The 70545-nt window shown below is 38.4% G+C and overlaps 7 protein-coding genes and 1 long non-coding RNA gene across 15 annotated transcripts; 5 read left to right on the top strand and 3 right to left on the bottom strand.

The window, feature by feature from the left end:
* Positions 1–20858: 20858 nt before the first annotated feature.
* LOC125189661 (uncharacterized) lies at positions 20859–23000 on the top strand. The gene has a single exon (XM_048086915.2). The coding sequence runs from the start codon at positions 20859–20861 to the stop codon at positions 22998–23000; it is 2142 nt and encodes a 713-aa protein (XP_047942872.2).
* A 781-nt stretch (positions 23001–23781) lies between these two features.
* On the top strand, positions 23782–28361 carry LOC125189086 (Phox (PX) domain-containing protein). Of its 2 annotated transcripts, none has more exons than XM_048086279.2 (5): positions 23782–25417; positions 25527–26522; positions 26949–27174; positions 27534–27676; positions 27794–28361. In XM_048086279.2, exons 1-5 carry the CDS (start codon positions 24032–24034, stop codon positions 28106–28108), a joined length of 3066 nt encoding a protein of 1021 aa, XP_047942236.2. In that variant the 5' UTR covers positions 23782–24031; the 3' UTR covers positions 28109–28361. The 2 variants fall into 2 exon arrangements, with proteins under 2 accessions (XP_047942236.2, XP_088914824.1); XM_089058698.1 differs by having other exon boundaries at positions 27534–27680; positions 27798–28361.
* Positions 28325–34464, bottom strand: LOC125187644 (uncharacterized). Of its 4 annotated transcripts, none has more exons than XM_089058699.1 (9): positions 30573–31380; positions 30444–30477; positions 30181–30342; positions 30027–30116; positions 29890–29955; positions 29725–29816; positions 29599–29646; positions 29387–29491; positions 28325–28460 (listed from the first exon to the last, which is right to left on the bottom strand). In XM_089058699.1, the coding sequence occupies exons 1-9, from the start codon at positions 30944–30946 to the stop codon at positions 28457–28459; spliced, it is 975 nt and encodes a 324-aa protein (XP_088914825.1). In that variant the 5' UTR covers positions 30947–31380; the 3' UTR covers positions 28325–28456. The 4 variants fall into 4 exon arrangements, with proteins under 4 accessions (XP_088914825.1, XP_047940228.2, XP_047940227.2 ...); XM_048084271.2 differs by lacking the exon at positions 28325–28460 and adding an exon at positions 34201–34464 and having other exon boundaries at positions 29173–29491; positions 30573–31102; XM_048084270.2 differs by lacking the exon at positions 28325–28460 and having other exon boundaries at positions 29173–29491; positions 30573–31102; positions 31177–31380.
* Positions 34465–36433: 1969 nt separating this feature from the next.
* On the bottom strand, positions 36434–39255 carry LOC125186357 (BOI-related E3 ubiquitin-protein ligase 1-like). Its single transcript, XM_048082708.2, has 4 exons — positions 38832–39255; positions 38377–38495; positions 37173–37540; positions 36434–37087 (listed from the first exon to the last, which is right to left on the bottom strand). The coding sequence occupies exons 2-4, from the start codon at positions 38489–38491 to the stop codon at positions 36572–36574; spliced, it is 999 nt and encodes a 332-aa protein (XP_047938665.1). The 5' UTR covers positions 38492–38495; positions 38832–39255; the 3' UTR covers positions 36434–36571.
* Positions 39256–43546: 4291 nt separating this feature from the next.
* LOC125187288 (uncharacterized) lies at positions 43547–47084 on the top strand. 4 transcript variants are annotated; one of them, XM_089059728.1, is made up of 2 exons: positions 43547–45203; positions 45624–47084. In XM_089059728.1, the coding sequence occupies exons 1-2, from the start codon at positions 44739–44741 to the stop codon at positions 46974–46976; spliced, it is 1818 nt and encodes a 605-aa protein (XP_088915854.1). In that variant the 5' UTR covers positions 43547–44738; the 3' UTR covers positions 46977–47084. The 4 variants fall into 4 exon arrangements, with proteins under 4 accessions (XP_088915854.1, XP_088915853.1, XP_047939799.2 ...); XM_089059727.1 differs by having other exon boundaries at positions 43548–45830; positions 45999–47084; XM_048083842.2 differs by having other exon boundaries at positions 43549–43939; positions 44944–47084.
* Positions 47085–48058: 974 nt separating this feature from the next.
* On the top strand, positions 48059–50011 carry LOC148926482 (uncharacterized). Its single transcript, XM_089059145.1, has 4 exons — positions 48059–48117; positions 48483–48747; positions 48831–49322; positions 49643–50011. The coding sequence occupies exons 1-4, from the start codon at positions 48059–48061 to the stop codon at positions 50009–50011; spliced, it is 1185 nt and encodes a 394-aa protein (XP_088915271.1).
* Positions 50012–52015: 2004 nt separating this feature from the next.
* Positions 52016–54406, top strand: LOC148926481 (uncharacterized). The gene is made up of 2 exons (XR_016130473.1): positions 52016–52311; positions 53089–54406. It is a non-coding gene; the product is annotated as an uncharacterized LOC148926481 (long non-coding RNA).
* Positions 54407–69292: 14886 nt separating this feature from the next.
* LOC148926480 (uncharacterized) lies at positions 69293–70267 on the bottom strand. The gene has a single exon (XM_089059144.1). It carries the CDS (start codon positions 70265–70267, stop codon positions 69293–69295), a length of 975 nt encoding a protein of 324 aa, XP_088915270.1.
* Between the last annotated feature and the right edge of the window lie 278 nt (positions 70268–70545).

Below are 70545 nucleotides of genomic sequence, written 5' to 3'. Positions count from 1 at the left end.
CATCATTTCCTCCACCATGGCGAACACTGGACCGATCCCCACAATGGTCCCTACCCCAGGGTTCACCTCTTCGTCAACACTGTCATGGGGGTTTTCGAACCCCTTTGGGCCCACTGTTGGATCATCCTCCAGTGGGTCGGTTGGTTCCACCTTTAGTGGTTCCTTCGGATCCTTTAATGGATCGAGTGTTGGGGCCTTCGGGTCCAACACGGGTACCGGTTCCTTCGGGTCTGGTACGACCATGGCGGGCTCTATGCCCAACATGAATGGTGGGGGCTCTATGCCAAACCATGTTGTTGGCTCCTTCGGGGGCAACGGAATTGGTTCCTACCAAGGACCAAGTATGGCACCTTTGGCACCGAGAATGATGCCACCCGCCGAAAAACCACCTAAATTTGGAGGAGCTGACTTCAAGAGGTGGTACCAAAAGATGTTGTTCTACTTGACAACATTGGGCATCGCCAACTTCCTCACGGAGAACGAGCCGCCTGCGCCAAGTGATCAAGAGACAAGTGTTGAGGTCATGGCGGACTATGAAGCATGGCGCAAAGGAGATTATCTTTGTAAAAATTTCATTCTAAGTGCTTTAGATGATAGCTTGTACAATGTATACTCCCTTGTAACCACATCCAAAGAGATGTGGGAAAGCCTAGAAAAGAAGTATAGTATCGATAATGCCGCCGGTACGGAACATGTTGTAGTATCCAAATTCATGGACTAGAAAATGGTCGACTCTGGACCGGTCATGGAACAAGTTCAAGAATTCCAAATGATCATCCACGGACTCGCGGCTGAGAAACTCCCTCCTAGTTGAAACTCCCTCCTAGTTGAGAAACTCCCTCCTAGTTGAAAGGACTTCAAGCACTACCTCAAGCACAAGCGAAAGAAGATGAGTCTTCAAGACTTGATCGTGAAGCTGCGCATTGAAGCGGATGTGCACAAGATCGATCAAAAGGCTAAGGGCTTTAGCCCACTTGATGCCAAAGCCAACTTGTTGGAGTGGGGCGGACCCTCCAACAAACGCCCCCGCCCAAATCAGAAAGACAAAGGGAAGGGCAAGCAGCCTGCAAAGAAATTTGAAGGCGAGTGCTACAAGTGTGGCAAAATTGGCCACTTTGCCAAAGACTGCCGCAGCAAGAAGAAGAAGCCGGCAGCCCACGTCGTTGAGAAAGAGTTCAAGGACTGGAATGAAGATGACCTCGTTGCCGTGGTCACTGAAGAAGTCAACATTGTTGACAACAAGGGCGGCTGGTACATCGACACCGGCGCTACTGCTCATGTTTGCTCATATAGGAGCAAGTTTGCCTCCTACACTGCTGTTGAAGGGAGGAAGATCAACATGGGGAATCAAGCATCGTCCTAGGTCCTCGGCATTGACAATGTGATACTCATGATGACATCTGGCGTCACGATCACTTTGAAGGATGTGGTGCATGTCCCGGACATCCGCAAGAACCTAGTGTCAGGATCAATACTAGTTAATAAGGGGTTTAAACTTGTATTCGAGTCTGATAGGTTTGTTTTGTACAAGTTTGGGAAGTCCCTCGGAAAAGGTTATGTAACCGACGGACTTTTCAAGCTTAGTGTGACTACGCGCCTTGTTCCAAAGCCTTTGGCTAACAATAATAATAAAGCATCTACTTCCTCTTATTTGACCGAGTCTTCAAATTTGTGGCATTGTAGATTGGGACATGTAAATTCAAAAGCCGTTAAAAGATTGGTGAACATAGATTTACTAAAGGCAATTGAAGTGGATAGCCAAGACAAATGTGAAATATGTCTTGAGGCTAAAATGACTAAGTTACCGTTTCACTCAGTTGAACGAAAAACAAAACCCCGTGAATTAATTCACACGGATGTATGTGATTTAAAGATGGTGCAAACTAGAGGTGGTAAAAAGTACTTTATCACTTTTATAGATGATTGCACAAGATATTGCTACATTTATCTTTTAAGAAGTAAAGATGAAGCAATTGAAGCGTTCAAAAATTATAAGAACGAAGTTGAGAATCAACTTGGTTGTAAAATCAAAGCGATTCGAAGTGATAGAGGAGGCGAGTATGTAACCCCGTTTGAGGAGTTATGCAACGCAAGTTGTATAATTCATCAAACAACAGCTCCATACTCACCACAATCTAATGGTGTAGCAGAACGCAAAAATCGAACTCTAAAAGAGATGATGAATGCGTTGGTACTAAGTTCATGATTACCACATAACATGTGGGGGGAGACTATTTTGACAGCCAACTATATCCTAAACAAAATTACACTCAAAGGAAAAGACGTCACTCCTTATGAGTTGTGGAAAGGTAGGAAACCATCCTACAAATACCTCAAAGTGTGGGGGTGTTTGGCAAAGGTGATGGTTCCCCCGCCCAAAGAAGTTACAATTGGCCCTAAAACAGTCGATTGTATTTTCATTGGATATGCACTTAACAGTAGTGCATATAGATTTGTTGTTCACAAGTCTGAAATATCGACTATCACAGTAGGAACAACAATCGAGTCAAGGAATGCCGTATTTCTCGAAAATACATTTCCTTGCAAGGACAAAGAAGAAGTCCCAAACAATTCTGAGACAAGAATTGAGGATAAGGCCACTAGTTCTAAAACAGTGAATGAAGCCACAAGTTCTAAATCCACGGATGAAGAGCCTAAATCGCGTAAGCGAGTGAGACCTGATCCAAGTGTTGCAGTACTAAGACGTGGTAGTAGGGTCAGAACAACAAAAACATTTGGTCCTGACTACATTGCTTTTATGTTGGATGAAAAGCCAACGTCAATAAAAGTAGCATTCGATGGCCCAGACGGGTTACATTGGAGAGAAGCTGTTCAAAGCGAAATTGACTCAATTTTGCTAAACCACACTTGGGTGTTGGTTGATTTGCCCGAAGGTGCGAAACCTTTAGGGTGCAAATGGGTGCTTAAAAGAAAATTTAAGGCCGATGGAACAGTGGATAAGTATAAAGCCCGATTAGTTGTAAAGAGTTTTAAACAAAATGAAGGACATGACTTCTTCGATACCTATTCACCTGTAACGAGGATTACATCTATCTAAGTGCTTCTCGCGATTGCTGCATTGCACAATCTTGAGATTCATCAAATGGATGTTAAGACTGCGTTTCTAAATGGTGAATTAGAGGATGAAATCTATATGGAACAACCCGAAGGGTTTGTAGTTCCTGGATAAGAGAAAAAGGTATGCAAACTCGTAAAGTCCCTATATGGATTGAAACAAGCGATGTTGCAATGGCACTTGAAGTTTGATAATGTGATTCTATCAAATGGGTTCAAAATCAACAAGTGTGACAAATGTGTCTATATTAAAAGCACTGATAACGGGTACGTTATAGTGTGTCTCTACGTTGATGACATGTTAATCATGGGTAGTAACACTCAAGTGATTAACGAGACAAAAACCATGTTAAAGAGAAACTTTGACATGAAAGACATGGGTCTAGCCGATGTAATTCTTGGAATGAAAATTCTAAGAACATCCGATGGAATCATCTTAACCCAATCTCATTATGTTGAGAAGATATTGAAGAAATTCAATGCCTACGATGGCGCGCCGGTTAAGACTCCGATTGAACTCAATGTTCACTTGAGAAAAAACAAGGGCGAACCCGTTGCACAAGAAGAATATGCACGGGTCATTGGGTGCATTATATACTTAACTAATTGCACTCGGCCGGACATTTCTTGTGTCGTGAACAAGTTGAGTCGCTACACGAGTAATCCAAGCAAAGAGCATTGGAGAGCTCTTGTAAGGGTTTTGAGATATCTAAAACATACTCAAAATTATGGGCTACACTTTTTGAGATACCCCCGGTAGGTACTTGAAGGGTACTGTGATGCGAATTGGATATCCGACAATAAGGACTCACTTTCAACAAGTGGATACGTCTTTACTATTGGGGGTGGTGCTGTCTCGTGGAAATCCACGAAACAGACATGTATAGCCCGTTCAACTATGGAATCAGAATTCATAGCTTTAGATAAAGCTGGGGAAGAAGCCGAATGGCTTAAGAACTTCCTTGAGGATATTCCAGGTTGGTGTAAGCCAGTGCCTCCAGTGTTGATTCACTGTGATAGCCAAGCCGCTATCGGTAGGGCAAATAATGGCTTCTATAACGGTAAGTCTCGACATATTCGTCGACGACATAATACCGTAAGACATTTGATCACAACACGCGTGATTACAATTGACTATGTGAAGTCAATAGATAATCTAGCGGATCCGCTAACCAAAGGGTCAAACCGTGATCAGATGAATAAGTTGCTAGAGGGAATGGGTTTGAAATCCACAAACTAAAGAATTGTCATAGTGGTAACCCAACCATGATGACTGGAGATCCCAAGAACTTGGTTCAATGGGAAAACTAAGCTATGAGAGTTCGTGAGTAACACTCATCTACATCTATTCCCTAGAGAGCAATAGAGTGTTTGAAAACTTGCCTTGTGGTGAGGATAAGTCTATGACTTTTAATAATTCCTAAGGATCTCAAGGAGATTAAGTTCTCAAAGAGACCGAGTAGGGCAAGATACTCGAGCAGGAATTTCCTATGTAAGTGTGAAGTGTGGCCGCTTCAAATTACACACTTATGAATCCAAAGTGGTGTCCAAGGCCGCAAAGGACACAAAACATGAGAACGGATGAGGTTGAGGTGTTTAAGTGTTAACACCATTGTCTGGGTGCACGCCGTGGGGGACTAGTTCAAAGCATCGCGCGACTAGGCCGCCTGTGTATCCGATGGCGTTGACTATGGAAGGTTCAAAGCTAAAAGCTACCTATCCTTATGCTTATATACCTCTCTAGGGTTGAGCTTGTGTCTGCATGTATTTGCATTTGACTATTTTCACTCATGTGGGGGATTGTTGGAATCTATGCCCGGTCAATGGACTTTGACCAATTATAATTTCAACAGGAAATTTTATTTTGTGAAATTAAATGATACCCTCGTCGATCTACGTTTGGAGTAAATGACTGTAGTATATTCATTTTCTCAAATCCGATTCCCGGTGAGTGAGAAATAAGGGATTAAAGTTGTGCAAAATTGCAAACTTAATGAGCTATGAGAGAAGCTTAGGGAATAATTACGAGAGTTAATTATCCCACATTGGAAGTTACAACCTTATTAAACTAGTATTTAATAAGAAGGATTATTACATGGAATAATTATAGTGGACTAAGATGGGTTGTAGAGCCCACACGCGCGCGCACGCGCGTGCCGCCGCGAGCCGCGTGTCGCGAGCCTCGAGCCCGTGCTCCTGCTCGTGCCCGTGCCCTTGTCCTTGGACTTGGATCTTGGCAATTGGTCTTTGGGTGGTCTTTGGTATGTTCTTTGGGCCTGGTCGTGGGCTTGGTGCTTGGGCCTAGTTGTGGGCTTGGTGCTTGGGCCTAGTTGTGGGCTTGGCCCAAGGCTAGTGGGTCTAGTTCTTTTTAGACCACCACCGTTTCCACGTCAGCGAGCCAAGCGGGATGCCACCTCGTCAGTAAGACGCGGTAAGCCAACGTGGCTGACACGTCATGAACGAATCTAGAAGCTTCTAGATTCAGACTCTCAGCTCTGTAACGTTTTGTAACGCTTCGTAACCGACGACCGTTACAGTCTAGCATTGATGACAGCCATTATGGCCGTTGACCCCCTGCAGTGGACCGAGCCATTCTATACATAGGCTAGCCATTCTAGCATATTATACAATAGAAACTAGAATCCACACTCTGTATCATACACTCTCTCCTCCCTCTGCATTGTTCTTCTGTCGAAGCTCCGCCCTCTCCTCCATCCAGTTCGTCGGAGCTCTGTTGATTGCAGTGCTGCTTCATCAGAGACGCTAGCTGTTTTATCTTTGGGGACGAAACGCCAATCCGAAGAGCACTACCGGGGCGTATCTCGTCTTGCGGAAAGAGGCCTCCTCGACTCGGCTAAATTCCTTTTACGGTTTATTTGTTTCGAAATTTCCATTGTAATTTCGATTCAGTTAGTTCATTTGTATTCCTTCTTTTGGGTTGTATTACGCCCGGCTTATATCTTATAAATCCAGAAACCAACAGATCAATTATTAACTTTCTTAAGTTACTAATTCTGCTAACTCATCAACGCAGAGTATTAAAAATGTCAACACAACACATGTAACACACCCTTTAGGGGTGTTTAGCCTTTATTTGGGTTTGTTTTCTCTTTTTTGTTGAGAGGTTCTGTTTGTTGAAGACTCTTGCAGTCATGCTTACTTTTGTTTAAACTCTTTTTTATCAAAAAAGACTAATTAGATGACACATTAATACTATTAATGGTGAATTCAACAATAGAATTTGATGAGTCCAATTAAAACAAACATCAGCAATTTATCTTCAAATTCAATAATTATTATATTCCTTGTTTTAACTTTAATCTTTATTTTAAGCGCTCGCCATTGTCGAGTAGCACATCACCGAACCCTAGCTGTTTATGAACCCATCATTTGATATATCACTTTCTCAAGTAAATAGAATAAATTTTCCCTTATCCAATTGCTATATTGCCAGTTAACTTTGTCTCGAATTAGATGCATGATTGAGAAAAGAAAATGAAAAAAAAAAGATCTATGTAAAGAAAAAAAAGGCAAGTAATAATGAACTTGACTTGTCTATTTCTAGAAATTGATCCTGTATATGGAATAATTATTATGAATTTGAACTATCTTATCATAGCCCGTTGTCAATATATTTAAAAACTGATATAAAAAGGCTAAAAAACAAGTGTCCTAGAATTAAAGTAACTTATACTAGTACTACCTCTGTCCCCCAAATTTTGACATACTTTGACCCGGCACAGCCTTTAAGAAATGTAATAGAAAGTGAGTGGAAAAAGTTGGTGGGACGTGGATCCTACTTTTAAAATATTAGTTTTATAATAAAATGTTAGTAAGAATGAGTTAGTGGAATATGAGGTCCACTACCAAAAGTGGTAAAAATGAAGTGTATCAAATTTGCAGGGACGGACTGAAATGGTAAATTGTGTCAAAATTTGGAGGACGGAGGTAGTAACTTTTAATGGGGAGTTTGAAAAACGAAACTTGTGAGGCCGGCTAGACAATCTAAAGAACATTGAGCAATTCTATTTTAGTCTATTTTGAATTTAATGAATTTTATCTATACATACACTGACACAATTGTTGCACCGTGGGATCAAATGACAATTTCAAAGTTAAATTTAACGGAGTTTTTCGATTTTTATGCGATGACTGTGTAGGGCTTATCGACCCATTTGACCTCAACTTCGCTATCTATATATTTATATCATGTAACGAAATATTGGGGTAGAATGCATTTTTAGAATTTCTAGTGAAGATTTTTATACTGTACCATACATAAATTTCTTCATGTACAATATATATTAATTCAAACTCTTATAAAACCCGTTCATAACATGTTTAATTAAATGTATATCACTTTCAATATCGAATATGAATTGACTTTATAAACGTGAAATGAGCGATTGCCGTAAAAAGAAACACAACAGGGAAAGAATTCTTGCTGCAAACTGCCATCTTAAAGAAATTGATACGAATATTTTGCTTTTGTAATTTTTAACAGGACCACTTTATTTTTTTTGTTTTTATTTTTTTGATAGGCAAATGGCCTCGGACATTATGAAAAATATATATATGCATGCATATAAAAAAAATGTATACATTTATCACAATTATCAAAAAAATTTACACGTTAGCAAAACATATACCTATATTAAACTAGGAATGTGATCAAATGAAAACTCTAAATACTGTACAAACTCAAAACTATGATCTGGACCATTGAAAAATGTCAATAGATCATAAAAAAGCATCAATAGAAAAATGTCAACAGTAAAATGTCAACAGAATTTCAACGGTAGTCAATGATTGATGCTGTGTTAATATTGTGTTGATACTGTATTGACATTAAAATCTTGAAATTTTACACTGTGTTGATATTGTATTGAAACTGTGTTGAGGAGTTTTGAGTTTGTACAATATATAAGTTTGCATTTTATCATTACCCAAACTAGTATAGTAAGCCTAATTAAGAAATCGAATTATATTCAAATATGGTATGCCAAAAATATAGTAATACAATTAATATGTATAATAAGTTTCTTCTTAATTTACAAACCAAACTTTGATTATTTTAGCCAAAATTAGAAATATTACTACAAAAAGATAACATGTATTTATCTTCGTATATTTCACCAAAATCAAAATCATCCTGAAAATTATGTTGCCTGATGATTTTTTGTAAAACTAATAAAAGATTTCTTAAGTTGCCCGTAATTAAATTGTGGTTTGCGGCCGAACAATTAAAGTGAACAACCAATTGTCATGTGACTCATGTGTTTTCTATTTTGGATAGTACATAAAAGTAGTTATATTCAATTTTTTATAAGTATTTTTGCATTAAACTTGTATCATCTGCTAACCATATGAGTAGTGGATGAAAAACTTGTCACCTATTATCATTTCCGTCCTTTCTCTAAAAATTTGTCATTTTTCACTTTAACCATTTTGAGTAGTGGATCTCATATTCTACTAACTCATTCTCTTTCACATTTTATTATAAAATCAATAAATAAAAGTAGGATCCACATGGCACTAACTTTTTCAACCTACTATTAAATTTTTTAAATACTGTATCGTTCAAATGGTGAAAATATAAGGGATGGAAGGAGTAACACTATTTTAAAGTTGGAACTAAGTCATAATAAAATAAAAATATGGGACTAGAATATAATTTTATCATAACCCCATGCAATAACAATAATATTCCAATTAAACAAAACAAGTACTATAAATTTTCATGCATATATTTGCAAACAACCATCAAAGCATAAATCAACCTTTTTCCTCTTCATCTCCCAAACAATAAAACTTTTCACCCCAAAGATCTTCTAGAACAAAAGAAACTCGAGAAAGCAATGCCGTGGGTGGGCTACTACATCGCCGCCGCCTCCGCCGTCTGCACCCTCGCCATGGCCGCCGACGCCTTCAAAGGCTTCCGCCGCAGGAAACTCTGGTTCCCCTGCACCTACTTCTCTCTCAACCCGACCTCCCTCACCCTTCTCGGCATCGCCATGAAGTTCACCCTCGACCTCACCGCCGTCATGAAGAAAATCAGGATCGCCAAGCTCACCACCCTCGTCTTCCTCAAAACTTCCATCGCCAACTTCACCTCCTCCCTCGGATCCATAGACAGCAAGCACGTCCTCTCCAACGTCGTCGCCCTCGCCATTCTGGTCACTATGGTTCTTGTCGACGTCACAATACGGCTCATCATGCTAAACCGGACGAACTTCTACATCCCACCCATGATCCTCATGTATCTCTCTCTAGTCACCCAGGTTTCGCTAGCGGCTGCAGCTCCCGCCATGAAGCAGAGCCTGGAGGCCGCCTACCGCGAAAAGTATAGAGTGACTTTGAATGAGGATCAAGAGGGGATGTTGAGAAATGAGGGTTTGGGGATTGATGAGAGGAAAAGGTTTATTATGAAGTATTGGGTGATGGTGGCAACTTCCAATCCTGAATTCGTGATGGCTCGTTCCGTTGTTTGCACCATGTCGGCCTTGCTTTGCTTGATCTCCCTGATTACCCTCCCAATTGCCTATGATGTCGTGTGGAAAAGGAATGAAGGCCCGTCTGTGTATAGAGGCTCCATTGAGTGGATTCCTATACACAGACTGTGGGGGTTGTGGTATCCACCATAGGCCCCCTGTCAAGATGGCTCGTTGTTGTCAGCTTTAAGCAGGAAACGACGAGCCTGAGCAGCCTGGTAGACGAGATGAAGGTAGACAGGTATGTTGGAATAAATAATTAAACTTGATTTTGTAGTAGAATTATCTAGATATTAGTAGGTATTAAAATATCTAGATATTTTAAGAGAATTCTCTAGATTATATATTTTGTAGAATTCTCTAGAATTAGGATGTATTAAAATATTTGGATATTTTAGTAGAATTTCCTAGAATGTTAGGAAAATATCTAGATTTTTATAGAGAAAAAATCTAGATATAAAATATTATAGAGAATTCTAGAATATGAAGTGAATCCCTATAAATAGGAGAGAGTTGTAACATTTTGTAGAAGTTGAGAAGTTGTGAAGTTGAGAAAGTTTGAGAAATTGAATGTTCTTTCCTTCCCCACATCAAAACATCTCCTAAACCATTTCCTACATATTCCACCCATCCTCCTCTCAAATATTTCCTCCAAACTAAATTATTCCTCCAACATATATCCTATATATTTCCAACAAAGTGGTATCAGAGCCATAAGTTCCTACCTGTAGTATGGCTAACTTGTCGTCGTTCCAAGTCCCCATGCTCAATAAGAGCAGTTTCGATAATTGGAGTATCAAGATGAAAGCATTATTAGGAGCCCACGACGTTTGGGAGATCGTGGAGAATGGCTATGAGGAGCCATAAGACGAGACCGATCTATCCCAACAACAAAGGGATAGATTGCGAAATGCGAGAAAGAGAGACAAGAAGGCTCTCTATCTCATCTACCAAGCTCTAGGGGACGACGATTTCGAGAAGATCTCGAGTGCAAGCACCGCCAAAGAAGCGTGGAAGAAGCTTCAAATCTCGTGTGTTGGTGCGGAGCGAGTAAAGAAGGTACGCCTCCAAACTTTAAGAGGGGAATTTGAATCTTTACATATGAAAGAGTTCGAATCAATTTCGGATTATTTTTCAAGAGTCTTGGCGGTGTCAAATCAAATGAAAAGAAATGGTGAAAAATTGGAGGATGTTAGAATCATGGAGAAAATATTGCGCTCTCTAACCCCTAATTTTGAGCACATAGTAGTTACAATAGAAGAAACAAAAGATTTGGAGGAAATGACCATCGATCACTTATTGGGTTCGCTACAAGCATATGAGGAGAAACAAAAGAAGAAACAAGAAATTGTGGAGCAACTTTTGAAGTTGCAAGTAAGCCCAAAGGAGAAAGAAGAAAGCTCGAGCAATGGTGGTGGCCCACAAGGAAGAGGTCGTGGACAAAGACAAGATCGAGGCCGTGGTCGTGGTCGAGGATATGCTCGTGGACGTGGACGTGGACGAGGATATTTTTCAAACAATGAAGAAAGAAAGGAGTTCCCAAATATGGGACGAGGAAGGAGCAATCCACAGTCGAGGTACGATAAATCTTCTATAAAGTGTTATAATTGTCATAGATATGGGCACTATGCTTTCGAGTGCAGAGACACAAAATCAAAAGTTGAAGAGAAGGCCAATTATGTGGAGAATACGAATGAAGAAAATGGATGTGTTCTTCTAGCTTATAAAGGAGATGCTGGAAGAAAAGATGATATGTGGTACCTCGACACGGGAGCGAGCAATCATATGTGCGGGAACAGGAGCATGTTCGTGGAGCTTGATGAATCAGTAAGTGGCAACGTCTCCTTTGGTGATGAATCTAAAATTCCAGTTAAAGGAAAAGGCAAGATTCTAATTCGTTTAAAAAATGGAGCTCATGATTTTATTCAAACGTATATTACGTGCCCAACATGAGAAACAATATAATGAGTCTTGGACAACTCTTAGAGAAAGGTTATAACATTCACATGAAAGATTATAGCCTTTCAATAAGAGATGGCAAAAATGATTTAATTGCCAAAGTGCCAATGTCCAAGAATAGGATGTTTCTATTAAATGTTCAAAATGATGTGGTGAAGTGCCTTCAAGCATGTTATAAAGATAAGTCTTGGCTATGGCATCTTCGATTTGGGCACCTAAATTTTGGTAGCTTGAAATTGCTATCAAATAAAGAAATGGTACAAGGATTACCACCCATCGAGCACCCCGATCAACTCTGTGAAGGATGCTTAGTTGGGAAACAATTCAGAAAGCCGTTCCCAAAGGAGTCAAGTTCGAGAGCACAGAAGCCATTGGAGTTAATCCATGCAGACGTGTGTGGACCAATCAAGCCAACCTCCCTCGGTAAAAATAACTATTTCCTGCTTTTCATTGATGATTTTTCAAGAAAAACGTGGGTATACTTCTTGAAGCAGAAATCAGAAGCATTTGACGCATTCAAGAAGTTCAAGGCTGCCGTCGAGAAAGAAAGCGGTCTACAAATCAAAGCAATGAGAACCGACCGAGGTGGAGAATTCACATCTAGAGAGTTTCAAGAGTTTTGCAAAGAAAACGGAATTCGGCGGCTATTGACGGTTCCAAGATCCCCCCAGCAGAATGGAGTTGCCGAACGAAAGAACAGGACTATCATCGAGATGACTCGAAGTATGCTGAAGACGAAGAATTTGCCAAAAGAGCTATGGGTGGCGTGCGCCGTATACCTGTCTAACAGGTCTCCAACAAAAAGTGTCAGGGGAATGACTCCTCAAGAAGCTTGGAGCGGGAGAAAACCAGGGATCGCCCACTTGAGAGTGTTCGGGAGCAAAGCTTATGCACATGTACCGGATCAAACAAGGAGTAAACTCGATGATAAAAGCAAGCCATTCATCTTCATCGGGTACGACTCTAACACTAAGGGCTATAAGTTATATGATCCAACTTCGCAGAAAACCATGATTAGCCGAGATGTGGAGTTCGATGAAGAAGGAGTATGGGATTTCGACTCAGACAATGACTTCACCTTCATACCACCATTTGGAGAGCAAAGAGCAGGTGAGCAGACCGGAGAGGAGCACCAAGAACAAACAACTCCACCTACATCTCCCACATCAGCTGTCAGAGACTCGCCACCATCTTTCTTGAATGAAAGAGCCATAGAACGCACACGAAGTTTGGATGGAGTGTATGACGACACAGAAAGGTTAGAAGATCTCACCTTACTTTGCCTATTTGCTGATTGTGAACCAGTTAGCTTTGAAGAAGCTACAACAAGTGAAAATTGGCGAGTCGCGATGGATGAAGAGATCAAAGCCATCGAGAAGAATGACACGTGGGAGCTAGTGTCACTACCAAAGGGACACAAGTCCATTGGAGTCAAGTGGGTGTATAAAATCAAGAAGAATTCCAACGGTGAAGTTGAAAGATATAAAGCTAGACTCGTCGCAAAAGGATATAGCCAAAGAGCTGGAATCGATTATGACGAGGTATTTGCTCCTGTCGCTCGCTTGGAAACTATTAGACTAATACTATCTCTTGCAGCCCAGAATAGATGGAAGATTTATCAAATGGATGTAAAGTCGGCTTTCTTGAATGGATATCTTGATAAAGAAGTCTACATCAAGCAACCTGATGGTTATGTGGTGAAAGGCCAAGAAGACAAAGTGTTGAGGTTGAAGAAAGCCTTGTACGGGCTAAAGCAAGCACCGAGAGCGTGGAATACCAGGATCGACAAATATCTTGAAGATAACGGCTTCACCAAATGCCCACATGAGCACGCGCTCTATGTGAAAAGTAAAGGAAATGATATCTTAATAGTGTGCTTGTATGTGGATGATCTCATTTTTACAGGAAACAATCCAAAAATGTTTGAGGAATTCAAGAAGGCCATGACTAAAGAATTTGAGATGACAGACATCGGGCTGATGGCATACTACCTCGGAGTGGAGGTAAAGCAACGAGAAGATGGAATATTCATCACACAAGAACACTACGCAAAGGGGATCCTGAAGAAGTTCAAAATGGAGGACTGCAAACCAATCAATACACCGGTGGAATGCGGGATCAAGCTATCAAAGAACGATAAAGAAGAAAAGGTGGATCCGACGCTATACAAGAGCTTGGTTGGAAGCCTACGGTACTTAACTTGCGGAAGGCCAGATATATTGTACGCTACAGGACTCATAAGTCGCTACATGGAGAATCCAACCACTACCCACTTCAAGGCAGCAAAGAGAATACTCCGATATCTCAAAGGTACGATCGACTATGGCCTATTATATTCAGCTGCTAACGATTATAGACTTGTTGGCTACAGTGATAGTGATTGGGCTGGAGACAACGATGACCGAAAGAGTACAAGTGGATATGTGTTTTACATGGGAGACACAACCTTCACTTGGATGTCTAAGAAGCAGCCCATTGTCACATTATCAACATGCGAAGCCGAATATGTGGCAGCCACCTTCAGTGTTTGTCATGCAGTATGGCTCAGAAGTTTATTATCGGAGCTCGGGTGGCCACAAAAGGAGCCAACAACTATTTGTGTGGATAACAAGTCGGCGATTGCGCTATCCAAAAATCCAGTGTTCCACAACCGAAGCAAGCACATCGACACCCGCTACCACTACATCAGAGACTGCGTTGCAAATCAGGAGATCCAAGTCGAGTATGTGAAATAGCAAGATCAAGTTGCCGACATTTTCACAAAGCCCCTCAAGTACGAAGACTTTATCAAGATCAGGACGTTGCTCGGAATGACAAATCAAGTTTAAGGGGGGTGTTGGAATAAATAATTAAACTTGATTTTGTAGTAGAATTATCTAGATATTAGTAGGTATTAAAATATCTAGATATTTTAAGAGAATTCTCTAGATTATAGATATTTTGTAGAATTCTCTAAAATTAGGATGTATTAAAATATTTGGATATTTTAGTAGAATTTCGTAGAATGTTAGGAAAATATCTAGATTTTTATAGAGAAAAAATCTAGATATAAAATATTATAGAGAATTCTAGAATATGAAGTGAATCCCTATAAATAGGGGAGAGTTGTAACATTTTGTAGAAGTTGAGAAGTTGTGAAGTTGAGAAAGTTTGAGAAATTGAGTGTTCTTTCCTTCCCCACATCAAAACATCTCCTAAACCATTTCCTACATATTCCACCCATCCTCCTCTAAATATTTCCTCCAAACTAAATTATTCCTCCGACATATATCCTATATATTTCCAACAAGGTATTGGTTTCAAACCCTGGATGATGTGAGAGGGAGATTCTTAGGTTTGAAGATCATAGGGCAAGGCAAGTTCGTGCATGATGTGAAATGGCATGGTGTAACTTTCTTCATCGGGGTTCAGAAATCGATCATACTCCTAAGCAAATTGTTTTTGCTCATCTCTTCATTCCTCATGACTCCGCTCTTTTACTGCTGGGAGTGGTTCTTCTCAAACGAATCAGGAAGCGACAAAAGGCTGAATCTAGGTGGTTATGCGGTTCTGCTCCCAGGCAAAGCAAAGCTGCCAGCCACTGTGGTAAGGAATATATGCAAGGAAGCGGAAAACATGATTCAGAATGGTAGAACAAAGCAACCAAAGAGGCTTACAAGTTCCATATCCAAATCTCTCTGCTTCAAGGGATTAGGGTTATTTGACAACACCCAGATCCCATCCCCCTGAATTGTTGGCCGTTGCCAATGGTCACACTGGCAAGCATTGCTCTCGCCATCCCTCACAGCCCATAGAAGAAGAGAGAAGACCTTTTGCATAGTGTGAAGGAAGGTCTAGATCTAACTAAGCTAGTCGAGAAAACCCTGTTGAAAAACAACAGAGATCTCAACAACATCAAAGAAGTTGCGGACACGGGTTGGGTGGGAGTCCCTTTACATGAAATGGTTCGATGTTGACATCAAGAAAATGTCACTCGAGTGCAAGAACTCGAGTGACATGCTAATCGAGCTCTCAGGCAAGGCAAAGACAATGGTGGCCGAGTTTTTAACTAGTTCGTCTGCAAAAGATCCTCTAGACTGGTCGGCTAGGGTTATTGCTGCGAACTCAATGTACAGATCAGTCAAAGTGTAATGTTGTTCGCTGACGAGGATGGGGAGGAAGATGAAAGGGTGTTTGAGAGAGTGTGTGTGATGATGGCGGATGTTATGGCGGCGTGTTTTACGAATTTGGGTAACGTGATGAACGTGATGTGTCGAGGAAGCAAGATAGAGAAGAGGGAGAAGAGCATTGGGAAAGCGTTTAAGCTTCTGGGGAAGACGGAGGAGATCGTTGAAGCAGTGCAGCGGCTTGAATGGCCGGCCATGGATCATGAGAGAGCAGCAAAGATCGAAGAATGGCAGGCTTGGTTTCGACAGACCGGAAAGGTTACTGTCGGGAATGATGAAGCCCTTAGTTTGTAGTAGAGATGAGCAGTTAGTTATACAAGTAGATATCTGATCACTTTGAACTCCTCTTCTTTTCTGCAGCTTCCTTAGCTTATGCAATAAACCTATTACGGAGTACTCCCTCCGTCCCAACATAGTTGAGCCATATTATTTTTTGGATTAATAGTTGAATCATTTCATTTTTTTGGCAAAAACTTTATCCCTTTCTTTTAATTTATTCTTTCTACTAATCTACTTTAGAATTTAATACATCAATTTATTAAATTAGTGCCATGCCCCAATCATCTTAAGGCGGAGGGATATTATTTTTTCTCTTTTATTGATATATAAACAAAAATTTAAATGTCGCACCATAAACAACACCCCTCAAACCATCACAAAATATAAACTGAAGTGTACAAAAGTGAAATTGAATAAATCTAGAGCGCATAGTGAGATACAATTAGATGATCAAAATAAATAGTTGTGCGGGTTTAACCCATCGGCCAATTTTGTGGATTTAGCCCAATTGTCAATGTTTTTGAGGTGCAAAATGTTGAGAATATTTATTTTGATGGAATGTTTTGAGAAACCTTATGATAAAAAATTTAGTAGTCAAAGCATACCAAGTGACAATATGACATTGTATATCTCGCTAATAATACTTTGACAAATGGAATCATAGAAGTCCAACACTTTCATTATTTTCTAAAAATGGACATTATTATATAATTTGGAAACTATTCAAAAATTAGAGTACTTATATTAAATATAATGAATGCATATATATTTGACCAAAATACTTCCACTATGAACTAGTAAAAATTATTTTGTCCAATTATGTTTCTAATTCTAAGAATAATTTATTAAACAAAATATATGTAGTAATTATCTTATTATATTTTGATTTTTAGAGTTTTTATGGTATGTTAATGATAATTTAATATAAAAAATTAACTTTTTTGTCATTTTCTTATTATTAGCTACTTATATAGTTAGTGGGACATACCCGATACCACAACACATTGCATGTGGTATGCCTTAGACCACTAAATTTTGGCTCGAAACCTTATGGAGCTAGTCTTGAATCTTGATTTAATGTCTCATAAAATACAACAATAAAGAAACAAACTTTTACTTTTCAGCAAACAACTATCATATTCGCTTTTTAACAAAACTAAGGACTTTTTAAGTAGAGTTAATATTGATTACTCATTAATATGACGAGATCATTTGAACTCCTGTCTATTAGATGGAAAGATATAGATAAATATTACAAGTTCTGAAGTCAAGTCATATAAAATGAATTAAGTGTTAAGATTTCCTTTGTGGTACGGACTCAATTTAATTCTTTATTTCATAATCGCCTCTCCACTTAATCTGATCAGCTTAATAAATTTATGTAATGATGGCTTCTGACCCGTTAAAGAGGAAAATCAACAGACCATAAAGATTAATTTAGAGGCCTATAACATAATCATTGGGCTTGATTTCAACCATGCCCTTACTATTGCAACAACTTTTTGCAACATTTATTAGGGTGATATCATATTGAGTTATTTTAATCATGTTCCCAACCAAGATTCTGAAACACTATACTGAAACATTGAAGAAAATAATTATTAATGTTCTATAAAAATATGTTACAATCTTTTGAATACTTGTTCCTAAAAACCTAACATTGTTATTAGTGGAGAAAAGCTAGGCACCACTTTAATATTGTCTAAATTGTGGAATGTGGATTGATAAATGATTCCACGTTAGAAGTAGTATATATTATTATGTAAAATGATTTTAAATGAACTATAATAATAAGGAACTAATTGCAACAACGAGTGGTAGGGCACTAAGAAATTTACACAATTTTATGAGATATATGAGAAACGAAAGTACCCATATCTTATGGGATTACCAGGCGTAGAAAATTCACGAGTAATTACAAGATGAAAAATGGTTTAGAGACATAATCTCTCCGAGCCATAATGCCATAATGAGGTTAAAATTGTAATCTTATATTATATTATATTTTTAATTAAATCTACACTTTTTTACATTTACCTTTTTGCCCTTCCATCTTAAATAAGGATGTGGTAGCTTAATTATAGAATATATATAAATGTGGAAGATATGATTTAAAATTAAAATATATACCTAAAGAAGTAGAATATTAGAGAAATGGGAGATTTATTCATATATGTTTTATTTAACGTAATGTTCCAAAACTAAGGGAATAAATTATGAGATTTGAACTTAATGAATAAATTATGAATCCATTTTATAAAAATACTAATCCTATATTATTTTCTTCTTTTTTCTTATATAAAATATTAGAGTTTTAAGCTCCATTCAGTATATCATTAAATAAAATAATAATAATAATAATAATAATAATAATAATAATAATAATAATAATAATAATAATAATAATAATAATAATAATTGACTTAATAGTTTTTATTTTAAGAATTTTGTAATTTTTATTATACTACTTCTTTCCTTTCCAAAATTTTAATTTATTTAAATTTTTTATTCTTAGAACATTGCAATCGAACTTTGATCAAATAAATAATTACAAGGTATTTTCTCTTTTGCTTTATAAATAATTGAGTTATTAGCTCAATTCACTATATCATGAAATAAAATTAAGAAAATATGTATAATATATTAATACTAACTGGGTGTAGGTTTTTTTTATATCATACTTACTATTCTAAATTATTCAATTTTGAAAATTTAATTTATTCAAATTTTTAATTTTTGGAAAATTATTGTCGAACCTTAGTCAAAATAAATATAATACTAATTGAATTTATTATTTTAATTTTATGTATTTTATAATATTAGTACTCTAGTTTGTTTTTTGAGTATTTATTTTTATGTTATTCCTATGTAAAATATATAATATACTCTATTGAATTTCACCATTAGCTTTATTAGTCTTTATTATAGAAATTAGATCACCCCCTAATGATCTTGCTAATTGATTTTATCCAAAAATAGCGTTTGGTTATATTTGTCCACATATAAAATATAATTATGGCATAGAGACATAAGGGTATTATGACATGGAGACATTATGTCTCTAAATCACTACCCATGAGTTACTTCATCGACAGAAAAAATTGAGCTATCAAAAACTGGACTATTTCTTTTGTTGCTTCATTTCTCTTTCTTTGGTATTATTTTTACAATTTATTGCTCTGCATTGGGTATGTACTATTCGTCTTGTGATGTTTTCGCTCACTAAATTAGGGGCATTTAGTCTTAATTTGTGCTTGTTAATTCTCTCTTATTTTGGTGAGGGGTTCTATTTATTGCAGAGTTTTGCATGCCCTTTTTTTAACTTTTAACTTTTTTTTTATTAAAAAAATCAGATTAGATGACACATGAATGCTTTAACTATTGAATTTGATCAAACAGCAGCAATTTTGTCGTCAAAGTCAATAAATATTACTACTATATTAGTATTATGCATTATTTTAACTTTTATTGTCGAGTATCTAGCACATCATCGATCCCTAGCTGTTTTACTGTTTATAAACCCATCATTTGATATATCACACGGCACAGATTTCCCAAGTAGAATAGTTTTTCCCTTATCCTTTATTGCCACTTAACTTTGTCTCGAATTAGATGCTTGAGCAAAAGAAAAGGAAAGGAAATACGTGTAAAGAAAAAAGGCAAGTAATGTTGAACATGGTTAGTCTATTTTGAAATATTATATGTTATGAATTTGAATTAATATGTATGGTAGAAATTTTTTAGACTTTCTTTTGAAGATTGTACCATAATTTCTCCATACCTGATACGACACATGGAGTAATCTTTTTATTATCTACTTATACTCCCTCCGTCTCATTAACTATGCAACATTTACTTTTCGACACATTATTTTAGGTAGTGTTGTTTTGTGAGTTAATGAACAGAGGGAGTATAATTCTAAGTGAACTCAATATATATTACTTCCTCCGTCCCACAAAAATTGTCCCACTTTGACCGAGCACGGGATTTAAGAAATGTAATGGAAAGTGAGTTGAAAAAGTTAGTGGAATGTGGGTCCTACTTTTATATATTAGTTTTATAATAAAATGTGAGTTGAAATGAGTTAGTGGAATATAAAGTCCACTACCAAAAATGGTAAAAAGTGAAATGGGACAAACTTTGTGGGACAGACTAAAAAGGAAAAATGGGACAATCTTTGTGGGACGGAGGGAGTAATTGAATGTCTAATTAAACTCGATCATAACACGTTTAATAAATAAAATATAGGATAGTGATAAAATGCAAACTCTAAATATTGTACAAACTTCAAACCATGATCTACATCGTTAGGGAAGAGCTCTCTTTACATTATTCTCTCTTATTTTACCATTTCTCTACTATAACTATTTATTACTCCCCCCGTTTCGTTACAGTTGAGGCGGAACTTTTGGGCATGAAGTTTTAGAAATGAATGTTGGGTGTGTTAAATAAATAGATCAAAAAGTAAGAGAGAGGAAAAGGTAGAGAGAATAAAGTATAAAGTGAATGAAGTGGAGAGAATAAAGTAAGAGAGAGTAAAGTAAGAAAAAGAAAAAAGTTACCAAATATGGAAATAACTCAACTATGAAGAAACTTCCCGAAATGGTAAAATGACTCAACTATGGCGAAACGGAAGGAGTATCATTTTTATAAAACGAATGTAAAAAAGTCAACGGAACACCAAATGGCGGACGGGGAGAATTGTAATAAAATGTAAAGATGGGACTTGAATGTAATTTAATCAGAATCCTGGCGATAACCACAATAGAATAAATTTGCTTCTCTCCAATTCATATGTAAAATCATCAAAGCATAAATCAACCTTTCTTCTTCAATTCACTCCAAATTCATGGATGATCATCTAGAAGAAACGCAACTCGACAAGGCAATGCCGTGGATAGGCGCCTACATCGCCGCCGCCTCCGCCGTCTGCACCGTCGCCATGGCCGCCGACGCCTTCAACGGTTTCCGCCTCAAGAAGCTCTGGTTCCCCTGCACCTACTTCTCTCTCAACCCGACCTTCCTCACCCTTCTCGGAGTCGCCATGAAGCTCGCCCTCGACCTCACCGCCGTCATGAAGAACGTCAAGATCGCCAAGCTCACTTCTCTCATCTTCCTCTCAACTTCCATGGCCAACTTCACCTCCTCCCTCGGGTCCATAGACGGCAAGCACGTCCTCTCCAACGTCGTTGCCCTCGCGATTCTTGTGTCAACGGTTCTTGTCGACGTCACAATCCGGTTCATCATGTTGAACCGGATTAACTTCTACATCCTACCCATGATCCTCATGTTTCTCTCTCTAGTCACCCTGGTTTCGCTGGCGGCCGCAGCTCCCGCCATGAAGCAGAGCCTGGAGGCCGCCTACCGCGAAAAGTATAGGGTAACTTTGAATGAGGATCAAGAGGGGATGTTGAGAAATGAGGGTTTGGGGATTGATGAGAGGAAAAGGTTTATGATGAAGTATTGGGTGATGGCGGCAACTTCCAATCCTGAGTTCGTGATGGCTCGTTCCGTTATCTGCACCATGTCGGCCTTGCTCAACTTGATCTCCCTGATTACCCTCTTGATTGCCTATGTCGTCCAGTGGAGAAGGTACAAAGGCCCGTTTATAAATTTAGATTCTGTGTATGGAGGCTCCGTTAGGTGGATTCTCTATACACAGATTGTGGGGGTTGTGGTCGCCACCATAGCCCCCCTCTCAAGATGGCTGGTCGTTGTCAGCTTTAAGCAGGCAACGGCAAACCTGGCCAGGATGATGGACGAGATGAAGGTAGAGGATTATTGGTTCCAACCCTTGGTTGATTTGAGAGGGAGATTCTCAAGTTTGAAGATCTTAGGACGAGGCAAGTTCTTGTATGATGTGAAATGGTATGTTGTTACTTTCTTCATCGGGGTTCAGATCTCAATCATGCTCCTCAGTAAATTGTTTGTGCTCATTTCTTCGTTTCTCATGGGTCCACTCTTTTGCTGCTGGGAGCGGTTCTTCACAAACGAATCAGAAAGCAACAAAGGGCCGAGTTTCAGTAGCTATGCAGTTCTGCTCCCAGGCGAAGCAGAGCTGCCAGCTACTGTAGTAAGGAATATATGCAAGGAAGCGGAAAACATGATTAAGAAAGGTAGAACAAAGCAACCAAAGAGGCTTGCAAGTTTCATATCCAAATCTGTTTGCTTCAAAGGATTAGGATTATTCGACAACATCCAGATTCCACCCCTACATTCTCAAGAACCCCCAAATTGTTGGTCGTTGCCAGTGGTCACACTGGCAAGCATTGCTCTAGCGATCCCTCACATCCCGGAGGAGAAGAGAGAAAACCTTTTGCACAGTGTGAAGGAAGGCCTCGATCTAACTAAGCTAGTCGAGAAAACCCTGTTGAAAAACGACAGAGATCTCAACAACACCAGAGAAGCTGCAGACATGTGTTGGGGATTAGTCCTTCTTTACAAGAAATGGTTCGACGTTGACATCAAGAAAATGTCACTCGAGTGCAAGGACTCGAGTGAGATGCTTAGAGAGCTCTCAGGCAAGGCAAAGACGATGGTGGTCGAGTTCCTAACTAGTTCGTCCACAAAAAATCCTCTAGATTGGCCGGGTAGGGTTATTGCTGCGAACTCAATGTACAGAATCTGTCAAAGTGTAATGTTGTTCGCTGACGAGGATGACGAAGGGGTGTTTGAGAGAGTGTGTGTGATGATGTCGGATGTTATGGCGGCGTGTTTTACGAATTTGGGTAATGTGATGAACGTGATGTGTCGAGGGAGCGAGATAGAGAAGAGGGAGAAGAGCGTTGGGAAAGCGTTTAAGATTCTAGGGAAGACGGAGGAGATCGTTGAAGCTGTGCGGCGGCTGGAATGGCCGGCCATGGATCACGAGAGAGCGGTGAAGATAGAAGAATGGCAGGCTTGGTTTCGACAGACTGGAAAGGTTGCTGTCGGGATTGTTGAAACCCTAGTTTGTAGTAGAGATGAGCAGTTAGCTATACAAGTAGATATGATCACTTCAAATTCCACATTCCCTCTTCAACTTCCTTAGCTTAATTATGTAATAAACCTTTTACTAATTTTTTTCCCTTTTTGTACGATATTTGAACAAAAATTTCGAGTCGAACCCTTAGCTTATGCAATAATGAACATCCCTCGAGGCTCGAACCATCACATAATAAAAACTGAAGTGTAAAAAAGTGAAATTAAATAAAGCTAGAGCACAAAGTGAGACACTAGTTGATGGAAATAAAAAATTGTGCGGGCTTAACCCATTATTGTTGTAGGCCCGTTTTGTGGAATTAGCACAATTTTAATATGTATGTATATATTTTTGAGGTGCAAAATATTGAGAATATTTAATGGAGGAATGTTGTCTAGGCTTGAATCTGGATCTAATATTGTCTCATAAAATACAGCAATATAAAAACACACTGTTTACTTTTCAGCAAAAAACTACTCTAGCTTGTTTAACAAAACTGAGGACTTATTACGAGATCATTTGAACCCTATTCCAAAAAGTCCTCAGTCCTATTTATTAGATAGATTTTGATCTAGATTGATATAAATAAATATTTTATCAAATAAATTGCGTTTTAAAAAAATTCTCACTCATGATTTTATCAACCAAATTACTTTTTGAAATTAACTTTTATACTTACATTAATTACTATACAGTTTTTAAATTTTTATTCATTTCTAAATAAAGAAGATAGTTAATAATAACAATACTGAATATTTTACTAAATATAGGAGTATTATATCTATTAAGGAACATAATAGAACTCAAATATTGAAATATTTATGGATTAAGAAAATATTTCAAATGACAAATGACAAATGACATTATAGAGAGTCGTGAAAAACCAGATTTTGAGCCTTTGAATCAAAACTGATGAATCAAACAAAGTTTAAGATCTGAAACGCCCTTTCTCTCTCAATCTCCCAATCCGCAGTGGTAGTATTTTTCAGTTCACTGATAATTCTCAATTGTTTCCGCTTTACAGTAGCTGAATTTCTGGATGTTTTGATTGTACATATGCAATCGATTCCGACGCCTCTTGAGTTGTGCGGATAAATTAGATGATAGCCGGCGATGCGATTGAGGGGAAACAATCCCTGGCGATCTCCACCGAGGTCGATCGCGAATCGGACGGCGGAGATGACTTGTCTCAGTACTCATCTTGCGGCGGCGAATCGGAGTTCGAGAGGTACTGCAGCGCCAGCTCAGCAATGGGGACCCCTAGCTTCCGAGGCAGCTCGTTCTACGATTCTGATTTCGGCTCCTTGAAAAGCTTCAAACTTGGCGGTGAGATTTCTGAATTTCATAAGATTCGCGATTCGGAGTCGCGTCGTGGTGTAATTGATAATGGCGTTTTGAGTTTGAATGAGAGAATTGAGGGTTTTGTGAGTGGTGGTGTTGATTTGGGGGGGAATTTTGATGCGGATGGTGATTGGGGGAATGAGACTGAGAGTGGGATGAAAGGGGTTAGGGATAGAAATGTGCGAATTGGGGGTGAATTTGATGAGACCGGAAATGAGAGAAAGTTTAGCGATGGTAAGGAAGGGTTGGGAATTGAGGGAGGGGAGAATAGGAACTTATCGGATGAAAGTGAAGCTTCGTCGAGGTGTGAGCATTCGGAGGGTGAGGATTCCATGTTTGGATGTGGTAGTGATGATGAGAGGAGGATTGGTGTGTATTACGAGAAGAATGCGCGTTTTCGTGATGAGGAAAGCGGGATAAAGGAAAATCGGTTGGTCATGAATTCTGCAGTGGCATTTGGTTCTGATGATTGGGATGATTTTTTTCATGAGAGGAGTGAGAATACTAATGGTTCCATGATTTGGGGTGAATTTAGCAAGACTGTTGCACCAAGTGGGAATGGCTCTTCGAGTTTTTCTGCTGGCAATTCAGCTTGCAATCAAGTTGAATCTGGTGATAGGTCATCAGAGGTTTATGTGAATGCTCAATCCACTGTTACATCGAATCTTATTCAACGTGATGCTCGATCTGAAGATGCAAAACAAGTGGTTGCATCAAGAAATCAAGTGAGTGAGATTGATGAATTGGATGGATATCTTGGAAGTGTTGCTTCTGTTAATGATATATTTCAAACAAAGAAAAACCCACTGGAAAAGGCCTCAGCAATCGAGGAGTTCAAGACTGAGTCAGAAATAGAAAGCCGAAATGTGACTACAAGAGAAGCCATCTCCATTCATCATGATTTTGCATCAGAAAGGACAAATCATGAGAATAGAAATTTGGAGGTGGAGACACTTTGTGATTCTGTAGTCACTCAGAAAGATCTAGTGGCAGCAAAAGGTAAGGAAGAGAAGGAGACCAAATCATCTGAAGGAAGCTGTTCATTTGCATTTCCATTGGTGGCTGATATGATAGGGGTTACTGCAGCTAAGAGTGACTTTTCTTCTGTGTTTGACCAAATTGAAGATCATTTTGTTCCAGCTAAGGTAATTTTCTTCTTTTTTAGAGTTTGCTCTTTGTATTTATGGATGGTTATTCTCTAAAATGATGAAAAATAGCAAATTTTTTAATATGATTTGGTGCAATATCTTGCAGAAAAGGGATTTCGAGCTAAATGAATTCTATGATGAATTTGTTAATGATATGGAAGATATACTACTTGATTCAACTGAGTCTCCTGTATCTAGATTAGCCTATAGCACTAGGATAAGTCACCCCCAATTTCATCGGCCTTCGAGAGATGGAGGCTCTAATGCATCTACATCTGGCACAGATCATGCTCATAATTCGATTAATCCATCTCTCAAAATTGATAGGGTTGAGGTAGTAGGTGCTAGGCAAAGAAAGGGAGATGTTTCATTCACCGAACGGCTGGTTGGGGTCCAGAAATACACCGTATATAAAATGAAAGTGTGGAGTGGTGAAGACCAATGGGAGGTAGAACGTCGTTATCGCGACTTTTACACACTCTATCACCGGCTGAAGAAACTATTTTCTGACAATGGATGGACTCTTCCTCCGTGCTGGTCTTCCACTGAAAGAGAATCGCAAAAGGTCTTTGGTAATGCTTCTCCAGATGTCATTGCAGCGAGGAGTGTTCTTATCCAGGAATGTTTACAGTCCATTATCCTCCAAAGATTTCCTGCCAATTCTCTCAACGCTGTAACTAGTTTTCTCTCCCCGACAGAGATGGTGCCTAGCTCTCCTGTATCTGATACTGGCATATCTCAATCAGCTCTCGCCAATAAAGGAACACAGGAAAGTGATTTTTCCAGCTTGGGGAAAACCATCTCACTCTTTGTTCAGATACGCCCTTTGAAATCTGTGAAACGGATGCTAGATGAGCAACACTACAGGTGTGCAGGATGCCACAGAAACTTTGATGATGGTAGAACAAGGTTGAAGGAACTTGTACAGGCACTAGGCTGGGGTAAACCTCGTCTTTGTGAATATAGTGGCCAGTTATTCTGCTCTTCATGCCATACCAATGATACTTCTGTATTGCCTGCCAGAGTTCTTCATCATTGGGATTTTACTCGATACCCTGTATCTCAGCTGGCTAAATCATTTCTAGATTCTATTCATGACCAGGTATGTCATGACTATTTATTTTGCCATAATTATGTATTAGTTGAGTGACTTCAACTGTGCTATGGAGCAATGTCAAAGCTTATCTCCATAATATGTTGTGTTCTGGATTAGTTTCCCATGTTCAACTGATTTGCCTCTTTTATCTACTAACATTTAACATTAAATTGCTTCTACATTAACTGGACGGCTTTAAGACATGAAAGTCTTGATAGAAATTTCCAATTTGGGGGTGTTTTGATGGCTTTGGGTGTTCTAGGAATTGAGTTTGTAAACGAGTCTACGAATATCTGATGTCCACGAAGGAAATATATTAAATTATTATGTTTTTGTTTGGGTGCTGTTATGGAACAAGGAACAAGAAAGGAGTTTTTGGCAGAATAATTTAACACTCTATTCGACACTCTAATTTTCTTTCTTTTATTGCAGCCAATGCTATGCGTCAGTGCTGTGAATCCCTTCTTATTTTCTAAAGTTCCGACATTACAGCATGTGGCAAATGTCCGAAACAGAATAAGAGCGGTGTTGCCATATGTTCGCTGCCAGTACCGTGGATCCATCCAAAAAGGTCTTGGATCCCGGAGATATCTTCTTGACAGCAATGATTTCTTCGCTCTGAAAGACCTCATTGATCTTTCCAAAGGATTTTTCTCAGGTGAAATTTTATAGTCGAAAATATATGCTTCTTGCTTTAGTCCTGAACAGACTTGAAATTATATTTCACATTTTTTGTTGAAGTGGCATGCTTTTCTTTGCTGTGTTGTTTCGTGTTAGTATGATGACATAATCTCAGAGCTCTCTAGTTTCCATATACATTATTATAGACGAGTACTGAAAGTGTAAGCCAAGCATGATTAAGTATCCGTATGCATTCTGTTTTAGTGCCTTCTGGTTGTCTAACTGCTGTTAGTCTTTCCTTTCTGCTGTTGTTGACTTGTTTGAGCTTGAGTTAAGATTAATATAACCATTTCAATGTTGTGATGCATTGTGACATTTGAATGTGTCTTACTGCAGCACTACCAGTGATGGTTGAAACAGTCTCTCGAAAAATTCAAGAACATATAACCGACCAGTGCCTTATATGTTACGATGTTGGGGTTCCCTGTGGCGCTCGTCAAGACTGTCAAGATCCCGTTGCTCTCATTTTCCCCTTCCAGGCAAGTGTTTGTTCCTATCAACGAAAAAAGAGTTCATCCGGTTTAATTTACTCTGCGAATATTACTTGAGAATAGAATCAAAATATGCAATTCTTGATTATGAAAACGAATCAACAGGAAGGAGAGGTAGAAAAGTGCAGAACCTGTGCACTGGTTTTCCACAAGAACTGCTTCAAGAAACTAGCTAATTGTCCTTGTGGCGCTCGTTTTAAGAAAGAGGAGACGAAGAGAAGTTCTAATGAGAGCACCCGCGTTGTGGATAGCAATTTGGTTTCACTGGCCGGAACAGCTGAACCTAGTTCTGGAATTCTCGCTGGCCTCTTCTCTAAGGTAATGCCAGCCAGGTCTCAGATCTCCAGAAAACGAGAGGCAGAGGGCGTCGGTAATGTTATCCCGATGGGTTCGTTACCCAGCACCTCCCTCGAGTTTTGATTTAGATGGCTGTTCGATCAAATATTATATACAAGTTTTGCGAAGATACTCTGCATTTAAGCTTGATTCTTGCACAATTCTTCTGTCACACACTTGTGTTGATGTGTGTATTTTTTTTGTAAAATAAGTTTTAGAATAGAGCATTCATGTGGTTGTTGATTCCATCTGTATATGCAATTACAGTGTTAAAATTGTAAACAAAGCTTTGAAGGTACGGTCTAAAGCTCTCAAGTCTAAACGACTTTTTTTTTTATTTCTTGTGAATGTGATACATAAACCTAAATTTTAATTTAAAAATAATAGAATTTCCTGCTATCAACTCTGAAAATATTTTTGGGCCGCATTTGTTCACCTAGAAATAGAAGTACAGTTAGAATGGAGCATTTCCAATAAAAAATGAGTTATTGGTAAGAAAAATGTTACTCATGTGAAATTTTAAAGCTTATAAAAGTGGTGTATATTTCCAAGAATTATGAATGGATAAAAACTGAAATTTGACCATTATTAGTGAATTTTATTATGCTCTCCGTCTAATAGAAATAGATCATATTTCATTTTTCGTCCATCCATAAAAATAGTTCATATTCATTTATGACAATATTTTTCTTCTCTTTTACTTTATCTGATCATTTATGGGTCCACCATCTACTATACAATTTACCAATTATTATACATTAAAACTCGTGTTAATCCCTAAATAACTTATTTCTATAGGATAGAGGAAGAAGAATTTAGCATTTTGGAAATAAATTACTGTGCTTTTGTTTGTTTTTTTTCTACTTCATATCCCCACACACATATAATATATGATGGTATTTCATTTTTCAAATTTTTCTCGCTACTATATATTTCCGCGCCCCAATTCGTGGGGCCCACGCGTCCCCATCGCTCCACCCCCGAATTTCGCCCCGCACTCATCACAACACTGTTTATATTACAATGTTTTATTTGTAAACAAGCTTTTCATATCATTATAAGGTTGCTTCAACTCTCATTACTTTTTATCTATGAATTGTTGATTTTCAGTGATTTGCTATTTGACCTTAAAGAAAGAGACACCTACATGAAGAATACATCACTATATTTTTTTGTCAGAAATCTATTTGTAGTTACATACATTTATGGACTACTCTGTATTGACATGTACATCTCTCAAAACCTAAAAAAGAACCCCTGTTTAGGAATCTATTCATCACTGAAATCTATTGCTTTTTAACCAAGTTTTTGCTCAAAACTTTTTTGCAACATCTCAGAAAGCTTTACTGAGGTCGAGCATACCAATATGTCTCAGGAAACCACCTCTTTAGAGCCCAATGCTTCCCCTTCATCACTAGCACGAAAACGCCATAACACGGTATGTGCATCAATGCCACAGTTGAATACCTAAAACAAAAGGATACATCAAGAATACTAATAGCCATGTTTGTGAAGCATGTTTTGATGCTAAGACGCGGGTGTGAGTGCTCGAGAAAAGGTTGCTTCTTGCTTACCACAATGGAGCATAGGATGATGAGAGGTCAAGAAAGGGATAAGGCCACCTGTTTGAGATGGAAAAAAGGTAATTGGATCACATATTTTTTGCATTTGATGGGAAATTGGGAATGCAAGAATCTTACCATATCCAGACACAGGCATGTAGTATCCATTGAAACAGGACATAAACAGAAGTCCAGAGGAAAAAGTATCCTATTCTAAACCATGGAAACCTCTGCACAAGTTTAAGGATCAATATAAGTAGTTGTGTTATAGTACTAAAAATAGTAATGAGTTATAGCTTTTACCAGGCTGTTTAAAGCAGTCTCCCCGAGCAGAAACACCGCGTTTATTGAGTGCATGTTTATGATCAGCTGCAAGAACAATCAGAAAACTCTTAGTCAAGAAAATGATGGGAAAGATGGCACTATTTTGAAGCACTTACAAAGCTGAAATGGTAATCTTTGATGACAAGAAAGGGGACTAGTATGAACCAGAAGACCGAGTCCGTCAGCATCACAGCTCCGGCATTCATCTGAATGAGCCAAAAAAATTAGGCCTTGTGAAAGATAAGAATGTTATGATCCAATGTGATTCACCTGAAAAATGATCTGTAAAGCATAGGCCAAGAATCCTGCTTCTTCGCGAACATCATGGTGCTGATTCGGATCCTTGCCTTTGCCACGCTCCGTGTCAAGATGCACCTCTGTGGAGCCTCGGTTGTATTCATAGCATCCGCGAATAGACAGTAAGGATCCAAGCTGCGTAAAATTTGAATGTGAAAGGATTAGAAGGCATGAAATTGAAATATGTATATATATTTAAAAATAGTGTATTAGTATTAGGCCATTTTCTCACTTACCCCAAAATATATGGTTATCAGTGTGAAAGTCCACCTATTCAATGGCAAAAGATATAATTAATTAATTAACCATAAAAACAGAATTTTGAAGAGATGGATCATAAAAAAGCAACAAACTTGAAGGCTTACTGAGTGTAGAAGTAAAGAATGGTCCCTCCATCAACAGCAACATTTAGTATAAGCATGGAAAGAAGCACGAGAAACGTGAAAACTCTAAAGGCGAGGAGCCAGCCGGGGTGAATGCTTTGAAGGCAGGGTCTCCACACCTCATCTTCATACAAAATCCCTGTTGATTCTCTATCCTGTCCATTTGCATTCTCTTGTGAGTTCCTTCGACATTCATGTCTCGATATGAGAAGAGAGGCGAACACCATCGACATCAGCACCCACAACGAGCAGAGCAGCAATCTCCAGTTCAGCCAGTATGATGAAGCTGTTGTGTTCACTGTCATGGCTGGCTGCCATGATTTTGTGGAACCAATGAGGAATGTCAAGAAACTCATTCTCCTTCTGACCCAATCTTGATATGAGTCTTTGGAGAAATCCCAAATGAAAAAGATTTGTTTTTTGGGAAAGAATTTCAACTGAGATATCAAAGAATTGAATTCAATGTGTGATTAGGAGTAGTCCTCTTGTTTCTTGAAGATGATGAGTTGAATCTACAAACATTTACACATGAAACAGTTGAGTCTTATGAAAGAAACCAAATTCTTGAGGAAGGGGAAAATACAACCATGTTTAGTGATAACATTAGTTAAGCTGAGAGAAATTTGATCAGCATTATCATGTCAAAGTAGTCAAAAAATGGTGCATGATTTGAAAATGAAAGATTTGAGAAGGGAATAGAACAAATTGTAAGCAAAGAAAGGTTTAGGATCAAGGAAGAGATGCTTTGCTTGCCATTTTAAAAATTTCAAGTGAGAGAAAGGGAGATGCTTTGAGCATAAGCTTCAGCCTTTTTATATTGTTGTTATGCCCATAAGATCCTCAAATAGTGACTGGTCCAAAATCTGTTGTCACAATCTTTAATATTCTCATGCAGATTAATAAATAATTATTTTGTTTAAAGACAGTTAAAATGAAGGAATAGTCACTTTTATTGTACAGTTGCAGCTTTGGTTTGGTCTTTATAGGATTAAAGAGAAGGAAAGAATGTTAGGATTTTTATAGGTAGTGAAAATATGTAAAATGATGGTGTTGTCAGATCAGGAGGAGGGAATAAAGCAAGCTGTAAAAAAGTCATGTGGCATAGTTTAAATTCTTGATAAATGATAATGTTTGATTTTTATAGGTGGTTTTAAGACTAAAGGATGTTGTGTTTAGCATCTACCCCACCCCCACCCCACCTAAAGAAACCAAAGAAGAAAAAGGAAAAGTAAAACATTTGAAGTTCCTATTTTGAAAAAGTAAATATTTGAAGAGAATATTAGTGAATTGGTATATTATAAAGACTAAAATTGGCAAATTTGTAGGACCTTGTTTCATAATTTATTATACAAAGTTCCTCAAAATGGAAGTATTGTTATCTTAGGAAATATTAATGGATCTGGGCACATAAATGTTGTTTGATTTTATGGATTAGACAAGATTCTGTTTTGAATGTTGTTCAATTAGGTATTAGGTAAATACGATTCAGTACTTAATCTCAGGACAAAACCACGTATTATTAATCTTGGTTTATAAGTTTTTGGCTCACCTCTTTATTAAAATTAATCTCCGAGTAATCATAAAGCAATTCAATATCAAAATAATTTAGTTTTGAAAAACTAAACACTCATAAATATAATATTAATATGGGATTAAAACATGTGTCTTTGAAGTTGGGGGCCACTTTTGAGATTGTGCTCAAGACAAATTTTGAAACATATTTTCACACAAATGGTCCTCTTTCTTTAACAAAATTGGAGAAGTGGTCCAATTGAAATTGAAAAAGACAGAGATTGGGTCATTTATATTCATATTGTTGTGATTTTTTTTATCTATTGAGATTCTATTTCAATGAAGAGATGTCAATAGAATATATATCTTGAGTATGTCGAATATTTAAAACTTTTGAAATATTCTTCCACTCAAAATTCAAATTACAGAAAAAATATATATATATATATATTCTGCAAATACTTAATATATTCCCAAGTTCCCAATAATTTTTTTTTTCAAGTTTATATAGTTTTTTCACAAGAAAAGTATATTATGAATATTTTAACAGGACCACTCGTTTTACTATGGTTGCATAGAAATATGCGTGATCACATTTCCCGAATAAATTTCAGACAAACAATATACGTCCAATTTCATGGTATGGGTGTAAGTATATTCTAGTCCATAAAATTGATAAAGTATTTTCTGAGAATCAAAGAGCAACCTGAGGAAATTATTAAAAAAATTAATCTAAGAGAGCATTTTGATCGTTTTTACTATTTAACAAATATATTTCTTTGAATGAATGGTAATTGCAAAGAGTACTTAATGTTTTACTAAAAAAAAAATTAACGAAATTGCTCTTGAAGTATTTCAACATTTTCAGCAAAATCTAAGGGCAATTTTGTCAAATATTTCTTGTTGATTTATTTTTAATTCAAAATTAAAATGACAAATATACTTTTTTGTAATTATTTTAAGGACGAGATACTTTTGTTCAAATGCTAAAATGATGAAAGAAACTCATATATTTACCCAAGTAATTGTAGTCACGATACAAAACGTTACAAGATATTTTATAAACAATTTAATAATATTGGAGATAATAACGGATGCTGACTATATAATTATAGATTAATAATGCATAAAATATGGTCTAATTAGTAATTTGTCAAGGCGTGACCCCGAAGAAAAGGAGCAATCCCTTCATTGTATGAAATTTATACTATTAGCTTGCCACATCACTACATTTAAATGAAAATAAAATTAAAACTATTTAGAACTTGTGCTGCAAAATAATAATTTAACCTTTATCGGATAAAACATCTTCATCCCTATCGCTACACATCCTTTTCACGCAATTGATCCTAAACTAGGTTGTAAATCACTCAATTTATTTCTCTTATTAAACTAGTATATATATACATTAGTTTTAAATTTTACAATGGAAAAAACATAAGAACATACAAACAAGAATGGCTTATTTAACAAGAGGGGGAATTGAAGTGTCGTTGTGTGGAAAAGGCAAACAAGAAAGTGCAATGATATTTTCAATCAACTTTTATTGCAATAAGTTGGGGCTTGATTGATCGAGGAAATATTTGGATCATAGTATACTTATGTATATAGATTGATTGACACATTGTTACATCATTACAAACTCTAATGAAGGGTTGGACTAATAAAATAAGCACAACCCATTTTGCCTTTTTAAAATCTTTTTTATTAGAGATATTTAGATACACTTATTTTTCTTTTAGCTTTTCTCCATTAATTTATAAATTAAATTAGAAAACAGTAAATGTCATTTCGAGTCCGCTAATTTTGGGAAGAATTTTCTGAGATTAATGCATCTCGACTTTTAGGTCTACATATAGTTATTACAAAATCAACAAAATAAAAAGAATTACTACTGCCATAATGGCACCATTGAAGGAATCCTTTAATTACGCAAGGATTCAAATAAAAGAAAACAAATTTTAAAAAGGCTGTGTTGACAGCATTAGAATGAAATGCATCTTCATCACATAAAATGTATATATCAAGCAAATCAAATAAAAAAAATGCATAGCAACAAAATTACATTTAAAATGGAAAAGGAAAAAAAATTGCGCACCTTAAAATTAGGAGGAACTTTGTTAGCACAGTATGATCCAACCTCGCTCCCAAAATCGCAAAAAGTAACACGAACGAAAATATGAACGAGGATAAGGAAAAGTTCTGATGCTTTCAAACTCCAGAAATTGAAGAAAAGAGCGATATAATTGTTGAAACCGTAATAATTTGGTATCCAAATCGTTACATAGGCATCCCAAATCATTGTATAGGCATTCCATTCGCAACAATATAAATTCAAATTAAAGAAAAGTAACGAAAATTGCATGACATTTACAACTGAAATTGTGTGACCTTAGTTTAACTAACTACTCACGCTATATAGAGCTCCGCAGATGTGAAATAGCTCAAAAGCTTTCGAAAACACGTTATTCCACAAAGTCGCACTAAAACGTGAGAGTTGCTGGGAAAAAAACGCCGTTCCAACACGCTTTTTTCATCAATGTGTATCATTAGTATTACCAAAGATAAACCTCATCAACCAATTCCAATTGGCCTAAGTTTAATACCCTCTCCCCGATTAATTGTCACTCTTTTCCATTTCGGTCGTCCATCAATAATTGTCACGCTTCATTTTTACCATAAATGGTAAGTAAGTCTCACATTCCACTATCTCACTTCACTTACATTTTATTATAAAACCAATATAAAAAAGTGGGTCTCACATTCCATAACTTTTTCAACAAACTTTTCTTTACATTTCTTAAAATTCGTGTCCGGTCAAAGAGTAAAGAGTGACAATTAATCGAGGACGGAGTGAGTATATTCCATTATGCTACCATATTAATTATCTATAAAAGAAGTGGATAATCATAATCAATACTCTCATCCCAAGATAAGCGACTCACATTCTTTTTTAGGATATCCAAGATAAGTAAGTCATTTCCTTTTTTGGTATTCTCTCTCTTACTTTTTATAACTACTTTATTTATAACTTTCTTATTTTATTCACTTTCCACCTTACTAACAAACCTCATTTCCTTAAATCCTGTGCCGAAAAGTTTGTGCTCACTTATCTTGGGACGGATGGAGTATATTTTGAAGCGTGACTTTTTTTTGTGTGCGTGGGTTGATAATATTAATAATACATGTGTATATATATTTTTAATAACCACCAAAATATAAAAATGTTTGTCTTTCTTTTCTAATCCTAATCAGCCCACCAATTCACGTTAGGTCATCCACAAATTAAGTGCCTAATATAAATTTGACTACTTAGGTTTGAAATTGTAAATTGGCTACAAAATAAAAAAAAATGTTGTCCAACCTATATTATTAGACATAGCTAGAAAATTCAACATGAATATAATGGAAGATTCATGTAAATGTCTATATTTCTTCATTTCCATCTTCGGTTTTCTGATCTAATTTACAAAAATATAGTAGTACTCGTTATTTTCCATATACTCTTCCTCTTATATTTCTACTCAATTTCTCTCTCTAATTTGCAAACTCAATCATCCAACGGAATATTAGCAATTAAATCATGAAGTTTGGTGAGCATCTGACCAATCTCTTGAAATTTAAAATTAAAATATTAAATCATGAAATTTTAGTTTTTCTCAATTATCTCATTTGTATACAAAACGTATTTTTGTGACCCTTGAAATGTCATTTATAGTTAAAGTGAATATTTTTCTTCTTTTCCTTTCTTTATTCTAATCAAACATGCAACACCCTTTTGAGCATCACTAAAGATACCGTTTTGTACTCGAATAGGATAATTGGAAAAAAAAAAAAAATCTAATTTAATACTACTACTATTTTATTTTCAAATTTAATGAATGTAATCAAATTTGACCAAATTTTTAATTTATTGGCTATTATAATCTATTCACATTACATACTATGAACTCTTGATACATCTTATTCTTATAAGCTATTCTTAATTTTAGACCAGGTTGAATTACTAAATGAAGTTTGAAAATATTCCAAAAATTATAAAGGGCCCTACCCCAAGCCTTGGTTAAAGGCTAGAAAAGTGTAAGCATGACTAGGGAAAGAAGGCAAGAAGATAAGTAATAGTTGGATTGTGCTCAATGAAAAGGAGGTGAAGATTTTTGTGTAGGTGAAAGAGACTACAAATTTATAACAAAACACAAAAAAAGTGTATTCTTCAATAAAGAGATATATAGTATAATAGTGGTGGCCATTTGATGTCACACGTGAAGACTTTAAAGAGAGTGACTTCAAATGCATGTTGCAGTTTTTACATAATTTTTTATCTATACAAATGATGCAAAATGGTCATAATTCCATTTCTTTTTCCTCTTGGAAGAATCAAACATGAGTAATTTTATAAGCAATTCTTGAAAGAAACCAGTTTTTACAGCTTCATCAACAGATTGCAAGTGCTCAGATACACTTCTTTGCTACATGTATACATGAACACTAGCAGTCTTCATTACCTGGCACACGGGGCAGACGTCGATGAACCCTTCGCAATCCGTGCACAGGCACAGATGCCGGCAAGGCAGGATCAGCACGGACACCTGTTTCGTGTTGCAAGCCCTGCATCTCGGAGGGTGCTTGTTTTTGGAGTCGTTTGGGATTACTCTCTGGTGATTCGAGCTTGACACTGCGTCGTCCACCTCACTGTCCCCGGATCCCTCGCGGGCCTGGGCCGTGCCTTGCTCCATCAGCTGCTGGATGTTGCTCTTGAGCACGTTCACAACTGACTCGTTGTATTTTGCTCTGTAGTGCCACGACTGTGCCTCCATGGCCACCTGCTTTATCCTGTCGCCGAGCTCCTTGTTCTTCCGGTTCATGCTCTCGATCTCGAGCTCCTTCTCTTGCAGTTTCCTGTGCACCCCCTTTTCGAGGGCGTTTAGCAGAGAGACCGAGTGCCTTTGGTTTATCTCTCGTACTCCCTTCAAGACACTCTCTTCCTATCCACCCGAAAAAAAAGAGAGTACGCATTTAGATTGCAAGCATTATAGTAAAACAGTCGAAGATATGATGGCATTCTCAAACCTGGAGTTTGATGTACCGGCTGAATTCTTCAGTCTGTCGATCAATCTCCATTTTGACGGAGTTGCCAAAGGAAAGCACGGAAGGGACATTGGTTTTCATGTTCTCACAAGCAGAAGTGACAGAGGAGTTGCGCTCTTCTTCCTCATACGAGAGCTTGAGCCCCGTTGACACGGGATTGGGGTTCAGAACAGTGCCAATACGGCCAGCTTCGTCCTGACAGAAGTTGTTGTTCAAAGATATGTGAAGCTTCTGCTGCATGGACAGGGTATCTCCATCCCCACCTCTGTTGATAGGGTGGTTGCCAGCTGGCGCGTGCCTGTTCCCGACATGATTTATGGTCCCAACGCCAGCACCACACTGAATTGGAACTGCAGACAAGTTCAATAAACAGATAAGGTTAAAAGGAAAACTGTCTGAGCTGAGCTAATTAATAATCAGAGAAAGAGGACAAAATCAAAAGCATAACACTGTATCGAATTCAAGACGTGAGAAATAGATGTAACGGAATATCACATACTCCGTATTTTAAAGACGATTTCAACCTTAGAATATCAGCATTGCGATCAGAGAAACGGAGGAAAAACAAAGAGGGGACGACACGCAGTCCAAAAATAGGCGAACTAGTATCATTATTTTGATGCTCTATTTACAGAAAAACAATCTGAAAAAGAAACTACAGTTGGATAGAATTAAGCATGGAAGAGGCGATAATCTTCGGATGGCAATGAAACAAATCCATTCATACACTAAACACCATAGAGACTTTAGTTCAATATACAACAAATTCAAACAATCCCAAACTATGTTTCATGTCAAATTTTTGCAATCTCTATAAAAAAAACCGAGCCTAGGAATCACAAATCTTGGCACGCCAAAGGAAAATCCTTTAGATGAGAAAGAAATTAACACCACTTCATCATAAGAATTCGAAAACCAAACTGATTTGACAATGCTGATGAACCACAACGAGGTAAGACCAGAATAAGGCTTCCGATTACAGTAACGACGCGTCTCTGAGAGACTTCAAGATCAGTTAAAATACATCCTAAGTTGATTGCAAAATGGATAAAAGCTCTACCAACAATCACAGAAGCACCACCATAGCCACATATATATCAAGAAACTATATCAAAGAGAAAACCAACATACACAAAAGTGCCACATTTCTATCACAATCCACCCAAGGACAAAAAAAAACACTCACCATTTGCAAAAAGCTGCAGTTGAGGCAATGTATTGTTATTGTATTGGGCACGATTTTCCTCCACATAACCAGGGAACATTGGATTCCCGTTACTTCCTCCTCCTCCTCCTAGCATTTTCCTAAAATACAGACAAAATATGTCGGTTCAAAGCTTCAAGAAATCCACAATATTCAAACAATACCACCCTAAAAAGCCAAAGGGGCATATGAGGTTTTAGCAGAAATAAACTTCAATCAATCATGAAAATCATCACAATCAATTCAATCCAAAAAGGAGTAAAATTTACACCAAGAACACAAAAATCAAGATCCACAAATCACCCCACTAAATCAGTATTGATCGATTAATCATTGATAAAAGGGGAAAAACACAAGAAATCATAAAATAATCTGCACTCACCAAGAACAAACTAACCAAGATTCACACAAATGAAATCAATAAACCAATCACTCACCAAATTGAGCTCTGATTGAGATAAAAATCCAATCTTGGTAGGGAAGAATGGGGTATTGGGATTGCTTAGTTGAAATTAGGGGAAATGGGGAGAAGGGATGGTGACAATAATAATGAAAGAGAGAGGGATGAGTGAGAGAGAAAGGAAACGGGAATAAGAATAATAATTGCCATAATAATGAAAGTGAATGGTGGTGGTGGAGCTGTAGTTGTTATTGTTGTTTTTGGTAAGGAAAAGAAATTTAAAAAAAAGGGGGAGGAGAGGAGGAGAAGGAATCCATTCATTGGTATTGGTGATGATGCATTGTAGTTGGTGCGAGAAAATTAAGAAGAGGACTACTCCATCGCATTGCTGTTGAAGAAATCGTCTTTCGCTTCTCCTCTCCATGTTTTGGGCTAAACTTTTGCCATTTCTCTCTCTCTTTTCTTTCACTCATTCAATTTTTTTCACTGTTTTGGTTTGTGAGGTCTGACTGTACGGCACCTTCCTTTTCGTTTTCCCCAACCACTGAATCAATTCTTCTGTCTTTTACCTTTTCTTTTTCTTTTCCTTTTTTTTTTTACTATGCCTACGAATATTACCTACCCAACACTGTTAATTTTTTTGGTTTGTATTTTAAATATTTTGGTTATTAAATGGTGGAGAAAATAGGAATTGATGGTTGATTTGTCAATTTGTAACCGTAATTTATTCATAATTATTTGCATTTTTTGTGAGGTAAATGGGTCTAAATTTGTGAAGATCTATCAAAAATATTAAGCAATTATATCAATAACCTCTTAATTAGTGTTAATTATGAGGAGATGTTTGAAATGTTAACATAATTTCAATAGTTTATGTACTACTCCCTCTGTCTGCGAATAGGAGTTTCGTTTTTCCATTTTAGTTCGTCCGTGAATAGGAGTCCCGGTTCACTTTTTTACCATAAATGGTAATAAGGTCTCACCTTCCACTAACTCACTCCACTCACATTCATTTAAAATCAATATACACAAGTGCGACTCTTATTCCATTAACGTTTTTCCACCCACTTTTCTTATCATTTCTTAAAACTCGTAGCGCCCATAAATGGGACTCCTAATGACGGACCGATGGAGTAAATGATAGTAAAATTATTTAATTTGTATAGTTGGAGTATAATTTTTAACTCGTATACAAAATTGAAATTGAGTAAAAATTTGTGTATTTTAACGTAAATACCCATTTTCAACTTTATTTAATGAATTGTGGTTTGATCAATCATAAATTCATAACTACGTCGATTTACTTGTAAAAAGGTTATGCACCTAATTAATGAATGCTTCAAAAGGGTAATTATGTTAATTAATTTATAATTCAATCGATTAGACCTATTATGCACCTTTATTTTAAGTTGCCAGATATTTTTCCTATTGTATGCAGATTTAAATTTATTAACGTACGTAATTACTTGTTCTAAATGTTTTTTTGCCTTTTAAAGAATTCATTAAATAGTCTGATCGATTGAATCATAAATAGTCGATTCACTTATAAATAATTATTTTCTTTTTGCATTTTGATTTTATTTGTTTAGAATTTTGATTTTTACTGTTGGTCTAGTGTATTTTAATTGCCTCTTTGCTCCAAGTCCCATCACCATAATAAAAAAATTACTGCGTTCTGCCCCCCTTTTTTTAAATAAAGGGAAAATTCAAAAAAAAAAAAAGGATAAAAATAAAAGAAGAAAGAATGCAGGTGCCAAATTTGCATTAATTTTCCCCCCCTAATTTCTACAAATATCCAAGGCGGATATTTAATCCATTTAATAAAAGTGGATATGTTGTTGCAATAGTGTTCTATTATTTTGAGATAAAATAGCAAGATTGGTTTCATAGATAATTGAGAAAAAGGGAAAAGAAAAGTCGTGAAACACAATGTGATGAGAAGTTGCAAGGCTGTTTCTTTGTCCACCAATTTTTTCTGATCTCATGTGATTTAATAAAGATAGCTCGTTTTAATCGAAGGCAAATAGCTAACGGCCAATATTGCTTTTCATTTTCGAAATATGAAAAAAAAAATTACAAATTAAAAAAAAAAAAAGTTCGTCACAATTATATAGTTGACAGGAAAATGTGACTATAACATGTTATGTCGAAGAGTTGAATGCATAAGAAGATTGGTACAAGTTTTTGGTGAAATATCAGTTCAATAACGTATAGTTTGCTAGATATCTCTAGTTATTTTGTGTCCCATATCAATATACTTGTTTTTCATAATTGAATACAACTTATCAACGCATGAATATAAAAAATTCAAGAGAAATATACATGCTACTATCTTGTCATTATGCACTCATATATATAATACAACTATAATGCTAAACTATCAGCATTATATATTTATATAAGCCATTATTGAGTAGTCTATTTTGGAAAGGCATCTCATAGGCCTTTTATTGAATTTTTGGAGTTAAAACTTAAAACTGAACATATTTTGGCAACTTTGAGTGTAAAATCGTCTTCACAATATCTTTGACATTAAAGGATAAAAAGAAATTGCACTCAACCATCCAAGGGGTATTGTAGTAATTTCACAGCATTGGTTCGTTTGAAGTAGAGATGCCACCAGCCCGATTATCCTAGAGGTGGAATCGGAACCAAACCGTGAGCCAACAACAAAAGTAGTTTGCATAAGGCCAAAAATGCTTGGTAAAGATAGAATAGCATTCTGCGAGCACTACCACAGATATTCCGAGCACTAGGAGCTCTAGTTCAACTAAAACCGGCAACACCAGATATAGTATTCAAATCAAACTAAAAAATCGGTCAGTATTCTAGGGAAATCGACGATTTCAGTGAAAAAATTCAATTGTCTAAAACCATCGATTTTACATAGTAAAGCCGATTTCAACAATTTTTCAACCCTCTAGCCCAACAAACATTGTACAATTGCACCATTGGACGAGGCTCCATACATCCCGCCAAAACTAGGCGTCTTCGGTTACATTACTTAACCATTACAGGTCCGGCCCAAAACCATTGCCAACGGTTTCGAACCAATTCTTAACTGTCCAATTTCAGGCCGAATCGCCCGTTCAATTTTTAACGCACATCTCTTGCTCGAACCGTTAACCGGAAGAGGCTCTCTTCCCGTGCCACGGCCTAGGTGGCGGCGACGGCAAGAGTGATTGAATCACGAGGGCGTCAACAGGGCAATTAATAATGGGAAGGCACGTGAGACGCGTGGCTGAGCTGATGCTGCCGCCCCATTTCATTTTCATCAGTCTTATTCAAGGCATGGATTTCTTCTTACTGTGTCCCCCACGTGCCAGCTCAGCCTAGTAACAACAAAAATTTCAACAATAATAAATGGGTGAGGGAACACCGTGCAATAAGGATTGCATCTTGCCGCATAAGGATTACCTAACTTCATTTAAACTGTAGTTATTGACTTTTTAAATAGAATTGCTTAATTTAAGGAGACCACTAAACATGACTATATAGAATCATTGAAGGATTGCAGCAGTGGCTCTAACAGGTCAGTTTTTTAGCCCATAACGGTTAGCCTCATCATATGCAATCTTAATAAGTGAAATTGAATGGGTCTATATTGACTTAGTGATAAAGTGAATAATATGCACGTCCAAAAATTTTTGGTTTGAGTCTATCGTGTTACAATTTTTTAAATTTTTTACTATCTCTAACATGAAAGTTAAAAATAATTTTATTTTTTCATTATTACATCTACCAAAAATAGTATTTCAGTCATTTTTTTTCTATAAATATTCTTACTTTACCTAATTTTCATTAAAATCAGTATTATCCACTACCAAGGCGCTATATCTATCTAGGCGGATATAATGTTTATTTAACAATAAAAAAAATTAAGTGCAATTGAAGTAGTCACCATTCTCCTATATTTTTACTCCCTTTCGTTTCATTCAAAGCGAATCATTTTTTCTTTCAATACACAATTTTATTTTGTTACTCCCTCCGTATCATGCAAAGTGAATTATTTATTTTTCAATCACATGATTTTTGTAGTATTATTTAGTGTGTTACATGGAGAGAGAATGACGTTTTTATTTTTATGAATATTTTATTTTATATGGACTGGCGAAGTATAAAATAAATTATTGATATTTGTTCCAAATTAAAGCCTTAAGGCCTATTAATATTAGATAAATGGAGTAAATAATAATATTAAGCCTGATATTTGTGTTCTTTGATTATCTACGAAGGCAACTGTGGCTCACCTGCAAGTAGAAGAACTTATTGCCTAAAATCCACTTGTGCTCCTTTCCCTCGATTCAAATGCAAAACGATAAATAATTTATTCAATAAAGTGATGAATCAACATACATCTTCAGGATTTAAAAACTGGAAAGAAAGTTTATGTTTTAAAATTATTTTTTATTTAATTAAATTCCTATAACATATACTACTAGTACTTAATTCAGTATTCATAAAACAAAACCAAAAAATTAGAAAGATGGAGACTTGCAAACTACTCGCAACTCGAGTTTATATTCATTTTATAACATTAGGCATCTCATATAATTTTCTATAAAAAATTTGGTCTAAAATTACTTAACATTGGCATTATAAACTCTCGAAGCAAAGAAACACTAGGCGTTCAAAGTCGTTTAAATTCTCGAAGAAATTAAACATTAGGCGTTAATAGTCTTCTAGAAACGCGACTTCCACGTACAAAACTTGAAGGTGATTAAACTGAAAATAACCGAATTGATGACGTGTCAGCTTCTTTCCTTCCTTCCATCTTCTAAAACGGTTTCCAGCCACTTGAAAATTGGAAAATCCATCGTTCGTGAAAAATCACCAAATTACCCTCGATCTCGAAGCTGATTTCAAACCGGCTTCCATGCCCATTACGGTAATTTTAAATCCAATTATCCTTCACCGATCAAAGCATTGCCATAGACGCATGAACTCGTCAACCACAGCTCAATTTTCCCAAAAAATAAAACAAAATAAAATAAAAAGGAGTGGTCTTTAGCAGGATGCATTGCTTGACTCTGAAGGTTTTCAATGATTGTCGGCGGGTCGGGTCAGAAGCTGCGTAGTCCGGGTTTGGGCTCGGGTCCGGTTCAGTTAGATTCGAGCCAGATGGAAGTTTCTATAAAATTAGAGGTGTTTTTTCTTCTTCTTTTATCTTCAAAATTTAATTCAATAGAATGCAAATCATGTGAATTGTATTTTAGCTAATTTGGTGGAAACCATGCAGCATTTCTGAAGTTGAATTATTAATCATGATTTTGTGTATTAGTTGGTGAATTGATTTCTTGAACTGAACTTGTTATGTCAATTATTTTATTGAAAATGTGTAATTATAGTTATTTACAGAGTAAATAACTATATTGGTCCAAAACATATGATCAAAACACGAATTTGGTACAAAACACAATTTTTGGAAAATTTCATAACAAATAAAATCCTTGTAGGAGTGGTCCTTTTTTGACGGTTCCGTTAGCTTTTTGACGGAACCATTAAAATAAGGACTACTTCGGTGATATTTTTATTTGTTATCAAATTCGTATTCTGGTCGTATGTTTAGGACCTGAATTGGTATGTACTCTTATTTATATTGACATAGCTTTATATGCATTCCACAATAATGGGAGTGTAACTTGGTGAAAGTTTCCTCCTTCACCACAAAGGCAAAACCAAAGAAATTGAGAAAAAATTGTTCTTGACCAAGAACTAGGAATAATGAACTAAAGAATGCCACCGATCTTTGAAAAAAACATCGTCCTTTCATTGAAAAATTAATTTTTCATAGATGACTTTTGTTAATAGACAAAGTCTTGGTACTCTTTTGATTGAAACAGCACAAGTTGGTGAATATGAATAAGAATAATGTGTGGTACAACCGTACAATCAAAACCAAAGAGAAGTAGAAATCGAATCGATAGAGCTAGCTTTCGAGCTCATGGATTCACCCTCACAACTTCTAAAAAAAGTGCAAGCTTCACTTGACTCAACCATGCCATGGATTGGCATGTATATTGCAGCAGCCTCTGCTGTGTGCACACTTGCAATGGCGGCCGATGCTTTCATTGGCTTCCGAGGCAGAAAGTATTGGCTCCCGTGTAAGTATTTTTCCCTCAACGCTTTCTCCCTCGTACTGCTGACAGTTGCCATGAAGCTGCCCGTGGATTTAACGAGCCTGGACCTCAGCTTTGATCATAGATTTGCGAGGATGAGCAGCCTTGTTTTGATGTCATGTAGCATGAGTAATTTCATGACATCTTTGGGATCCATGGAGAGTAATGAGATTGTACCGAACATGGCAGCTTTAGGCATTCTAGTCCTCACTGTTGCTGTAAATATAGTCATTCATACGATTCAGATGCGTAGCTCTGGATCCGTGTTGTATTTCGTGCTGCCACAGCAGGTAACCTCTTCTGTCATCATGCTCCTCTTTCTTGTGACGCTATGTTGTATGTCGTTGATGGTTCCGGGAGCTAAGAGATACATAGGATTGAAGTATGATGAAATGCAAGAATTAGTTTCGAATAGACAAGTGGAGTGGGGAAGGTTTAGTAGTGTTGAAGTTGAAAATATGGTGAAAGGGTATTGGGTGATGGCTCAAACTAGCTGCCCTCAGTTTGTTCTAGCAAGGTCTGCCGTTTCTTCTATTTCTGGACTTATGTGTCTTCTCACTGCTCTAGTTTTGGTAGAAGCTCGGTTTGGGAAAAATAGCCTCGAAACTCTAGGGGCTCGGCTTGTAGAAGATAGTCTTGATACGAACAATGATGTTGTGTTTCTTGCTTCAAACTATGCCTGGTCCGTTGGCTGGATTTTAAACATTCAGTCTGTGGGAGTGGCGATTGGAAGTATTGCTCCTCTGTTGAGATGGTTTGCTGCTTCGTGGTTCAAGATTTCTGAGACGGAGCGAAGGAGCTTCAGAGACGAACTCAAGGTTGACAAGTACTGGACTTGGAGGCTGGTAGAGTGGAGAGACAGATCACTTCCGTTTCAAGTTCAAAATCGCGTATGCAGGAAGTTGCTTCGTGATGCTGTAAGATTCGTTATGAATTTCTGCATTCGAGTTCAGGTTCTGTTTGTTTTAGCTAGCAAACTAGTTCTGTTCATCTCTGCTAGATTTGGTAGTGCAGTTTTCTTTTGTTTTTGCAAGGATGAAAGTCCTGTTTTAGTGCCTATATCCGAATCAAGTGATGAAACACAGGTGGATTTTAGGCAATATGTTATTCTACTTGAAGGTGAGCCGCAGTTGCCTTATAAAATCCTCAACAACATCTGCAACGAGGCGGATAGGCAGATAAAAGTAGGCGAAAAAAGGCGGCCCGAGAATCTGATCCAACTTCTAAAGAAATCTTTAAGCTTCGATGGAGTGGGACGATTCGACAGCAGCGAAATCCCAAGCTTGCATTCTCAAGAGCCTCCGAATTGCTGGTCTCTGCCTGTGGTGACTTTAACAGCCATTTCAGTTGCTCTTCTCAGCATTGATGATGAGAATGCCAGCCAGTTATTGGTCTGTATCAGCGAGGGCTTGCCTATCGTGAAGCTTATCGAGGAAACACTAGACATAACCGGAGAGTTTGAAAGCATTAGAAAAGCAGCGGTTGTGGTTTGGGATGGCGTTGAATTGTACAAAAAATGGGATGGCACGGATTTGAAGAGCACGAGACTAAGAGGCGCAACGCACAAGGAAACACTGCAAAAGCTCTCTAACATTGCAGAGAAGACTGTGAGGAAATTTGTGACTAAAACAAGAGATATTCTAATGCAGAACCCTTTAAACTGGCCTGCTAGAATTATAGCTGCTAACTCAATGTACAGGATTACTCAGACGATCTTGCTAGGAATGGGAGACGGCGAGAACCAAGGTGGTGATGAGCTATTTGAGAGTATATCCATTACCATCTCGGATATACTTGCAGCGTGCCTCACCAATCTAGTGCAGGTCATAACATTAAAGTGTCGCAGAAACAACATCAAAGAAAGGGAAGAAAGTGTGAGGCGAGCAGCGATTCTTCTTGGTGAGAGCAAAAAGATTCTTGAAATTCTGCAGCAGCGTGAGCTTCCGAGTTTGGATGCGGAGAAAGCTGCTAAGATTGACGAGTGGAGGACATCCATGGTGTTGGATGTTGAAATTCCTTTGGCATCTGTTTTTGCATCAAGTGGCAATGAAATAATAGTGTAATAACAATTTTATGCTTATCTGTTTCCAAATCCCACATCAGTACTAGTCTCTTGTACAGTAATATTTATAGGTGCTTTGTACAGTAATAGAAAAATATTTTTTCTCTAACATGTTCCTATAATTTTCAACGTGTGTCTATATTTTATTGTTTTACATGGTATATGTCTTATTTTATTTACCAACATGGGACTAATATTCGAGAACATATTTTACTGCACAACAAAGAAATGGAGAAAAGTTATTCTTGATTGCAGTAGTGTTTTATTCAATACACGTTGCATGTTCTAGACCTAGCATTTTAAAGGCATCAAAGATGAGAGTCATTAACACTACCATTTTAAAGGAATAAAGAAAAAGGTATATGATTTTCATTGAAATAGCAAGTTGGTAAATGGCTAGATAACAAGCAAAATCAAAAAGAAGTAGAAATCAAAACGATAGAGTTGGCTTTCGAGCTCATGGCTACACCCCCAGAACAAGATTTAGTTAAAGAGGTGCAACATTCACTTGATTCAACAATGCCATGGATAGGCATGTATATTGCAGCAGCTTCTGCAGTCTGCACACTTGCAATGGCAGCCGATGCTTTCATTGGCTTCCGAAGCAAAAAGTATTGGCTCCCGTGTAAGTATTTCACTCTCAACGCTTTCTCCCTCACACTCTTAGCAGTAGCCATGAAACTACCCGTAGATCTAACAAGCTTGGAAATGACCGCCATTGACATATTTGCAAGGATTAGCAGCCTTGTTTTGATGTCGACTGCTATGAATAATTTCATGACATCATTGGGTTCTATGGAGAATAACGATATTGAACTAAATATGGCAGCTTTAGGCATTCTAGTCATCACTATTGCTGGAAATGTCATCATTCATATTGTTGAGATCCTTAGCTCTGGACCTATGTCATCTGTGATTCAGTCCCAACAGATTGCATTTGCTGCCTTCATGCTCCTCTTCCTTGTGACGTTATGTTCTGTATCGTTGATGGTTCCAGGAGCCAAAAGATACATAGGATTGAAGTATAATGAAATGCCCAAATAGGTCACAAATCGAAGATTTAGTAGTGTTGAACTTGAAAATATGGTAAAAGCGTATTGGGTGATGGCTGCAACTAGCAGCCCTCAGTTTGTTCTTGCAAGGTCTGCCATTTCTTCTATTTCAGGACTCTTGTGTGTTTTCACAGCTCTATTTTTCGCAGAAGTTTGGATTAAAAAATTCCTTATTCAGTATGAATCTACGATGCTGGTCTCATAAAAAATTTAGAGATTCATGGTTCGGATCATAGCTGGTCCGTAGTATGGATTTTTATCATTCAGATTATTGGAGTGGCAATGGGAACTATTGCTCCTCTGTTGAGATGGTTCGTTGTTTTTTGGTTCGAGATTTCTGAGACGGAACGAAAGAGCTTAAGAGATGATGTCTAGGTGGACAAGTACTGGACTTGGAGGCTAGTCGAGTGGAGAGACGGATCACTTCCTTTTCAACTTCAAAACCGCGCTTGCAGGAAGTTGCTTCGAAATGCTATAAGATTTTTACTGAATTTCTTCATAGGGGTTCAGATTCTCTTTGTATTGGCTGCCAAACTAGTTCTGTTCCTCCCTGCTATATTTGTTAGAACAGTCTTCTTGTGTTTCTGCAAGAATAAAAGACCTGTTTCAGTGGGAGCACATGTTGGTTTTAACCAATATGTTATTCTACTTGAAGGTGAGCCACAATTGCCTTCTATAATCCTTAAGAACATCTGCAACGAGGCGGATAAGCTGATAAAAGTAGGCCAAAAAAAGCAGCCCAAGGATCTGATCCAATTTCTAAACAAATCTTCAAACTTCAACGGGGTGGGACGATTTGACAGCAGAGAAATCCCAAGTTTGCATTCTCTAGAACCTCCAAATTGCTGGTCTATGCCCGTGGTGACTTTGACAGCAGAGAAATCCCAAGTTTGCATTCTCTAGAACCTCCAAATTGCTGGTCTATGCCCGTGGTGACTTTGACAGCCATTTCACTTGCTCTTCTCAACTTTGCAGACGAGAAGGCTAACCAGTTAATGGTTTGCATTAGTGAGGGCTTGCCCATTGCGAAACTTATTGAGGAAACTCTAGACAGATCCGGAGAGTTAGAAAGCATCAGAAAAGTAGCAGTTGTGGTTTGGGAAGGTGTTGAAATGTACAAAAAATGGGATGAGATGGATTTGGAGAGCACGAGAGTGAGAGGAGCAACACACAAGGAAACAGTTCAAAACCTTTCTACCATTGCTAAAAAGATTGTGACAAATTTTATGCCTCAAAAGAGTGATATTCTAATGCAGAATGTTAAATTCTTCAAATCATTGTCTCACATCGACTTGGTGATGATCCTAGCTTCTCTATATAAGTGTGGATAACCCTCCCCCTTATGAGGCCTTTTAAGGGGTGAGTGGCCCATTTTTAATATGGTATCAGAGCAGGGCCCAAGTCGATGATGGTTTATCTCTTTATCTCTTCTCTTGCCTACCCACGTGATGGAAGTCCGATGTGTCATTCCGGCCCACACGTGAGGGGGCGTGTTAAAATTCTAATATCTTGTCCCACATCGGCTTGGTGATGATCCTAGCTTCTCTATATAAGTGTGGATAACCCTCCCCCTTATGAGGCCTTTTAAGGGGTGAGTGGCCCATTTCTAATACAGAACCCTCTAAACTGGCCTATTAGAGTTATAACAGCTAACTCACTGTACAGGATTACTCAGACGATCTTGCTGGGAATGGGAGATGGCGAGAACCAAGGTGGTGATGAGCTAGTTGAGAGTATATCCATCACAATCTCGGATATATTAGCCGCATGCCTCACCAATCTAGCGCAAGTCATAACGTTGAAGTGTCATAGAGAGGACATCAGAGAAAGGGAAGAAAGAGTGAGGCGAGCTGCAATTCTTCTTGGTGAAAGCAAGGAGATTCTTGAAATTCTGCAGCAGCGTGAGCTTCCGAGTTTGGATGTGGAGAAAGCTGCTAAGATTGACGAGTGGAGGGCATCCATGGCACAGGATCATATAGTATAGTACTAATTTTCATGTAATTTATTTATTTTCAGTTATATGATGTTTTTTTTATCATGTGTGGTTATAATTTTTATTTGTTTTGGGATTTCAGTTGTAAAATAAAATGTGTGTTCTTATCGATGTTTGTTATAACTTTTTATATGCTTTTGCTTAACGATGAAACAAATTAACCCTAATCCTATATGAAAAAGCTATATAAAGGTAAATTTAATCTAAGAAGGAAATCGAGTCGGAGACAACAACTAACAAATTACTAATTAATAAAATAATCAAAAGACAAACTTAAACTAAATTAATAGCAAGACCAACGCTCGTACATGCAGACGTCCATTTCCCATTCAAACTCTCTAGCTGGGCCTTAAAATTCGGCCCAGAAACTATCATGGTATTGGGCCCTTAACTCTATCGCCTACATCTTATTCAGAAGTATAGTATTTTACACTATTAAAATCATGAGAAGTAAAATTAGGTGATTGTTTAGATTATTCTAGATATATGATTCTCTAACAAGTGTTCAACTGCGGGAAGAGTAAAATTAAACATAATCCTTATTTGACTAGAATGTAAACTTACTTGTACTCCCTCGGTCCCATTACAGATGAGGCGTGTCTTTTTTGCCGTTATTTTGCAAATATGATAATAAATAGTTAAAATGAAGAGAAAATAAAATAAGAGAGAATAATATAAAAGAGAGTCGGATATAGAATATTACTTTACTTACTTTACTTTATCTCTACTCTAACTATTTATTAGTATCATATTTGCAAAACAACGTCCGAGTTGGAACGCCTCACTTGTAGCGGGATGGAGGGAGGAGTAATTCTTAATCAAGTTAGGATCCATTAGTTTGAGTTTAATGGTGAAAGAAAATTATGTTCAAAAGAAGCTTGACCCTTGCCCACTCCGCTTCATTAGTGTCAGAGATCATGTTCTTGAACAACGATAAGTAAGCGTATAATACTCATAGCCTTTATGTTCAGTAACTCTCGCTCGTCAAAATCCGTTTTAGTAACAATGGTTATATATGAATTGGGTAACTATAGATGAAAATTAGGATGAATTGAATGATAAAAAAATAAAAATATGAAAAATGGGCAAAAAGCGGCTAGTTTTTTTTCTTTTTTCGGGAAGTGTCCAATATTTTTTTTTTCATTTTCGAATCTTCCGAATTAAAAAAAATTAGTTAAAGAGGTCGGATTTTTTATTTTTATTTTGTCTAGTTTAATTAATCAAATCCAAAACATCGTGTCTCTAAATAGTATATATGATGCTTAGTATATGATAGTCAGTTGCAATTTTATTCCCTGTATTCGAAATCCTGGAACTGACCTTTAGTTATACTAGATCTACCTTTAGTTTATACTAGATCTACCCAGTAAACTGTAGATATTTTTAGTACTAATAAATAGTGCATCAGCGCCTTGCCGAGACGGGCCACCCGCAACGCTGGCTCGCCCACCGAGCCAGCTTAGGGCTGTGTTGCGCGTGCCCTTAGACTTATTTTTTGGGTATTACAGCTCACCTCTCTTTAAGAAATTTGGTGCTCAGAATTTTTTATATAAATCTGAATATTGCATTCATATCACACCGTCTTGTTCATCCATAACTTCTCTTTATATCTCTATCTTAAAATTTTATTATTGACACTGAACTTGATTTTTATGAGACTAATATAAAAAATGAAACTGTAGGTAATCTTCCCATTTCATCAACAAAAGTCAGCTCATTGATACATGCATGTTATACCATTCTCTCCAAAATTTTAGTGACATTCATATTTTTCTATTATTTCCAACGGTATTTAGTTAGCGCAAGTACGTAAATCATACAATGAAAAGAAAAGAATAAAAAAGATAAAAGTGAAGATAGAAAAGACAGGTCGTGGTTGATTGAGATAAAATAACTGCGACATGCACGTTGCTTGTTCCACATCTAGCTAGCATTTTAAAGGCATCCACTTTTTTCAAAAGAAAAGAGAATGGATATGATCCCCCTGGCCCCTTCATATCATAACCAATAGTGGACAACACTAATAGAAAGACTATTGATTAAATGTGAATTACTACTATATAAAGTTCAGGCTCAGGGAACGGAAAGAAAGAGAAGTAGAAATCGAATCAACAGAGTTAGCTTTCTAGCTCATGGCTTCTTCCGAAACACCAATTGGGACGGAATATCTGGACCAAGTGCAAGCATCACTTGATTCAACAATGCCGTGGATAGGCATGTACATTGCAGCACACTTGCAATGGCGGCCGATGCTTTCAGTGGCTTCAGAAGCAAAAAGTATTGGCTTCCCTGTAAGTATATCTCTCTTAACGCTTTCTCCCTCACACTCTTAGCAGTGGCCATGAAACTACCCGTAGATTTAACAAACTTGGAAAAAACCATCAATGTTAATTTCACAAGGATTAGCAGCCTCGTTTTGATGCCGACTGCTATGAGTAATTTCATGACATCTTTGGGTGGCATGGATAATAATGAGATTTTACTAAACATGGCAGCTTTAGGCATTCTTGTCATCACTATTGCTGAAAATGTATGCATTCATCTTGTTCAGATGTGTGGCTTTCCGTATGTGTTATATGTGTTGCTACCCCAACAGGCTACATATGTTGCCTTCATGCTCTTCTTCCTTGTGATTTTATGTTGTATGTCGTTGATGGTTGCTGGAGCTAGAATAGACATAGGATTGAAGTATGATGAAATTCATTGTGCAGTTTTGGCTAGACAAGTACAGTACTGGGGAAGGTTTAGTGTTGGTGATGTCGAAAATATGGTGAAAGGGTATTGGGTGATGGCTCAAACTAATAGTTCTCAGTTAGTTCTTGCAACTTCTGCCATTTCTCATATTTCAGGCCCTCTTGTGTCTTTTTGTGGCTCTGTTTTTGTTAATAGCTCGGATTAGAAATAGTCCTGTAGTTTCGGTTGCGAGTTGGAAAACCCACAATTATTTTTGGTCTGGTACTTCAAACTGTGACTGGTCCGTCAGCTAGATTATGAACATTGAGTGTGTTGGAGTGGTAATTGGAATTATTGCTCCTCTGATGAGATGGTTTGCTGCTTTGTGGTTCAAGATATCTCAGACGGAACGAAGGAGCTTCAGAGATGAAGTCAAGGTTGGCAAGTACTGGACTTGGATGCTGGTATAATGGAGAGACGGATCACTTCCTTTTCAAGTACAAAACCACGCATGCAAGAAGCTTCTTCGTGGTGCACTAAGAATTATTCTGAATTTCTTCATCGGTGTTCAGATCCTCTTTGTTTTGGCTGCCAAACTAGTTTTGTTCCTCTCTGCTAAATTTGGTCGTGCAGTTTTCTTGTGTTTCTGCAGCTGCAAGAACAAAAGACCTGCTTTAGAGGCAAGGGAAGGAGCACAAGTGGATTTTAAGAAATATGTACTTCTACTTGAAGGTGAGCCAGAATTGCCTTCTAAAATCCTCAAGAACATCTGCAATGAGGCGGATAAGCTGATAAAAGTAGGCCAAAAAAAGCAGCCCAAGGAGCATCTGATGCTACTTCTAAAGAAATCTTCAAGCTTCGTTGGAGTGGCACAGTTTGACAACGGAAGACTTCGAGGTTTGCACATTCCAGAACCTCCAAAATGCTGGGCTCTGCTCGTGGTGACTTCGACAGCCATTTCAGTTGCTCTTACCAACATTGCTGATGAGAAGGTTAACCAGTTATAGGATTCTATTCGTCAAGGGCTGCCCATATTGGAGCTTATCGAGGAAACTCTAGACAACTGGATTGTTAAAAAGCATCAGAAAAGCAGCAGGTGAATTTTGGGATGGAGTTGAAAAGTACAGAAAATGGGATAAGACCGATTTGAAGAGCACGGAACTTCGATCACTTTCTTATAATGCAGAAAAGATGGTAGAAGAATTTATGGTTGGAAATAAGATGATCTAAAGCAGAACCCTCTAAACTGGCTTGCTAGAGTTATAGCTGCTAACTCAATGTACAGGATTTCTAAAACGATCTTGCTACCATTGCGATATGATGAGCACCTAGATGATGATGCGCTATTTGAGAGTATATCCATCCAAATCTCGGATATACTAGCAGCGTGCCTCACCAATCTAGTGCAGGTCATAACATTGAAGTGTCACACGAACAACATCAAAGAAATGGAAGAGAGTGTGAGGCGAGCAGCAATTCTTCTTGGTGACACTAAAACGATACTTGAAATTGTGCAACAGCGTAAGCTTCCAGAGTTTGGATGTGGAGAGGGCTGCTAAGATTGGAGTGGAGGAAGCTCTGGATATAGTATAGTACTAATTTTCATGTTGTTTATCTAATTTCAGTTATATGATGTTTCTTATCACGCGTGGTTATAATTTTAACTATCTGTTTTGGGATTTTCCTTGCAAATAAAATGTGTGTTCTTATCAATGTAGGCTATAACTTTTTATATGCTTTTGATTCTCAACATCGTATATATACAAAGGAAACTAGCTATTTAATATTGAGAAAATATGGTTTATGTGTACGATGCCACAAATGGGATTGGATGTCTGTTTAATGAGTCATATACTCCTCCGGTCGCAAAATGTTGTCTATGTTTGACTTAGCACGGGTTTAAGAAATGTGAAGAAAATGAATGAAAAAAATTAGCAGAATGTGAGTCTCCTATTTATATATTCCCTCCGTCCCACTTCATGTGAGGCAAAACTTTTGGGCATAGGCTTTTAGGAGTGAAATAAAGTAGAGAGAAAAAATAGGAGATCAGATGCGTAAGAGAGATAGAGTGTTGCTTTTTGCCATAAAATGTCTTACATATAGTGGGACGGCCTAAAAATGAATATGCCTCACTTATAATGGAACAGAGGGAGTATTAATTATAAATAGAATATCAGTATAACAAGTTAGTGGAAAGTGGAGTCTAGTGAACAAAAATAGGGAAAACCAAAGTAGACAACATTTAGGTGACAGACCAAAATGACAAAAGTGGATAACATTTCACTGACAACAAAGAGATTAAACGCTATGTCTGAGCACTAGGAAGAGGTGTAATTTGAATTACAAAAACATGTTGTTCAAAAGACTAACGCAACAAATTAACCCTAGTCCTATACGAAAAAGCTAATTTAAAGATAAATCTAATCTAGGAAGAAGGGAATCATTCCTACATAAAAGAGTAAAAAAGATGCTAATTAAAACTATAGTTGTAACAGCCCGCCCTCCTAAAGTACAATAAATGCGGCGAACTGCTACCCAACCGACTCCAAAGATGTAAATATAGGCCAGGGTTACATTTAGAGAGAAATATCAGAGTAATTAATAGTAAAGACTTGATCTAGAAATTTTAAAGAAAGAATATGTCATAAATGGTTCAAAGGTCTTAAATGTACGACATGGTATCCCAGACAAAATCATAAGGAAAAGGGCTAAGGCCACAAACAAACGTAAGATGCAAATATCCCCAAAAGAAATTCCAAAGAGTATCAAAATTCAGCGGAAAACGACCAAGAGAGAAGCATAGCTATGTATGGTGACACAACTACACTTAAAGTTCAACATATCCATATTCATTAAGTAAGCTGCTCAACACCCGCCACCGCTCGTCATCATTCAACCTGCACATAGGAAAACACATGCAGGGCTGAGTATTTTGAAATACTCAGTGAGCTCATTGCCAAAACATTTTATTTAATAAGTTATGCCACCCTTACCAAGTGAACTCGAGTTTTAAGCAGTTAATAGAAATATCACGAGTATCACAAAATATTTTCCATAGACTGGCCAGTCAAAATAACTCTCCATTTTCCTCATCAAATTCCACAATCACATATCACAATCTTTCCATGGTGCGACGAAAGCGTGGCCACGCTTTTCGCCCACGAGACCGGCCGACTAGCTAGGACGGCTCACGATCCCCTCGTATACACAGCCTGGTAGGGTTTGCGGCCCATACTCAGACCCGAATTCGTATATCATATCCATAGCCCTATAGCCCAATGGAGCGAACTCACAAACTAGGCATCAGACACACAATCTCACAATAAAACAAACATAGGCATGGCATAACAGTTAAACCACCCTTATAGCTCCGATAATTATCTTTGACAAAATAAAAGAGAGTTTTTGAGAGTAAAGCCCACCTTGACTGCTTAGATTTCAAGTAGTTTCGCTTTTTCCGATATCTGGCTTCGCAACCGAGGTTTCACCTTTAAATTCACATAGGCACGTATTCACAAATTAGGTTCAATTATAAATTCTTAACTTATGCATGTCTCGTTACTTCTCTCTTTCCCAACGATTCACCTAACTCTTCATAACCTATAGATTTCAAGTCACACTCACCAAGAATTACTAATTTCAAGTCATGCTTAACATACATATATTTCTTAGCATCTCAACCCTAGATCTATCATCATATGTTATGCAAAAGTATTTAGCCATCAAGCACATACTACACAACACACACTTCAACACACACACACACACCACACGCATAACACACACACACACACGGCACACACACACCTCACCCTCTCGGCACACACACACACACATGTTCCCATATCCCTTCTTATCCCTTTTTCTCTCAATTAATATGCATGAAGGTTCAAGAACACCGATTAAATCGGTTGGAAGAAAAAGAAAAGGAGAGGTATAAGAAGAACAACATAACTCTTAAACGAAAATACCTTTTTAGAGAAAATCAATCGGTAGAAACAAAGTATAGGCTTGGTTCTTCAATATCCACGGATTAGACTTCGATTTCTTCTCAAAAGATGAAGGATTTATGGAGTAAAGTGGAAGAAAATTGAGAGAGCATATGGGGGAGGGATTTTCGAAAACTATGGGGGCTAGGGTTGGGGTTGGTTCTTATTTATAGAGTCCAATGAGATCTTTAGGTAATAAGAATAGAATATTTGGTAAGATCTCATTCTCCATAAATCAAATAAAATGATATAATATTTGTGAAGTAGGGAAGAAGAATTAACAAAAATAGAAGATGGCAAATCCCCAATATTTTCGAAAATAATGCTTTCCATAAAGCCAAGATTTTGTTTTGGTATTTTCCCATATAGTATAAGATATTATGGAGCAAAATAAAAATAAGGAAAATCCTCCATGGAATAAGGTAATAGGCGATTTCTAGCCTATTTAAACAAGGTATGGATTTTGACTATTAATTAAAATAAGGTATGGTAAGGTTCTCTTGAAATATGGAAAGATTTGGTAGATTAATTAAATTCTAGGTATGGAGGGAAATTAAGTGAGGGATCAAATAAAATCAATTAAATTCATTCCTTCCCAACTATAGTGATTTTCGAAAATCACTATGAAATAAGGGGGCTCGATTTTTGTGTTTCTAAACAAGGAAATAATTGGCTCTTAGAACTTAATAAATACCCCAAGGATTAAATTAAATCCGGAAAAATAGAAATCCTCCACAAAAGGGGCTAGGGTTCGAAATTCACAAGAATTAGGGTGACAAGTATTTATGGAAATTTTCTCCAACATTCTCACTCACCCTTAAACAATTAAATTGCCACATAAACAATAAATAAAACACATGCCACATCATCAAATCAACAAGTTTGACTTTTCAAACTTTCAACATAGATTCATCTCACGAAATTAAAGCATTCTCGATTCCACGTCATCAACAATTAATTCTACGGCTCTAAGATTAGGGTTTTAAATTCCGGGGCGTTACATCCTACCACACTTAAAGAAAATTTCGTCCCGAAATTTGGTACCTTTCACGGAAAGAGTTCCGGGTATAGCTCTATCATCTTATCCTCCTGTTCCCACGTGGCTTCCTCGGGTCCGTGGTTTCTCCATTGAATCTTCACGAAAGCTGTGGTTTTATTTCTCAAGGTTTGAACCTTTCGATCTAAGACTATCTGGGGTTGCTCCTCGTAGCTCAGATCCGGGCTTACAGCAATATCCTCATTACGAATCACATGCTTCGGATCGAACACGTATTTCCGCAGCTGTGATACATGAAACACGTTGTGTACACTCCCAAGGCTGGGCGGCAGCGCTAAACGATAAGCTACAGGTCCTACTCCTTCTAGAATCTCGTACGGCCCGATAAAACGCGGCTTCAGTTTGCCCTTGACTCCGAAACGTGTTATCCCTTTCGACGGGGATACTTTGAGAAAAACTTTATCGCCAGCGTGGAACTGCAAATCCGTCCGTCGGACGTCGGCATACGACTTCTGTCTGTCCTGAGCTTCCTTCATCCGCGTGCGGATTTGTCGAACGATTCCGACCATCTCTTCGACTGAATCGAGTCCAAGCGCTCTTCGTTCGCCAACCTCGTCCCAATAAAGCGGTGATCTACACTTTCTCCCGTAGAGTGCTTCGTATGGCGTCATGCCGATCGTTGCTTGAAAACTGTTGTTGTAGGCGAACTCGATCAATGGGAGTGCGGTCTCCCAACTTCCGCCTCGGTCGAGCACCACGGCTCTTAACATATCCTCGAGAGTTAGTATCGTCCTCTCGGATTGTCCATCGGATTGGGGGTGGAAAGCGGTGCTAAAGTTTAAACGCGTTCCAAGCTCGCGTTGTAAACTAATCCAAAACTTTGAGGTAAACTTCGGGTCACGATCAGACGTAATCGTCACTGGAACTCCATGTAGTCGCACGATCTCTCGAATGTAGATCCGAGCCAGCTTATCCGATCCGTGGGTTACGGGGATTGGTATGAAATGCGCGCTCTTGGTAAGTCGATCGATGATCACCCAAATCGCGGTATTCCCTTTAAGGGTTTTTGGCAACGCCGTCACGAAGTCCATAGCGATGTGCTCCCATTTCCACTCAGGTATCTCCAGCGGTTGTAACTTCCCGTACGGTCGTTGGTGTAAGGCTTTCACCTGTTGACAGGCTAAGCAGCGCTCCACGAAAGCTGCGACGTCTCGCTTCATGCCGCTCCACCAAAAGGACTTCTTCAGATCCTGATACATCTTCGTGCTCCCGGGATGAGCAGTGTATGGGGTTTCGTGCGCTTCGCTCAAGATCTCGTTCCTAAGACTCTCGTCGTTCGGCACACACAATCTCCCTTCAAAGGTAAGAGCGTTATCGGAAGCCTCACTAAAACTTCCGGACTCACCGGTTCTCACTTCGACTCGAATCTATTCTAATCTTTCATCTAGCCGTTGAGCTGCAACGATCCTCGTTCGTAGATCAGGTTCCACTATCAACGCGGCAATCCGGCCTTCCACGATTTCGGGGGTTCTAACTACCTCTATTCGCAACTTACTCAACTCTCGTACTAAGTTTTCCTCTTCTGCCGGAAAAACAGCGAGTTGCGAATGGTCTCTACGGCTTAAAGCGTCTGCTACCACGTTTGCCTTGCCAGGGTGGTAGTTGATACCACAATCGTAGTCCTTCACCAGCTCGAGCCATCTCCGTTGTCGCATGTTCAGGTCCTTCTGCTCGAAGAAGTACTTCAAACTCTTGTGGTCCGTAAAGATTTCACACCTAACTCCGTAGAGATGGTGCCTCCAAATCTTTAGGGCATGCACTACCGCGGCTAACTCTAAGTCGTGGGTGGGGTAGTTCAACTCGTGCGGTTTCAACTGTCGCGACGCGTAAGCGATCACCTTGTTGTTCTGCATCAACACGCATCCTAATCCGACCTTTGAAGCGTCGGTATAAACTACGTAGTCGACTCCAAGCTCTGGCACGGCTAACACTGGTGCGGTGGTCAGTTTTTCCTTCAACAGCTGGAAACTCGCTTCACACTCCGGCGTCCAACTCACCTTGATTCCTTTCTTGAGCCGCTGGGTCATTGGTCTCGCTATCTTAGAGAATCCTTCTATGAACCTTCGGTAGTATCCTGCCAAACCCAGGAAACTCCGAATCTCGTTCTGCGTCGATGGCGACTTCCATTGCTGCACCGCCTCAACTTTGGCGGGGTCCACTCGGATTCCTTCTGCTGACACGATGTGCCCTAAGAAGTTGACTTCCTTCAGCCAGAATTCACACTTGCTGAATTTGGCGTACAACTTCTCCTTCCTCAATGTCTCCAGCGCGATCCGTAGGTGCTCCGCGTGCTCCTCCTCGTTCTTCGAGTAGACTAGGATATCATCTATGAACACTAAGACGAACGTATCTAGGTACGGGTGGAAAACGCGGTTCATTAAGTCCATAAACACGGCTGGGGCGTTGGTTAGACCGAACGGCATCACGACGAACTCATAGTGACCATATCTGGTACGGAAAGCGGTTTTAGGGATATCCTCTTTTCGCACTTTCAGCTGGTGGTATCCGGACTTCAGATCCATCTTAGAGAACACTCCGGCTCCTCGGAGTTGATCGAACAGGTCATCTATCCTCGGCAACGGGTACTTATTCTTGAGGGTCAACTTGTTCAACTCTCTATAGTCGATACACATTCTCATTGACCCATCTTTCTTCTTAACGAAGAGCACCGGTGCGCCCCATGGCGAAACACTGGGCCTAACGAAACCTAGGTCCATGAGCTCTTGCAGCTGAATCTTTAACTCCTCTAACTCCTTAGGTGCCATGCGGTACGGCGCCTTTGATATGGGTGCGGCTCCAGGTTCGAGATCGATCGCAAACTCTAACTGCCTATCGGGCGGCGGTCCAGGTAATTCCTCGGGAAAGACATCGGGAAAATCTTGTACGACAGCAACGTCTTCAAGCCTCGCTTCCTCCTTCTCTTCTCCGTGGAGATAGACAAGATAGGCCGGGCGTCCTTTTCTCAACATTGCGGTGGCTTGTAACGCGGAGACTATAGCTATTCGTCGGTTCATCGAGATTCCGTGGTAAACGATGGGTTTCGCACCCGGAGTTTGCAGGGTTATTAGCCTCTCCTTGCAGCGAATTGTCGCAAAATTCGCAGTCAACCAATCCATTCCTAGGATTACGTCAACGTCTTTCATCGCCATAACTTGCAGGTCGCGAGCCACTAACCTACGTTCTCCTAGTACGATTTCTATGTTCAAGCAAAAACGAGAGATCTCTATCATTCCTCCTACTGGTGAGGACACCATCATCTTATGTTCGGATTTCCTAGTAGGCAAGCTTAGGGTTTGAACACACAACTCGGATATGAAAGAATGAGATGCGCCTGTGTCAAACAAAACAACAACGGGGGTATCAAGGATTTCACCTATACCTGCTAGATTTCCATTTTCGGGCTTTCCTTGCTCGACCTTGGGCTGCTTCTGCTCTATTGCGTACGCTCTAGCCGGGGCAGGAAGTCTTGGGCGGTCGGGCTGCTGCAGCCGCAGGGGCTGGTTCCGGCTCACTCCCGAGCCTGTAGGTGGCGTTCTCTGCTGCTGACGGAAACCCTGGTGGTTCTGTCTCGACCCGTTTCCCTTGCTCGGACATTCCCTCAAGAAATGACCGCTTCCTCCACAGTTGAAACACCGCGTCGGGTTCGGTCCTCTACACTCCCCGAAATGGTACCTTGTGCAAACGCTGCACTGGGGTGGTCTGGCACGGGGGTCACTCCTTGGGTTGAACGAAGACTGTCCTCCCTCGTACGGTGGCCTGTTCTGAGTGGGGCGGTATCGCTTGTTGTCGTAGGGAACCCTACTCCCCTCCCATCTCCTCTTATCATGGTTGGGTCGCGGCGGGGGCAGTGTCGTCACGGTGTTCCCTACGCTCTTCTCCTTTGGCATTGCTGCCTCTACATCCAAAGTGAGGGCTAACGCCTCGGCGTACGTAAGGGTTCCACGAACTGCCAAAGCCATCCTAATCTCGTGCCTAAGACCTTCACGAAACTTATCGGCCAGTTTCTCGTCAGTATTGGTCTATTCCGGCACGTAGCGGGTCATGTCACAAAGTGCACGGTCGTACTCGGTTACAGACAGACGTCCTTGGGTGAGATTGTGAAACTCAGCGGCTTTCGCCTTTCGGTAACTCTTGGGTACGTACTTGTCGTAGATCTCAGTCTTGAATTCTTCCCAAGTCATCCCGTCTATACGATCCTGGGACATGGTCTTCAACTTGGTGTCCCACCAAAAATCGGCAGATCCGGTCAGCTGATGCGTCACGCAGATCATCTTCTCCGCGTCGTTACACACTAAGGTCCTAAAGATGCGTTCCAAGGCACGTATCCAAGTTTCAGCTCGTGCAGGATCACCCATCCCATCGAAGGTAGGAGGCTTCTGGTCAAGGAACAGCTTCACAACTTCCTTGTCCACTTGCGGGGGTGGTGGTGGTGGTGGTGACGGCGGTCTTGGTTGCGTCACACTTTCCTCTACCGAAACCTGGGAGGTACGTTCCTCATTCCTCACGTTACGTCTTGGCGGCATCCTGATTTTCACACTCGAATTGTTAGCGCACTATTTTTTTCAAAGTAGCAATAGGGTACTTTGAGACAAAGATGTGTATATACAAAGATTTTCATTTGGACTCATTTTCAAGTAGGGTCTAAAGAAAGACCATATAATAACATTTGTGAGGTACACAAGTGCGCAAGAGAGAACATAATAAGGTTGCACCATGAGGTGGTAAGCACTTGAAAATTGATAGAACAAGCAGTTATGCTCACTCAATAAGGATGAGAAAGAGTGAAGACGTCTTTTGGCAAACAATAGAACAAAAGGTACGATTTCCCCATAAATTTCATAAAGATTTCAAAAGGTCTTGGTACAATGAATAAGAAAAGAAGTGCAAAGAAATTGTGAAAACAACAACGGAATTAAAGGTTCTAGCATTCAAAAAAAAAAAAACATGGGGAAAGGGAAAACAAAATCGCTACTCGAGCACTAGCCACTTCTGTTTTCGTCCTCCTCGGGTTCTTCCGACTCTCCAACACTCTCGGCGCTCGAACGCTCTCCTCTCTCGAACTGTCCCATCCCCTCGTCTTCCTTCTCGTCGCTAAGGGGCGAAGGAATCGAGGTAAGCATCTCTCCGGACTCTCTTATGATTGCTCGAGGGGCTAATACGCGCATCCTAAGGGTCCTTCTACGGGGTACGCGAGCAACGTGCGGTTCCTCATCATCGCGATACTTCATTCGGCGTGCTGCTCCTGGCGAGTACTTTTGCGTTGGCGGATGGAGCGGAGGTCCATCAACTGCGGTCGACATGGCCGGAAGCAAAACTCCCATAAGGCCGACGAAGTCTCCTCGAGGCGTATACTCGGGCGGACTAAACCAGACGTAGGATACTGAGGCCTGAGCGGTCCACTCGCTCCAAGGGGAAGGTAGTATGTGGATAAGTCGCATGATTCCCTCGTGATGGGTAGTCTCGTACGCGTAGGCGTCCAGCCAATGACCATAAAAGTCGGTGACGAAGTTCAGAAGGAACTGCTCTCCGTCCCATTCCATCTCTCTAAAGCGCTCTACCGGAAAGTCTCTGTTCTTAGCGTAACGGTTGCGCATAAGGGCGTGATAGGGTTGGACCATCTACAAAAGGGAAAAAGGAACAAGTCAGCACCATCACCAAAGTGGAAAAGAATAGATAGTACGTGATCTCAAATGGTGCTGCGAAAGTGGATAAGAGTCAAAAGATGGTAGTTCAAAACGTCGCGTCCAAGGTTCTCGTCCCTAGATAACTAATCGTGCGTTTTCTGTTCACGTTTCGTCGAGTCTTCTTGTACACAAACGGCCTTAAGCTAGTTCTTTCGCGTTCCTAGAGTTGGTTCAAGCGCTGTGATCGTCTCGCTAAAGCATACTAGGTTCGAAAGTCCAAGTCTAGGCATCACAACAAGCCAACATAGTCCCAAACAATCACATTCGCATTTCAAGTTCTCATACAACCTTCATCAATCATTCAAGAAGCATCGCTTCGCATTCATAAAATTCTTAACACATAAGGCATGCTTTTCACAAGTTCTCATATTCAACATATCCTCATTAGGAAAACGTTACTTCTTATTCACAGCGTTTCCAAAAGCATCAAGTTTCAAACATAAGTCACAAAATATTTAGTACCTCTTTCTTCGCGGTTGAATGATACGAGTTGCGGTGTTGAGCTTTTCCACATTTTAATTTATTAACGACACGACTACAAAGACAACCTAAAGTTCGAAAAGACTCTTGGGTCCAGAGCGGAAAGAACTGAGGCTCTGATACCAACTGTAACAGCCCGCCCTCCTAAGGTACAATAAATGCGGCGAACTGCTACCCAACCGACTCCAAAGATGTAAATATAGGCCAGGGTTACATTTAGAGAGAAATATCAGAGTAATTAATAGTAAAGACTTGACCTAGAAATTTTAAAGAAAGAATATGTCATAAATGGTTCAAAGGTCTTAAATATACGACATGGTATCCCAGACAAAATCATAAGGAAAACGGGTAAGGCCACAAACAAACGTAAGATGCAAATATCCCCAAAAGAAATTCCAAAGAGTATCAAAATTCAGCGTAAAACGACCAAGAGAGAAGCATAGCTATGTATGGTGACACAACTACACTTAGAGTTCAACATATCCATATTCATTAAGTAAGCTGCTCAACACCCGCCACCGCTCGTCATCATTCAACCTGCACATAGGAAAACACATGCAGGGCTGAGTATTTTGAAATACTCAGTGAGCTCATTGCCAAAACATTTTATTTAATAAGTTATGCCACCCTTACCAAGTGAACTCGAGTTTTAAGCAGTTAAGAGAAATATCACGAGTATCACAAAATATTTTCCATAGACTGGCCAGTCAAAATAACTCCCCATTTTCCTCATCAAATTCCACAATCACATATCACAATCTTTCCATGGTGCGACGAAAGCGTGGCCACGCTTTTCGCCCACGAGACCGGCCGACTAGCTAGGACGGCTCACGATCCCCTCGTGTACACAGCCTGGTAGGGTTTGCGGCCCATACTCAGACCCGAATTCGTATATCATATCCATAGCCCTATAGCCCAATGGAGCGAACTCACAAACTAGGCATCAGGCACACAATCTCACAATAAAACAAACATAGGCATGGCATAACAGTTAAACCACCCTTATAGCTCCGATAATTATCTTGGACAAAATAAAAGAGAGTTTTTGAGAGTAAAGCCCACCTTGACTGCTTAGATTTCAAGTAGTTTCGCTTTTTCCGATATCTGGCTTCGCAACCGAGGTTTCACCTTTAAATTCACATAGGCACGTATTCACAAATTAGGTTCAATTATAAATTCTTAACTTATGCATGTCTCGTTGCTTCTCTCTTTCCCAACGATTCACCTAACTCTTCATAACCTATAGATTTCAAGTCACACTCACCAAGAATTACTAATTTCAAGTCATGCTTAACATACATATATTTCTTAGTGTCTCAACCCTAGATCTATCATCATATGTTATGCAAAAGTATTTAGCCATCAAGCACATACTACACAACACACACTTCAACACACACACACACACCACACGCATAACACACACACACACACGGCACACACACACCTCACCCTCTCGGCACACACACACACACATGTTCCCATATCCCTTCTTATCCCTTTTTCTCTCAATTAATATGCACGAAGGTTCAAGAACACCGATTAAATCGGTTGGAAGAAAAAGAAAAGGAGAGGTATAAGAAGAACAACATAACTCTTAAACGAAAATACCTTTTTAGAGAAAATCAATCGGTAGAAACAAAGTATAGGCTTGGTTCTTCAATATCCACGGATTAGACTTCGATTTCTTCTCAAAAGATGAAGGATTTATGGAGTAAAGTGGAAGAAAATTGAGAGAGCATATGGGGGAGGGATTTTCGAAAACTATGGGGGCTAGGGTTGGGGTTGGTTCTTATTTATAGAGTCCAATGAGATCTTTAGGTAATAAGAATAGAATATTTGGTAAGATCTCATTCTCCATAAATCAAATAAAATGATATAATATTTGTGAAGTAGGGAAGAAGAATTAACAAAAATAGAAGATGGCAAATCCCCAATATTTTCGAAAATAATGCTTTCCATAAAGCCAAGATTTTGTTTTGGTATTTTCCCATATAGTATAAGATATTATGGAGCAAAATAAAAATAAGGAAAATCCTCCATGGAATAAGGTAATAGGCGATTTCTAGCCTATTTAAACAAGGTATGGATTTTGACTATTAATTAAAATAAGGTATGGTAAGGTTCTCTTGAAATATGGAAAGATTTGGTAGATTAATTAAATTCTAGGTATGGAGGGAAATTAAGTGAGGGATCAAATAAAATCAATTAAATTCATTCCTTCCCAACTATAGTGATTTTCGAAAATCACTATGAAATAAGGGGGCTCGATTTTTGTGTTTCTAAACAAGGAAATAATTGGCTCTTAGAACTTAATAAATACCCCAAGGATTAAATTAAATCCGGAAAAATAGAAATCCTCCACAAAAGGGGCTAGGGTTCGAAATTCACAAGAATTAGGGTGACAAGTATTTATGGAAATTTTCTCCAACATTCTCACTCACCCTTAAACAATTAAATTGCCACATAAACAATAAATAAAACACATGCCACATCATCAAATCAACAAATTTGACTTTTCAAACTTTCAACATAGATTCATCTCACGAAATTAAAGCATTCTCGATTCCACGTCATCAACAATTAATTCTAGGGCTCTAAGATTAGGGTTTTAAATTCCGGGGCGTTACAATAGTCATAACAAAACCAACTCTTGTGCTTGCAGACGTCCATTTCCCATGCAAACTATAGCTGGTTAGAACTAGACTACTCTCGCATGGGCTTTAACAAAAGGGCCTTATTATATTATTTTATTTTAGAAACACGAGAACATAAAATTAGGAATGACTTCAAGCAATGATCGGACTCATTACTTATAAGTTTGATTTTGATGTAAATGGTGAAAGAAAATTATATGCTATAAAATAAGCTTGACCCTTTCCCACTCGACTTCAATCGTGTCAGATATCATGTTCTTTAACAGCGATAAGCGTATAACATTCATCGCTTTTATGTTAAGTAACTCTCTCTGCAAAATCCTTCTTCCCCGACTTTTCTTTCAGCGACTGGCATGGGTCGTTGCCATTGACGTAGTCATCGATCAGCATAATACAATTTTGATTCATAAACCTTTTCAACTGAAATTATTCCATCATCCATCGCTGTTATTGCTCCGTGTCAATCTGATCACTATATGTCAATTGGTGAAAATAAGATACACAATTAAGAAAATAATAAATAATGTGACCAAGTCATGGATCTTTCACTATAGAATTTCTGACAAAAATAATTAATGTAGGCTTAACAAGTTACAATTTGAGAACTAATATTTCTACAAATTTTCTATCTCTAATTCTAACTAAGACTCTCTTCGCTCCACTAGTATTGGACATATGAGTTAGTTATTTCATTTTTTTTTGGTAAAATACATGGTTTATGAAATCTTCTCGTCCAATACAAAAATATTTATGACAATGTAATTAAGAGGTGGTTATAAAATCTCTGTCAACTACTAATCAAAGGTAAATTTTTTTTTTATGGTATTGGACTTTAGTGTAATGAGAATTTTAAAATATAGATTTGAAAGGAATATAGATTTAAAAAAAGAGGCCAATTGGCAAAGAGAGCTTCACAAATTAAGACAAAAAAAAGTTGACTGAACCAAAATCGGTGAAACCATGATAAAACTCAGATAAATTAAGACCATAAATTAAGAGCTTCACCACCAAAATATGTGAAACATACTAAAATACGTGCTCCCAACGTCATGTACAACGACAACATAAAAACCACCACAATTGACGTTGACACAAAATGTAACATCTCGATTTCCCGAACCCTAATTTTAGAGCCCTAGAATTTATTTTGATGACGTAGAGACGTGAAATATTTATGAATAAATTTATTGCATGAGATGCTAGGGCCGAGTCGAGTCTAGGGTTTGCATTGGAAGTTTGAAAAGTCAAACTTGTTGATTATATGATGTGGCATGTGATTTATTAATTTATGAGATGAATTATTTGTTTATGGGTGAGTGAGAATATTAGAGAAAATTTCCATAAATACTAGCCACCCAATTCTTGTGATTTTCGAACCCCCTTGATTTTGAAGTAGGAAATCTATTTTTCCGGATTTAATTTAATTCTTGGGATATTTATCCAAATTAAATCCAAGACCCAATTATTCCTTATATTGAAGAGAGAAAAATCGCCCCCCTTGTGTCTTGGTGATTTTCGAAAATCACCTATTGTGGGAAGGAAAGAATTATTTTATTTTAGTTAATCCCTTATTTGATATCCTTCCATACCTAGAATTTAAATATTGTACCAAATCTTTTCATACCTCAAGAGATCTTGCCTTACCTTATTTTAGTTGACATTCAAAATATATTCCTTATGGGAGAACCCCAAAATACACGCCTACTACTCTTTATACTTGGAGGACTTTATTTTATTTTGCTCCGTGATATTTTATTCTACTCCGTAAAATATACCAAAACAAAACCTTGGCTAATTAAAGAGCCTAATTTTCGAAACCTACATGCCTTGGGAACCCTAGATCTTATTTTTATTTCTTCTTCCCTACTCCATAATATTTTATTGTGTAGAATCAAATCTTACCAAATATTCTATTTATTTACCTAAAGATCTTTTTGAGCTCTATAAATAAGAGAAACCCCTAAACCTAGCCCCCATAATTTTCGCCCCCTTCCCCATAGTACACGCCCCCTCCCATCTCTCCACTCTCTCTCAATTTTCTTCTACTTTACTCCATTAATCCTCCATCCTTTGAGAAGAAATAGAGTTTGAGCCTCAAGATTTTTGAAGAAACCAAGTCTTTACTCCGTTTCTACCGTTCGTTTTTCTTGAAAAGGTATTCTTATATTGATTTTCTTCTTTCTACCCGATTCCTCTTCTTTCTAACCGATTAATCGGTATTCTTGAACCCTCATACATCTTGTTTGAGTGAAAGTAGGTTAAAAAGGGGTATGTATGCATGTGTGTGTGCGCCGTGTGTGTGTGTGTGTATGCGTGGGGTGTGTGTGTTGTGTTGGCAAAACACCCTTGTGCGATATATGTTGATGTTAGATTTAGAGTTGAGATACGAATAAAAGTCATATGATGAGCATAATCTTTGTTTGGTAATTATAAGATAAATCGATGCGAAAAAGGGAAAGTGTAGAGACATGCATGAGTTAGGAGTTTGTGTTGAATCTGATTTGTGATACGTGCCTATGTGATTAAAAGGTGAAACCTCAGTTGCGAAGCCGGATAACAAAGGAAAGAACATACTTGAAACCTAAGCAGTCGAGGTGGGCTTTACTCTTAAACTCTTTTATGTGCAAATATATGAATGTGGAGAAATAAGGGTGGTTTAACTGTTATGCCATGCCTATGTCTGTTTTGTTGTGATATTGTGCGCCTGATGCCCAGTTTGCGAGTTCGCTCCATTAGGCAATAGGGCTATGGATATGCATAATCGGGTTGAGACGCCTTTGGTTTTGGACCTTAGGTTTATACCCTTTCTCAAGGTGTATCATATGCATACAAATTGTTGGGCTTATCCTCTTCAAATCTGAGATAGTCCACCCAATTGCCCCCTTGTAAGTCCTAAGCACTCTCAACAATTTATCCAATTCTGAACTTGAGAGAGAAGATGATACAATTTCCGGAAAGATGTCACTCTCTCCAAGGAAGGCGCACCGCAAATGTGTAGGCAACGACTTCAACTCCAACTTCTTGTCTTGTTCCTCCTTGGCATCCTCCTCTTCGTCCCTAAGAGGTAAGAACTGCTGACGGCGTGGTCTAGGAATCTCCTTTGCTGAATCTAGAGCACCTACAAATTCCAACAAATCAGAATTAAAATCCAACATATCAAAAGAGTGTGAAGAATAAAATGATTGAAAGAGGCATCCCTCAAGTTGATCCTGTGAAGAGTTGGCATGGGCTACTTCTCTAACACACTCATCGATCACGGTCACCACATTGCAATGGAGGCTCCCTCCTATATCTACATCGTGCCTCTTCAAGGCTTCATAAATAGAGAAAGTCACACTCTCATCGTTGAGACGAAGGGTCAGCTCTCCCTTCTGCACATCAATCATGGCCTTCCCTGTAGCTAGGAAAGGTCTCCCCAAGATAAGGGGTACAGCCTGATCTTCTTCCATTTCCAAAACAACGAAATCCACTGGAAAGATGAAGTCATTCACCCTCACTAGGATGTCCTCCACTATCCCCGTAGGATATGATACCGATCTGTCTGCCATCTGCAGAGTAATGGTGGTTGGCTTCAAGGTACCAATGTTCAGCTTCTCAAAGAAAGAGAGGGGCATAAGGTTGATGCTTGCCCCAAGATCACACAAAGCATTCCTCACATGACAATCTCCCACTGTGCAAGCAATAGTAAAGCTCCCCGGATCTTTCATCTTAGCTGGGAGCTTCCTCTATATAATCGCGCTGTAGCTCTCTGTTAAGTTGACAGTTTCATACTGCCCCCACTTCTTCTTTTGAGAGACCACATCCTTAAGGAACTTAGCATAGCTGGGCATCTGCTGCAGAGCCTCCACAAGTGGTATGTTAATCTGTACTTTCCTGAAAATGTCCAAGAATCATGCAAATTGTTCCTCCTTCTTCTTCTTCTGCACAATCTGAGGAAAAGGTACTCTGACTGCTGTAGGCTTAGGTGGGGAAGGAACCTCAGCAT

The sequence above is a fragment of the Salvia hispanica genome, chromosome 5, assembly GCF_029641045.1.
Source record: "Salvia hispanica isolate PSC_SH4W2 chromosome 5, Shi_PSC_v1, whole genome shotgun sequence".
In the NCBI taxonomy this organism is placed as follows: Eukaryota; Viridiplantae; Streptophyta; class Magnoliopsida; order Lamiales; family Lamiaceae; genus Salvia; species Salvia hispanica.
This window is presented reverse-complemented; position numbering and strand designations above follow the sequence as displayed.

Coding starts and splice junctions, on each gene's coding strand:
- LOC125189661 (XM_048086915.2), top strand. CDS start 20,859: ATGCCGTGGATAGGCGCCTACATCGCCGCCGCCTCCGCCGTCTGCACC.
- LOC148926482 (XM_089059145.1), top strand. CDS start 48,059: ATGGTAAAAGCGTATTGGGTGATGGCTGCAACTAGCAGCCCTCAGTTT. Junction 48,118..48,482: donor CCTCAGTTTGTTCTTGCAAG/GTCTGCCATTTC, acceptor CCGCGCTTGCAG/GAAGTTGCTTCGAAATGCTA. Junction 48,748..48,830: donor AGGCGGATAAGCTGATAAAA/GTAGGCCAAAAA, acceptor ACGATTTGACAG/CAGAGAAATCCCAAGTTTGC.
- LOC125186357 (XM_048082708.2), bottom strand. CDS start 38,491: ATGCTAGGAGGAGGAGGAGGAAGTAACGGGAATCCAATGTTCCCTGGT. Junction 37,541..38,376: donor ACTGCAGCTTTTTGCAAATG/GTGAGTGTTTTT, acceptor ACTTGTCTGCAG/TTCCAATTCAGTGTGGTGCT. Junction 37,088..37,172: donor GCCGGTACATCAAACTCCAG/GTTTGAGAATGC, acceptor TCGGGTGGATAG/GAAGAGAGTGTCTTGAAGGG.
- LOC125189086 (XM_048086279.2), top strand. CDS start 24,032: ATGATAGCCGGCGATGCGATTGAGGGGAAACAATCCCTGGCGATCTCC. Junction 25,418..25,526: donor ATCATTTTGTTCCAGCTAAG/GTAATTTTCTTC, acceptor AATATCTTGCAG/AAAAGGGATTTCGAGCTAAA. Junction 26,523..26,948: donor TAGATTCTATTCATGACCAG/GTATGTCATGAC, acceptor CTTTTATTGCAG/CCAATGCTATGCGTCAGTGC.
- LOC125187644 (XM_048084271.2), bottom strand. CDS start 30,946: ATGAGTTTCTTGACATTCCTCATTGGTTCCACAAAATCATGGCAGCCA. Junction 30,478..30,572: donor ATTCTTTACTTCTACACTCA/GTAAGCCTTCAA, acceptor GCCATTGAATAG/GTGGACTTTCACACTGATAA. Junction 29,956..30,026: donor AAGATTACCATTTCAGCTTT/GTAAGTGCTTCA, acceptor TTGTTCTTGCAG/CTGATCATAAACATGCACTC.
- LOC148926480 (XM_089059144.1), bottom strand. CDS start 70,267: ATGAAAGATCCGGGGAGCTTTACTATTGCTTGCACAGTGGGAGATTGT.
- LOC125187288 (XM_089059726.1), top strand. CDS start 44,739: ATGGATTCACCCTCACAACTTCTAAAAAAAGTGCAAGCTTCACTTGAC.